The sequence below is a fragment of the Chiloscyllium punctatum genome, chromosome 31 (genome assembly GCF_047496795.1).
Source record: "Chiloscyllium punctatum isolate Juve2018m chromosome 31, sChiPun1.3, whole genome shotgun sequence".
Lineage (NCBI taxonomy): Eukaryota > Metazoa > Chordata > Chondrichthyes > Orectolobiformes > Hemiscylliidae > Chiloscyllium > Chiloscyllium punctatum.
Window position 1 is genome coordinate 4,934,084 of NC_092769.1, and position 72,089 is coordinate 5,006,172.

A 72,089-nucleotide genomic window follows, 5' to 3' on the forward strand; every position below is an offset into this window, starting at 1 on the left:
CACTTGGCCCAACAAGTCCACACCAACCCTCCACAGAGTAACCAATCCAAATGTATTCTGCTCCCCTTTTCCTCTACTCTATCCAAATCCCTCATGATTTTGAACACATGTAAAATGTCTTCTTCATCTTCTGTTCTCCATAAGGAGCAGCCCGAGCTTCTTCAAACTATCCACATAGTTGTCCAGTTGCTCAAATCTGGTACCGTTCTTGTGTACGTTTTGTGCACATTCTCAAATCCCTTCCTGAAGCGTGCTGCATTAATATTAGACATGTGGGAAAAGCAGGAATGTTTATAACTATTTGTCATTATTTCCTTATTTTGCATGCGACGGACCTATTTCTAATGTTCAGAATCCTAATGATTTCTTCAATCTGCACTGCCAACTTCATAATTTGTGTGCATACACACAATATGTATAAAATGCATTAAATATTAGACCGGGATCATTTCAGAAAGCATTGATCATTGTATCAAAAGATTTTAGCTTGTGTATAAAATGAACAAGGAACAATCCAGAATAATTTTGAGTTGGTGGAGGGCTGAGTTCAATGTGGCAAGAGGGCATTTGTGCAAGGACATTTGAGCACAAATCTGGGCAACGTTCAGCTTCAGCTGTACAGTACAGCTTAACATTTCCACAAGCGGGAAATGGTGGCAAAAACAGTACTCTAATTCCCTGCATGATATTGCAAAGGATATGGATTATTGTTAACCCCAGTGAGGACCATGATAAATATAGACTGTTCAGAGGGGAAATAAAGAGTAAGGGAGACTGGCAGCTAACTTAAAAAGGGAATCCAAAAGTCATGATTAGTCACAAACAGTGAAGGGTAGCAAAGGAATGAGTGGGGCCAATTATCATTCATCTCCTGTTTAAACGTCATAGGGGCAGGGGCCTGGCTGAGGTATTATGAAGAGGAAGTTGATGTCCAGTTCATGTTGAAACAAAATGTAGTTGAGACTTGGATGAGATGAAGTTTGACAGAATTTTAGAAAGGCTAAAATAAAACAAAATTGGAGATGCTGGAAATCTGAAACAAAAATGAAACATCTGGCAGCATCTGTGGCGGGAAAGCAGAGTTTTAGTTTTCGAGTCTTGTGACCCATTGAGTATATCCATCTCTTTCTTTTTCAATGAGAAAGGCTGATCATCATTGAGTGTTGTAACTGATAACAGCGAAATTGGAGACACCTGAGGATACAGAGAAAAGTAACATTGAAGCTGCAGTGGGAATATCCACAACAACTGAATCCTGTTCAAATAGAGGCATGGAATCAGAGACAGGAGAACCACAACATTTAAAATACTTTTGTTCAAAATTGTCTGGATAAATCCAGCAACCAGATTCATCTTAGTGGTGGGAAGGTTTCTCATGAACTGTAATCACAGGTCAAGCAACAATACTGGGAGATCATATGGACTAAATTTATATGCTGACTAAAAATCTAATATGTAACTGATGAAGGCTCATAATTCTGAATCTTCAGTTTTCTTGGATATTTAATCCAGTTTAGAAACGTCAAATATAGGGCAGGAGCAGGCCATGCAATCCTTCAAGCCTGCCCTGTCATTCGTCACGATCATGGCTGATTGGAGTATGACCTTGTTTCATTAAATTAGTTGATCAAGGCTTGAAATGCAGCATTGTGAGACTTCTGCTTTTTTAATGTCTGGCAATAAATTATAGACCCAGACATCATTTTAGTTTGCTTTTAATTTTGATCAATTGCAATTTAACAGACAGAGCATTCAAAAAAATGATAGACTCAATTCTACAGAAAAAAAAGTGACGAAAAAGTAAGTTTGATTTGTCATGTGGCTAAATTGTATTTTTAATGTGGAATCGAACACCATGAGAGAAATTGCTGGAGAGTCAGAATATCCTGCAAAATAATGTCGAGACTTTCTCATGAAGACATGCCCCGAAAACCAGTCTACATTATTTGTCCTTGACTTTTTCCAAAACACTTTCAAGGATTATGATCAATATGTATGGTTGTCTCAGATACATTACTGGCAAATGTTTTTAACGCCAATACCAAACTCAAGGTCTCTTTCTCAACTTTAAACATTCCTCGGAGAAATTGAGGACGGCAGAGTCTGGAGATCAGAGATGAAAAATGTGTTGCTGCAAAAGCACAGCAGGTCAGGCAGCATCCAAGGAGCAGGGGAATCGACGTTTCAGGCATAAGCAATAGTCAGTAATTTCTATCCGCGTCCACCGTTACAGCTACAAAAAATCCTCTAATATCTCTCCTCAATGGGCCATTCTTCCCCTTTGAATGTGGGCAGTGAGCACTCAGTTCTATCTTTTTTTTGGCAGCAAACGGCTACCTTACTTCCAGCCTACTCTCAACAAGAGGTTAACTTGCACTGTCAAAGTGTGGCAACACTGAGAACAATCCTCCCCATACATGACCCATGCTATGATCACAAGAGAGGGGCTTATGCCCGAAACGTCGACTCTCCTGCTCCTTGGATGTTGGCTGACCTGTCAAATATTCCTGTTGATGAATGTTTAGCTTCCTGAGAAACAACTGATAAGTCTTTGTATCTTCTTGATGTTTTCTGTAAGAGTATAGCACCAACAATTCTATCACTTGCATCGATAACTATATTGAATAGCTTTGGGTTATTAGTTGTCGCTAATATTGGGGCAGTAGTTAACACAACTTTCAGGCTGACAAATGCCTTCTGACAGTTTTCCATCCATTGAAACTTCCTGCATTTCTACGCAATTCAGTGAGTGAAGCAGCCACACTGCTAAGACTCCCTACAACTTTCATGATAAAACCCACTTGTAGTACTACCAAATGCAGAACAACCTCTGTTATATGAACGTCAATTATCCAAATTTCAGATTATCTGAACAAGACCTCAAGGTCCTTTGTTTGCAATCTGATCAGTTATCTGAGCAATGCGTTATCTGAACAATTAGTTATCCGAACAATTAGTTATCCCCACCCGTCTAATATGGATAATCAAGATTGTTTTGTAGTCGTACTGCTCTTTTTGTCGATGAGGACACCTGTCCATGTTCAATAACATGGTCCAGGAGAGTGATTTGTGTTTTCTTGAGTTCGCTGTCAGCCAGGTTTATCACCAAGCCTGCCTCTCAAAGTCGAGTGAATAATTTTGAGAAATTCTGCAAATTTTCCATCCATGTGTTACTAAAAACCAGGTCATCAATGTGTACCACGCAACTGGGGAACAAAGAAATTGCGTCATTGGTTAGTCTTTAAAATGTAGCTGGCACATTCTTCATACCACATGACAGGGCTGTAAACTGTACAGTACATTTTGGTGTCACGAAAGCCGAAATTGTCTTCACCTTTTTGAATAGAAGGAGCTGAAGGGATCCTTTGAGTAAGTCGTACAGAGAAATATAAATTGCTAGTCTCATCTTCTCAATATGGTCCTCCAAACTTGATTTAGGACATGTATCAGATTTAGTAACTGCATGGATTATGCATAGGTCCACACATAATCATTGGATATTATCTGGCTTTGGTCCCACTGATGTCGGTGAACTCTATTCACTACGACAGATTTTGATTATATTGTCTTTCAGCAAGTGTTCAGTCTCTTTCTGAACCTGTGCCAACCTTCAAAGGTTAAATCTGTAGGATGTTATTTGATTGGAACTGCATTTCCTCAATCAATATTATGTGTAGTGAGATTAGTAATTCCCAGGTGATTCCCACATATCTCCCCATGTGATTATACTATTTATTTTGGGTCATTTCGATTTTCATCTGGAAGGGAACTCAGCAGTTTATCCCAGTTTCCAAGAACTTCCTCATTGTTCAATTTAGTTTGAGGAGACCAATTCACAATCATCTGAAATTATTTCGTCACTCTGTGTTGTAACCAGTACCACATTCTCTTTTGTTTTCCTATCAAAATAGCTTTCGATCAAAACACATCTCTTCAAGCCAGAGTGGTCACAGAAATAAGTGGAGCAGTAAGCCATTCAGCCCCTTAAGCATGTACTGCTGTTCAAAATGACGATGGCTGATTATTCAACTCAGTTCCCTGTTCCATCATTCTTTCTGTAAGCTTTGATCCCTTTAGCCCGAAAAAAAACTATCACGTTTTGGACTCAATCAATTTCTATGACAGTGAATTCCAAAGAGTCACCACTGTCAGGGTGAAGAATGGTTTCCTCATCTCAGTCCAAAATGCCCGAGCCAGTATCCTTAGACAGTGAGCCCTGGTTCTGGACTCCCCAGCTGTGGAGATCATCCTTCCTGATTATCTAATCCGGGACATAAACACTGACTTGTGCTACATCTTGTGATCTTAGCCTGGGTCAATATGGGGACGGTTGTTCTCAGTATTGCCACACTTTGACAGTGCAAGTTAACCTCTTGCTGATAGCAAGCTGGAAGCAAGGTAGCCATTTGTTGCTAAGGAAGAGATAGGACTGAGTGCTCACTGCCCATATTCAAAAGGGAAGAATGACCTATTGAGGAGAGATATTAGAGGACTTTTTGTAGCTGTAACGGTGGACAGTGATAGAAATTACTGACTCCCATAGAACACACAGGGAATCTGCAAAGGTGACCCAAAGTGCTGATTCCTAATTACACATGTTGCACTTTCCAAATGACAACAGCCCATTGGTTGAAGAAGTTTTCCTTTATTTAAAATTAAAATGCCCATCGATGTATGATACACTTCTGGAGTAGGTGGGACAGGAAGATAAGCCTACTCAGTCTAACCTAGGAACTTAAGCTACTGATCTAGGGTAGGGAGACTACCATTCAACGATAAGAGGCCTGTTTGGCATCTCATACAGAATCGATGCAATTGCCCTTAATTGCTTCATTAATCCCTGGGGATGTAAGTAATAAGCCACTTGTCAGAGTGTTGTGTTTTGCTCAGGTGTCACTGAGTAGTGTGCTGATCTTTAAGTCGGAACGTTCAGGGTTCAAGATCTACACTCAGGGTTAAAATAGACTAATTGATACTGCCACAGCAGTGCTGTCCTGAGATAATCCTACACATCAGACGTATATGAGGCATTAAACCAAAGGCACTCTGCCCGCTAAAGGGACCCTTATTATTTTGAACTAACGTGAGGAGATTATACTTGGTGTCCCGGCCAATATTTATTGCTCAATCCCAACGAGCAGATGATCCAGTCATCATCTCCTTCCTGGTTTTCTCATGGCACACAAATTAAATATCACTTTTCTGACATGTGACTACATGATCAAAAGTACTTCGGTTGTTGTATAGAATATCTCTGATTGAAAATTGATTTGTCAGAACCTGGATGTATTGTTACTCAACTTTGCTGTTCATTTTTTATTCTCTTCACTCTATGCTGTAAGAAAAAACTCCTTTCCAACTTCCACCAAAGGAGAATGAGACAAAGCTCAGTGCTATAATATTTCACTTTGTACGAACATCTGGATGAAACTAAAATACCATTCAATGCAAATATAAAACGAATTGAACCAGTTTTAAACATTTAAAACTAATTATATATTTCACCAAAGGAGTGTATTGAAATATTTCAATAGTTCTCATTGTGTCAGTTACCAGCAAACAGTGGAGTCTGTTCCAATCTATTTTATCTTGTCTAAAGAATAGGCTGGGGAAAAGAGCAGTGCATTATGGGCTCCTTCAATTTGAGAATGAGGAAAGGAGTACAGTGTGGATCAGTGATTAACAGCAGGAACAGTATTCTCCAGGTTAGAATAGATGTGCAGTGGAATATACTAAAATGATAGAATGAGAGAAGCTGAAGTGGGATATTGTCAGCTGAATGTTTTATAAGCCTGTTCAAATCGGGTCAGTCAGGATCTTATTGAATGGTGGAACAGGCTCGAAGGGCCAAGTGACCTACCCTCGTTCATTGTTCATACCTCGAAACAATTTTGTTAGTTACTCAAGTGGAAGTATTAAACACACATTTTAAACTGTTACATGGATATATGCTGATATTTCCATCTATGACTCCCTGGGTTTGATAACATGTAGTTGACAGTGGCACCAGGGGTTCTGCACTTGTTTCAGAGATCTGGAAAGAGATGTATAGGATACTCTGAGGTTGCATTAAGATGTTATATAAATGCACAACTTTTCTACTTGTCTTCCTGCGAGGGTAGAGAGGGTTTTGCTCTTCATCAAACCTGTGCATCATTTGACTTCAATCTGCTTTTCTTTTTTGCATTATTGTGTGGAGTTTATTCTCTAAAGTCAAATGCCTGGGTTTTGCCCAAGGTTTAAGAGGTTTTTACTCACATTGGTGAGTTTCTGTATCCCATGAGGTAGATTCGTTGCAATCAGTAATGGAAAATAGAGCAGATCAAATATAATGTTGTTAACTGTTATTAGGTCATTTAACAGTGATAACTATGTGCTGTTCTATGCCCCTCAGGATTTAAAAGCCTTTTCAGTGAGGCCATTGCTGATTTACCCAAGGCGCTATACTGGTGAACTCACTGAGACTGAAACCTTTATAATCTGGGACAATGAAGAAATACAAACTGACTGGAACTGCAACTTATCAGAAAAACTAGGGAACAGGGAGAGATTGGGGCCGAAGCTCAGAACACAGAGGCACTGTAAACCCAAGCACGCATTGACACAGCTTCTCGAGATGAGTTATGATGTGGTTCTGCACTATTCGGGTCTGATCTCTGATCAGAACCAATGCTTCTCTGTCAAACCGATGTGGTTTGTGGAAACAAATAATGTCTGCTAGGAGGCAACTACAAAGCTCTCCTGCAAAAATATGACACAGAATCAAGTGAAATTTGGAGTATCCCCTTTTGGGGCTTCTTGCATCCTTTCAAGCTGAATTTGTTGATCAGGTATCAGTTACCATTGAATTGGATGAAATCTTGTTAGTGGTTCATTTATTTACATTTCCCTGTCTCTGAGGTTTGCCCCTTTTCATTATTAAAGAGCCAATGGGTGTGAGATCTCTTTAGTGCTGTCCATAGGAGAGCCGTGTTCCTGCCACTGTGCAACTTCATATTGATATCTGCCTTTAAAAACAATCTGAATCTATGGTCACATACTGTTGTCGGAACTGAGTAGGGCTCATAATAGAATGACCAACTCGACAACTGCTACAAACCAATGTGGGCTAGATTTTCCAACTGTCATTATAACAAGGGTGCTTTTGGTACCACATTCACTATTCAGAATAACAATTGGTTTTTTCTGCTCGTGCAGAATTTCTCTCTATTACTTTAAATAATAGTGGACAGTGTGTGGTTTGTTTCTATTTATTTCTGTTCCTCAATGACTTTGAAATTCTTACTGTAAAAGGATCAAAGGCAAAGTAATGCCATTCTTCTCTCTCCAGAAGTACATTGTTGCTGGTTTTCCTCTGAGGCCAGTGCAGAACTCTACCAGTTCATTGTAGGCCTGATACATTATAGTTAAGTTTCACCTCCGCCAGCTGGAACAACGTGGAAATTTGAGTACTGATGAAAATAAAGATTTTTTTAAAAAATTTAAGTCTTTAGTATTGTACTTATCAGGACACGCTCAAGAATACCAATGGGAAGGGAGAAGACATTTAATCTGTCTGGGTAATGAGTACTGATTGGTAAAGGCATGGAGAATGGACCAGCTGATGAGTGGCAGTTAGCTGCCAATGCTTGTTGTGATTCGACTAAATTGGTGATGGCCATTCTCTGATTCATTTGTCAGGGCAATACCTTGACCACTCAGGCAACCTGCCAATCGAAAACTGAACAAAGTTTAGCTGTTAACTGTCCGTCACCATCTGACCCGCCCATTTCCATTGGGGCTATCTCGATCAATCATTGTGCACTTTCCAAAGCAGCAGAACTCTTTTCCTGTTCAGTGTAAACTGTTATTTCCCTTTACATCAAAATCCTGCAGCTATGCTGATGCATGCAAGACCAAAAAAAGTATGTCCTATTTTACAGCAATACCCAATTTCTGTATTTGCATTCAACTGTTTGAAAATGGGAACTTTTTGCTAATGGAGGATCCAAATCCGGCTGATATGATTAAAATGGAGGAGAAAGTGAGGACTGCAGATGCTAGAAATCAGAGCTGAAAATGTGTTGCTGGAAATGCGCAGCAGGTCAGGCAGCATCCAAGGAGCAGGAGAATCGACGTTTCGGGCATAAGCCCTTCTTCAGAAGGGCTTATGCCCGAAACGTCTATTCCCATGTTTAAAATGGAATCTAGTTTTCAAATTTGAAATAATTTAACCCCCTGACAAGCCCACTTTGTACATGCAGATCCTGTTTGAATATTGTATCAGTCTGGCTGTTGAAAGGCAGCTTTGGAAAGTTGTTTATTTATGTTAACTTCAATTTAATGAATTGCTGAACCGGTGGAAAATACATTCGATTGCATTTACGAAACTAAGACATCTTGTGAAATCAGGAGATGTGCACAATGCAAATGAACATCCCATTTACTGCTGGCCTGGACAAGACTGGTAAATTTAAACTGGCGCTTATAGAGAAAAGACAGAGAACTTAACTGGCTCATTATCATCTAATGTATTGAGTTTAACCTTATGTCTGTCTGTAAATTCTTCAAGGCCTTGATCCATGCTGCCTCTTGTACCCCTAATATACACACTCTGTTCTTTTGGTTCTCTGATTGCTTTATATGTTTTTGTCCACGAGTATGGTCAAGTCCCCTTAATTAGCTGTACTTTACTGATAAACTTCCTCAGATGCCCTCTTTTCTCATTCTCTCTTTGAAAGCTTACTTAAAAGGCAGTTTCATGTTTCTGGTCATTGGTCCAAACTCTACTGATACATGCCAACAACCTTCTCCTGTTTGGCTTTCGGTGCATCCTTTTCCAGTTTGGAAGGTCGAACTCAAATGCTGAATATAGGGTTAAAGACAGGATTCTTGGCAGTGTGGATGAACAGAGGGATATAGGTGCGCAAGTACATAGATCCCTCAACGTTGGCACCCAAATGGATAGGGTTGTTAAGAAAGCATATGACATTTAGACTTTCATTTACAGGGAAATCGAGTTTGAGAGCCGCGAGGTTTTGCTACAGCTCTACATGTCCCTGGTGAGACCACGATTGGAATATTGTGTCCAGTTCTGGTCACCCTGCTATAAGAAGTATATACAGGCTTTGGAGAGGGTGCAAAGAAGGCTTACCAGGATGCTGCCTGGACTGGAGGGCTTGCCTTATGAAGAAAGGTTGAATAAGCTTAGACTTTTCTCTCGGGAGAGAAGGAGGAAGTGAGGAGACCTGATTGAGGTGTCCATAATAATGAGAGGAATAGATAAAATCAAAGCTAGAGAATTTTCCGCATGGTAGGATTGACAGGTACGAGGGGGTCATAGTTTTAAGATGTTAGGAGAAAGGTATAGAGGAGATGTTAGAGTAGGTTCTTTACACAGAGAGGTGTGAATGCATGGAATACATTGCCAGCGGTGGTGGCAGAAGCAGAGTCATTAGGGACATCAAAGTGACTGCTGGACATGCACATGGTTAGCAGGGAGTTGAGGGCTGTGTAGGTTGTTATTATATTTTACATTAGGATTAAAACTCGGCACACTGTCGTGGGTCAGAGGGCCTGTTCTGTGCTGTACTTTTCTATGTTCTACGTTAAAGCATCTCATAAATGTGAGTAATAATGTCCACTTTTGGCAGATTTAATTGGAATGTATCTGCCAAACCTTTAGCAAAACTGAATCAGCAAACAGCTTCAAACTGTGCGCACATCCATCACATCACATTGCTGCTCCTCATTAACTCTTCAAATACACTGCTCCATTCCAAATAGCGGACCATCCCGTTCCCATTCATAGAAATTTGTTTCTGATGGATGGAACCGGTTGTTTCTGTACTTCTGCCATTTTTATTGAACTCATCTCAAGCTACACTTTAGAATTTGACAGTCAGGCCAAGACTGTTTGTGTTAAGCTTTATCAATTTTGACCAGTTTTCCAGCTCTTCATGTTCTTGAATATTGGAATGGGACTGGGGTCTATCAGGCCTCAAGGGACAGGCAGCAAGGTCATTAGGTGGATAATACAGTGGAAGATGACAACGGAAGGAAGGAGTTTCAGTGCTCTCATATTTCCACCTCCGTAGTATTTTATTGATCCCAAATTAGGGAAAGGATGACCACTCAGGTGGTCAATGTAGAGTCTGTTCCCGCCAGTGCTGGAAGTTTATTAGCAGTGGGTGGGTCCTCTATTGCGTGGGAGACCTCCTCCTGCATCCTAGAGACACGCCTGCAGGATGTCCCTCCTAATGAAGTACCTCATGGCTCACAACAGGGTATCCCATCTGCATACTGGAACAGTCTCCTGTCCATGGTGGTGATTATTACGGGAACTGGAAATCAGAGTATGTGAGTGAAAGAAGCCGTGAGGGCTGGAGTGTTCACAACATTCCCAGGACCAGGTTGGCCATTAATAAGTCATTAGGATCCCCCAATTGGTGCATGAACAATGGGTTACTCCTACTCCTAGTAAGAGTATTGTGATTAATGCTTTTTAGTGCTATTAAGCAAATAGTGAAGTGTGGCCATGTGATAAAATCATTTACATTCACTGCTGAATACTCGGGACTTTTTTGTGAGAAACTTTATAATTTTTCTAGCTGTTCTGAATACACTTTTTGTTTCATACAATGGTGATTTTCTACATAGGATTACAGAGGAAAAATATACCATTTGGCACAATCAGTCCATGCCAGTGCTTATGTTCCACTCAAGGTGTTTCACATCTTTCCTCATCTAAATCGCCCATTGTAATTCTCTATTCCCATCCCTTCCAAGTGCTCGCCTAGTTTCCTTGAAATACATCTAAACTATTGATTTCAACTATTCCATCTGGTCACATATTCCCCGTTCTCATCATTCTTTCAGTGAAGAGGTTTCTTCTGAATTCCCTTTTGGATTTCTTGTGGTACCGCCTTATATTGACAGCCTCTAGTTATGTTCTACCCCAAAGTGAAATGTTTTCTCTGTACCTTCTCCTTCAAAACCTTTCATAATTTTAGAACTGTCAGCCTTCTTTTCAAAAGAGAAGTGAACAGCACAACAATTCTTCCTTGATATGCACAGCCAGAAACATGTGCAGCATTTTTATAAATCTTCTCTTCACTCTTTCTTATACATTCTATAATATGTCAACTGGAACTGCAGGCAATACTCTTAATTAGAGTCAACCAAATTTTTATAGGGACCCTACTTTCAAATCTATCCCTTTCGAGATAAAGCTTAGAGCTTTGTTTGCATTTTTATGGCCTTTGGAACCTCTGTTGAAATTGTTAGTGACTGATGTAATTGTCTGAAATCCCTTTGTTTGTCTCCCTCACTTAGATGTGCATCTTTGAATAAATGACCTGCACATTATTCCTACCAAGATGTAACACCTTACGTTTATCTGTGTGGATCTTCATTTGCTAATTATTTGTACATACCCTAAATTAATTAATGATCGCTTGCAACCTCTTGTAGTCCTCAGAATTGGCTACATTTCAACATTCCTTTCCAATTTGGTATCATTGAATTGCTATTTTTTTTTGTCGTAATTAGATACAATATTTAATTTGCAGTTTTACTTTATTTTGTTTTGAATTTTTAGAGAGGTGCAGTAATCCACACGGTAACTATAACAACTAAATGTAGAATGACAGATAGATGAAAATTATTACAAACACAGGACTAATTAATAGACTCTATTAACTGCAAGGTCAAAACAGGGAATTATTTTTTACACGAATGATATGGTGAGACTATCCGTAGTGCAATAACTTTTTCTCCATTTTTTTGTTGCAGTTTATTTCCCCAGGTCTTTCTGTGCTACTGGTATGAAAGTGAAAAGGCACCCATCCTCCATTTTAAACTAAATGATAATTTTAAAAAAACAGCATTTATATAAAATGTAACATGATTTATGAAGCCATCCCTCTAGGCTTATACATATTCACAGCCATGTAGAGTTATATCGGGAGAGGCTGAACAGGCTGGGGCTGATTTCTCTGGAGCGTTGGAGACTGAGGCGTGACTTTATAAATGTTTATAAAATCATCAGAGGCATGGATACAGTGAATAGACAAGGTCTTTTCCCTGATGCGGGTGGAGTCTCACCTAAACCTATACTCGTGAGTATAGGTTTAGAGTGAGCGGGGAAAAAGTTGAAAGTACCGAAAGACTAACATGTTCATGCAGAGGATGGTGTGTATAGAATGAACTGCCAGAGGAAGTGGTGGAGGCTGGTGCAATTTCAACATATAAAAGGCATCTGAATGTGTATACGAATAGGAAGGGTTTAGAGGGATATAGGCCAAGTACTGGCAAATGGGACTAGATTAGTTTAGAATATCTAGTCAGCATGGGCAAGTGAGACTGAAAGAACTGTTTCCAAGTTGTAAGTCTCTATGACTCTATGATCTACCCCTTTGCTCTTAATGTACTAGTCGAATCTCTTTGGATTATCTTTAACATTATCTCCCAAGGCTATCTCATTTTCCTTTCTTTCCCTCCTCATTTCCCTCTTTAGAATGTCCCTGCACCTCTTGGACTCTTCGAGATTCACTTGATCTCATTTATCTATATCTAATATATGATTCATTCTTAATCTGAACCAGACCCTCAATATCTTTATTCCTCCAGTGTTCCCTCCTCTTACCAGCCTTATCTTCACACTAACAGGAACATCACGCCTCTGAACTCACGTTATCTCACTTCTGAAAGCTTCACTCTTGCCAGCCATCCCTTGAGCTGCAAACCGTCTACTCCAATCAACCCTTGAAAGTTTTTTGTCTCATACTATCAAAATTTGCTCTAGTCCAATTAAGAACTTTAACTTATATATAATGCCAATCCTTTCCATAGATATTTTAACTAATCGAATTATGACCCCGGCCCTAAAAAGCTCCCCTACTAACCATTCAGTGACTTGCCCTGCCTTGTATCACAAGAGTAGGTCAGGTTTGCTCCTTCTGTGATAGTTACATCTGCATATTAATGAAGAAAATTGACTTTAGCACTTACCAAATTCCTCACCATCCAAGCTCTAAAGACCATGGCTGTCCCACTTTATGTTTGGAAGTTTAAAATTTGCGATTGTTACAATCCTAATATTCTTACATATAAATAAGCTCTTTCAACATATTTGTTACTCAATTTCACTCTGACGACTGGGGGGACTATTACAATTGCATCAAAGTAATCATGCCCTTCTTATTTATGAGTTCCATCCCCATAGCTTCACTGGACCATCCCTCAGAAATACCTTGTGTTAGAACAGCACTTATATTTCACCACAAGAAAAATTGACTCCAATCTCCTTCTTGCTCTTCCTATTTCTGCCGAACCTTTGATGGTGGGAGGGGCTTTGAACATAAATTATTCAGTTTACTGGTGATGGTTCGTAGCTGAAAATAAAGATACCATGGATGATTTGGGTGATGGGAAATAAAAGGTTACATTGTGTGGAAGGAAAATTCTGGATATAAACAAGAATTTTACAAACCGATCTCCATTCTGTCTGCCCAGGTCTTGCCTACACCGCTGTACCTCCAGAGGACTTTCCTTTTATTTTGATGAGTTCAAGTTAATCTCAGCCGCTGTTTTGTACTTGTCAACCATTTGTTAACGGGGGTTTGCCGTTTCACAATGTAGGTTGCCTTCTTGTGTACGTTCTCAGAGTTCAGTGTTTGGGGTCCTTGTTGGTTCACCCTGTGCTTTGGTATATAATGCAAAATTACAGAAAAAATATTAATAGCAATTTAAGGTAAAATGTTAGGATACTGGAAGAACAGCTAAGAGCATCAAGTTTGACAGAGGGTTGTGGGAAAGGACATGGAAAGCAGCAGGGTTTCCAGAACTTCTCATCTCTGCCTTCCCTGATCAAAATCAACCTGCTATTTATAATTTTTGAGGATTGTTATTCATTAATATCGGTGTGTCAGATAGATCTCAGTCTCAGGGAGGTGTGACGTGCTTCTTTGTTTTGTGATGAACTCAGAGGAACATACAATAGTAAGGGAGTAAACCCAAAGGGGTGAAGGAGCAGAGGATCCCCCGTGTGTATGTGCACAAATCAGGGAATGTACCATGACACGTGCACAGAAGAGCAAATAATCCCTACTTCATCAATAACGCTGTAGAGAACAAACACAAAGCAATTATATTAAACTCAAATAAAACAGTCTCTTGTCTCACCTGGAATGTTGCATCTTGTTTCCGGTGCCACGTTTTTGAAAACATGCGAAGTTATGAGATTGAGTGTGTGACTGATTCACAACATTATTCCCGGAATGATACACCTCACCGACTATGAGAAATTGGGACTGTTCTCCTCTGCTGATAGTTTCCAGACTCTGTGAACAGTTGCTCTGATTGGTTCTCAATTCCATCTTGCGTCACATAGATCCCAATGGCTGAATATTTTAAGGACTCATGAGCTCTGCCTTGCCTGATCAACATCGACCTCTGATTTATTATTTGTGAGGGTTGCTGTCCTGTAATATCCCTGTCTCAGATAGATCTCAGTCTCATTCCCTGGGATTTTTCAAGTGTGGTGTGTCAAATAGACCCCAGGAATTGTGCTCCATGAGATATAGGTGTGAGAAAAACTCCAGTCCTGAGAATCTGCCCTTGGATTGTGTACGTGTTGTGTCTGAATACCTAACTGAACGTTGACATTGTTGGCTGATGAATGTTTCGTTTGGCACTTTAGGTGGCGATTTCTGCATTACTAACCCAGGCTGTCCCGACATTGGGAGCACTTTTAGTTTAGACGGTGTAGAGTAACGTTTCAAACTCCTTTGCCTGCCTTTTATAGGCTTCTGGTGGAGCAAAGCTCCTCATTTGTATCATTAGGTGACCCAAGGTTGTGACCCTTTGTGCATAAGAGGAAATGTTCTCTAATCATTCTGCCTCTGGAGTGTTCCATCAGGCATATCGTGTGATAGATGTATTTACATTAGTGGGCTGCATGGTAGCACAGCATTAAACTAAATGACTGGATGAAACACAACCAAACAGAACAAGTGAAAGCATTTGGCTGGGAAAGGAGTAGGATGTGGGAAAATGTCTTATAACTGACTGGCCTTGAAGAAAGAATTAAGTAAACTCAAGGTTGGTGCATGTTCATTCGAGATTTATTAACAATTTCAGAAAGCATTTTTATCCAAAAAGTTGATGTAAAAGCTAACAGAAGTGAATATAATGGCTGGATGCCACATTGAGATGAGAACACATACTCTGTGAGCTGAGAGTTTTCTGTACATCAGTAACAGTCACAAGAAAGGGAGTACAAAGGCTCATCAGAAAGGGTTACATCAGTAACAGTCACAAGAAAGGGAATACAAAGGCTCATCAGAAAGGATTGCATCAGTAACAGTCACAAGAAAAGGAGTACAAAGGCTCTTCAGAAAGGGTTACATCAGTAACAGTCACAAGAAAGGGAGTACAAAGGCTCATCAGAAAGGGTTACATCAGTAACAGTCACAAGAAAGGGAATACAAAGGCTCATCAGAAAGGGTTACATCAGTAACAGTCAGAAGAAAGGGAGTACAAAGGCTCATCAGAAAGGGTTACATCAGTAACAGTCACAAGAAAGGGAATACAAAGGCTCATCAGAAAGGGTTACATCAGTAACAGTCACAAGAAAGGGAGTACAAAGGCTCATCAGAAAGGGTTACATCAGTAACAGTCACAAGAAAGGGAGTACAAAGGCTCATCAGAAAGGTTTACATGAGTAACAGTCACAAGAAAGGGAGTACAAAGGCTCATCAGAAAGGGTTACATCAGTAACAGTCACAAGAAAGGGAGTACAAAGGCTCATCAGAAAGGGTTACATCAGTAACAGTCACAAGAATGGGAGTACTAAGACCCATCAGAAAGGGTCGGTAACCATTCTGAGTAAGGAACTAATAAAAGCAAAACAAATGGGCTTCAAACAACTGGGAAGCTACAAATTCTTCCAACCACAACCATCTCAAAGATATCAAAGTAAAAAGGAAAATCCATCAATAATTGTCTCAGTTACACGCTGATAAACTGAAGTAATCTCACTGTTAGAGTCAGCAACAGGACAGATTGTAGATTGGGAATTCAGAGACCTTGATAAGCAGATCAGGAAAATCAAAGGGGTCCACAATTCATTCACTTAACCTGGAAAAGAGAGATAAAGCAATGACGCAGATATTTATGATCAGGGACTTTCAGACTTAATGTTTATTCAATGCACACTTAGAGATTTCACAAAACATATTGGGCTGCTTGGCGTGAGAAAGATGTGATTATTCTAACCTTCACCAGAGTGACGGCAGCGCTGTAGAAAATACTCAGGAAGAACAAGGTGATGAACGTGGAAGCAGTTGTCCAGATGTTGCTGTTATCATCCTCATAGTCTTCAATCCAAGTGCGATCTATTGAATCTATGAATATAAAGCCGAGAAAACGCATTTAGATTGTTTATTGATCCAGATCGATCTATCTGCATCCAAGTCATGTAAGTAGAGACCATTACATCTTCATAAAGCAGTCAGGTATTTCTCAAGGGCTCTTATCCGTATCTATTAGTGCATTATTGACTCTCAGCAAGAAATTACAAATACTAACTGCACACGTTCTTTCATCATTGTCCATGTCAGAACGTTTTAAATTATTTTTCTTTCAATCTATTATTTAAGGATATTATTATTTGAGGAATGCTTATTATGAATGATTATTTTAATTATATCATTATATTTTAAATATAGGCTGTGACAGCACTTTAGTTGAAAATTGTGGCCATCACTGAATAAAAGTTCAAATGTGATTCTCATCTTTATGTATTGGTGACCAATTGCTTGGCAAATCATTAATATAAGTGACATCACAGTCAGGACATTGCTTCATATTTTTGTTTGTAGGTTCTGTACATTTAGGAATAAGTGTTTGTACGTGTGTTCCTTAATTTATTTGATCTACTGCTTGGTGTGTTTGATTTTCCTTTAATGTTTGTGTATGTGGTTATGAGAGTCTCTTACTTCACTCTTGCCCACGTTGGAGTCTGTGTATGAATAAACATATTCCTGTTCCTTTCCTGCTGGTGTGCTCATGTGTTTGTGCACCTAGATTTTGGTCTTTTCACATTGTGTAAGCATCATCATGCTAATATTCCACTTCGTTGCTGCCTATGCTTATCTTGTAATGTCTTTGTGAGTGTTCACTTTTCATTAGTGCTATCTAAAATGTGTGCTTATGTGTCTGTTTCAGATCCTACCTACAACTAGGTTATTTTCATGTTTATGCTTAATAATTGTTAGCATGCAACGTTATATTTTGTTGGATGTTTATATTTATATGATGATGTCTGCTTGTGTGGCAATCTTTCCCAAACCATCTCCTGAGAAGCTTGTTTGTGTTATTGTTTGTGGATGCTTGCTGATGCTTGTACCCATTATCCTTATTTAATAAACGCCCCTCTATTTGTTGATCTATGCACTTCTGTGTCTGCATGTGAGACTCTGAATTTGTGTGTACGTGTGATATTGTATATATGCTGATCAATGTGGTTTAAAAATAACTAATTAAGCTGCCTCTGTCATTGTATGTTTGTGATTCTGAAAATGGGAAAATTATGATATTAATATTTATCTCTGTGCACTTACGTGCCTGTGTGAGTTGACAAGTGGGAGGACATTTTTCGGAATTTGTATCTGTGTTCATGTGTGTATGTCTGTACGCATTGTGCTGTATGAATGTAAATGTATTTGTGTGTTACCGTGTGTCTATGTTTCTCATGGTTATGTGTGAGTACCCCTGTTCATTTGTGCAAATGATTTTCATTCGGTGTATGTGAGTTTTTGTATGAGCTTAGAGAGTGTTCAAGTGCCACTTGCATGTGTGCCTCTGTGCGAGTATGCATGTGTGACATCTTATCTATATGCACATTTGAGTGTGCACATAAATATGTGTCTTTAGGTGAGAGCTCGTATATGTGTCATTACGAGTGTATTTGTGATCATCTCTCTGTATCTGTTCTTATACCAGACTGCATTTTTTATTATTCTAATTTATTGTTCTAATTTTAATGGATTGCCCATAATTAGATCTGACCTTGTTGTTGTAGGAAACATTTCCCATCGTCATGGAGAGATAAGTGTTTTATGAGCAACACTTCTGTTGCAGTGATAGAATTTCTGTCTCTGATAGAAAAGTCTTGAGTTCAAATCACCACTGCCCAAGAGATAACATTTCTGAATATGTTTATTAGAAAATGTCTACTTGTGTTCTGTATGTGAAACAAAATGATACTAGAATTGATCCCATGTGCTCCAGAAAACTGAGACAAACCTATGGAATACAAACCGGGACGATGCAAACACCAGTTTTGGATTATGGGAATCAATGTTAATCATTTGTTAACAGAGCCAAGCATGTCCAACATGCTTCAAAGGTATTATTTTGCAAGGAAATGTTAAATCTTTGGACAGTAAGCAAGAAGCTGACTGTTCCTGTTAGCAACTGGGTTACATTACAGAGGACATCTTCCATGAAAACTCTTCACAGGGAGCAAGAGGACAGACCATTTATCGTTCCCCTCCCCTCTGCTCCACGACAACTTATCTGTTGATTCTCTTTGGTGTGAAAGTGAAGATACATTCTGTCAACTCATGCGCTGGTGCAAGATCCATGGCAGTTCCCCAGAAACAAAGGTTACATTCAAACTGTTCTGCACTATTTACGATTGGTATGTTCCAATCAAAGTTAATTTTTACGTGTCTTAAATTTACATTTCCAATTGGTGCAATGTGGCAGTTTAAAACTGATATGAATTTTATAAGAGTGTCCAATCGGGGGAATCAAGAACACCAAGTTCAAAACTCGTGCTCTACCCTTGACATAAAATGGACATTGTCAGATTTTTGTCACAGAGGGATTTAGAATGGATAAGGTATTTGGCGGAATCCTGCAATGAGTGAGCTTTACTCTGTCTCTAACCCAGGGTGTATCTGAGCAGAGAACATTAACTGCACAAGACACTCGTCCTAGACCTGTTAATAATCCACTTTAACTACACAGATAGAATGGAAGTCATGGTGGGAAACAATTAATTTAGTATTTAACTCACAACTGGAGGGAAAAAACACTTCTATTACTTCTGTTGAATTATTAAATGCAGCTTTGAGATTTTTATTGACATGAATTAACAGTGTCCATCAGTGCAAGTGAAATGTTTACAAAACTCGGTTTACCGCTGGATTTATCGACTGTTCTGTTGATGATCTTCAGTGGAATCGCTTCATGTCCCACCACACAGGAGTAAGAAGCACCGCTGGCCCACTCCTCCGCTGTAATGGATAACAGGCTGTATATGAAGAAGGAGATGTTGTCACTCTCCGCCATCACCTCGGTGTTCTTGTAGTTACTGGGATTCACCGGCTTGTCATTGTTTGTCCACTTGACGAAGATCTCTCGGGGGGAGAAACCTCTCACTAAACAGGTGAGGGAGAGAAACCTCTGAGCGGAGATTTCTTCTGTTGGTGGCAGGAGGACCGACACTGATGGCTCCAGCGGATTAATCACTGCAGAATATTTGAGACAAATATAAATCAACCAAAAAATCCTGAACCAATATCACAATTTCACTAAATATTAAAATATGCCATGTTTAATTTGGGATTTATTCACTTCCGTTTACTAAAGGAGCAGAATGGTACACATTCTGTCCAGTAAAAAAAGTCGAGTTTAATGTGAAAGTTGCCTCCATGTTTCCAGCCCACAACAAGGACATTCTGTCCAACTGTCATTGCTGATGGTGACGTCACAACCCAGGCTTCTTCCCACTTTATCTGGCTGAATCAGAATACAATGTCCTTTGGTCCATCTTTTTCTTAATCAGCTACCTAACTATCCTGCCTTCAGATGCATCATTAATCCTCCCAATGGTGTTTGTTCATTACCAATCAAAGCCTAACATTGATGTAACTGGATCTGGATTACACATGGGATCCTTTGTGCTTTAATCTCACCGCTCACCTTTCTCCTTGTGGATGGAGTCTCTCCGCGGAGTCGGTAGATTCTGATGGTACACCACACATTCAAAAGTAACGCCACTCAGCCAGGCTTCAGTAGAAATGTCTAATTTGCTGATCACGCTGTCGGGATTCTGTCCAGGCTGGTCAGCAATCTCTGTTTTCAGAGGCTTCTTTTCTTGTTTCCAGGTCACGTTGACTCCAGAAGGAAAATTGGACACAACGCAGGTTAACATCACCGTCGCCTCCAGTAAGACTTGTTCTACTGGCGGTGGGAGGATTTTAACGGTGTTCGGGTGGCACTCGGTATCTTCTATGAAACAAAAATCAAAGTCAATGAAAAATGCCCCTTTATGATACAAACAGTCAATCTTCAGATTACTTCTTCACAGGATGAAGACACCACCTTCAAAATGGCAACTCCAATTGTTGCTGAAACGATGCTTACTGTTGTTGATGTATTTTGAATTGTGAAAGCATTTGTGATTACCTATAACATACCCTGTGTAATTACTCCTAAAGAACACTGGCTTTGTAACAAGTGAAACCTGAAAAAAAAAATAATCGAAGATACCATCATGTAACCCATGGAATTACCTTTCTTTCAGAGTCTGTCTCTCACTTAACACCATCCATTGATACTTGTGACAAGGGTAATCTCAATATAATGAGTTCATTTCCATGTTCATAACCCTTAGGTGCAAATGCTGCTGGTCATGCTGACTGCCAAATCACATCCTACATTTTCGACAGATGATAATAAATAATAATTATTCTCTTTGCAGAGTTCTAAAGTGTTACAGGAGCGGTGAACAGCCATGGAAATTCTGTTCATTATATTTAACGTGATCAAAAATACTTTGCGTTATTGGTGTGATGTCATTCTCTAATTTATGTCATTGTTCCTCGTGAGCTGTGTTTGGAGCAGATCAGGAAACAAGACATTGAGTACAGCATTGGATATCGAGAAGGACACCCATCTCCTTAAGTCTTTCCCTCCATTCAGTTTGTTCATAACTGGTCTGTACTTTCACTTTATTTACCAAGCTGTGTTTTTTAATTTCTTCATAGAGCAGGGGAGAAAAAAAACAAACAAAAGCGTCTTAAATTAATCTACAAACGCGATGGAAATGTGCACTAATTTTATAGACATCCACTACTCACTGTGTAAACGTCGCTACCCCAAACCAGGCTAAATCAGCCTGTCTCGAGTTCCTCATTCATTCATCCGTATTGGACCATTCTTACCAGAATTTATTCTCCTGCCTCATCCACGAATTACAGAGAGCATCTTAAAGAAGCTCAGTGAGATCACGTTTATCCCAGTTGATGTGATACCCACTTGGTCTGGGGTCTGATCCCATTAGTGAAGTTAAAGAGCTCAGTACCAGATAAAAATCGATGTCGTACAATGTCCAAGGCCAACAGGTCATTCCTGAGCAGGGAATGAAGCATTGAACGCATTTTGATTTATTTTCAAGTAAGGGGTCACTGCATATTTTAACCACGTCATTTTGAGACCACAACATCATAAGATCGAGGATCAGAATAAGGCTGTTCGGCCAATCCAGAGTTTAGATCAGAATGATGCTGGAAAAGCACAGCAGGTCAGGCAGCATCCGACGAGCAGGAACATCGACGTTTCGGGCTACAGCCATTGTACTGTCTTCTCTAAACAAGAGCCGATCTATCTCTGGCTTGAATACACACAATGGCCTGGCCTCCACAGCCCTCTGCAGTAACAAGTTCCACAGCCTCATCACCCTCTGGCTGAAGACATTTCTCCCCACATCTCAGTTCTAAACGGTGCCCCTTTGACCCTGAGACTGTGCCCTTGGGTCCTAGTCTGGCCTACCAGTCAAAACATCTATTCCACGTTCACTCGACCTCAGTCTCTCAGTATTTTCTATGTTTCAATCAGATATCTCTCCAATATCCCCCCTCCACCCCCAAACTTATCCTTGAAGCGGCCCTCTGAACGCCTCTCCCAGCATGGTCAGGCAATAAACTATTTAACAAAGCTCACTGTCTATATATCTATCTTCAACAGAGAGGAAACATGGTTTTCTGACTTGCCAAAATGTTGAGTCATGAGCAATGCTAATGTAACACTCAAACTGAAATGCGATACGTGGCATTTTGGGAAACGAGAAGCTGTACCGTACTGTTTACTGCGCATGATAAATGAGCGTGTTTGATTCACATCAGAGTTTAGAATGATTTGTAGCTCTCTCAGTGTGTGTCTCTTACCCTGGAGTGCGGTGATGTTTTTACTTTGAATGTTCTCTCCATGAGTGACCTGGCAGGTATAGACTGCGCTGTTGAACCATTCACCATAAGGGACCATCAGCCGACTCGTCACTGAGAAGTTCCCGTTTGCCTCACACACGGGAGACGTGAAGAAGCCAGAATCCAAGGGTCGGCCATTTTTCAACCAACTCACGGAGATTGACTTCGGATGGAAATCGATGATTGAACAGACGACGGTTGCAAACTTGCTGCTTGCGATTTCTTCACTGGAGCTCACAGTTAGGAGAAGAGTTGGTGGGAGAATACCTAGATCATTAGGAAACACATCGCATAAATTATCTGACGAATTTCAGAACAAATACAATCAGTTCTCATATATCAAGGTTTCTTGTGGTTAATGGATACAAGAATCATAATTGTGCAGAGTGGTGGAGAAGCTGGGATCCACACAGAAAGATCAGCAGGATAATGTGAAAGGCTAAAATTATAGGACACAGCAAGGGAGTCAAGGAGGCATAGAAACTATAGGCCGGTAACATCAAAAGGGAGATAGCAATGTTGGATGGTATTCGTTTTAATGACAGAGTCTGATGAACAAGGCAGACGAATTACTGGCATAAATGAGGAAATGATGCGGTTGCCATCACAGAGACATATTGAGAGCCAGGCAGGAGTGGCTATTCAACATTCCAGGATTTAGTGCCTTCAGGCGAGACAGGGAAAGATGGAAAAGGATGAGGGCTGGGGGTGTGCGGTACAGAATGTTGCTTCTGTCGCAGTTCTGACAAGAGTATTTTAGGCTGTAAAGAGAAATGAAATCATGGATACCTCCTCGAACAAAGGCAAATGGACAGTTCTTCAAAACCAAAATACAGCAAACATAACTACTGGGAGAGTACGATTGACCTGACTATAGGTCCAAAAGAGCAAGTGAACATACATGGGCAAATTTCAGAGACATGTAAATTAAATAGGGGAATGAGAAAAGAGGTTTTTAACTTCCTCAGCATAGGCTTGGATATTCACTTTGTCAAACATTTAGAGGGAGCAGAATTCTGAAAATGCCCCCAGGAGAATATTTTAACAAAGTATGTGTTTAATACTGAGAATTTTAATCCAGACCTTGCAAGAGAGGGGTGAATCTGGACTTAACTTTAGGGAATGAAGTCGACCCAGTGGGTAAAACCTCAATGGTGGAGCACTTTGCAGACAGTGATCGTAAATCAGTTGGATTTCAGATTGTACTGCAAAGGAATAGAAATTGGCCCAAAGTTCTGAAAAAGGGAAGGACAATTTTAGTAAGATCAGGTAATGGCTTGACCAGAGTGGACTGGAAGCTGACACTTATTGGTAAATCTGAGTCAGAGCAGTGTGACACATTTAAGAGAGAGATAAGAAAATCACAGGGAGGACATTTCCCAGGAAGCCACTGAGTGGGACCAAGAATGCAGTGGGCTCTGGACACCAAAGGGCATGGAGGGGGAGATAAAGAGAAACAAGGGAGGCTTCCGGTCTATACTGAAATCTCAAAACAATAGGAATTAGTATGGAGTACAGAACGTGCAAGGGGGAGTTTGAAAGACAGAGGAATTAGAAGAGCAAAAGGGACCATGAGAAAATAATAGCAGTCAAAATAAAGGAAAATATTTTTAAAAGTTACGTGCTCATTCATAATAAAAGAATTATTCAGGAAACAGTAATGCTCATTAAGTGTATTATTGGAGTGGAGCCGGAGGATTAGCTTGTGGTCAAAACGAACGTGTTGTGTCAGTGTTCACTAGTGAGAGGGACAATGTGGGGACAGAAAACATGGAGGGGTGTTGTGATGTAGTTTTCAGAAATTAGGACACATGACGTGATGTTCTGTGTTGTCTTGCTGAATGAAAAGTGGTTATATTTCCAGGGCAGATGAAAAGTATACCGAGCTGTTGAGCGATGCAAAGGATGAAATAGTTGGGTCGCTGACAATAATTTAGAATTCCTGTCTGGCCACAACAGTTGTGCCAAGTGAGTGTAGATCAGCCAACGTTGCACTGTCATGCAGGACGAAGGAAGGTATAAATAATGAAAACACAGATCTGTCAAGCTCATCTCAGTTGGAAGGAAACGATTGAGAAGTGAAATTAGTCTTCATTTGAAAGATAAATCAACAATTTTCAGCACGGTTTTATTGAGAGGAAGTCATGTGTAAGAAATTGATAGTAGTTTACAGGGAGATAACTCGATGTCCAGATGATAGAAATAATCAGAGCCAATGGGATCGGAGTTAATTTGACAGATTGGATCTAGAACTGGCTGAGTGGTGGGAGCAGGGGATAATAGTCATCGGGTGTCTGCGTGACTGGAAATCTATGTCTCCTGGTGCTCTGTAGGGATTGGTTTGATTTCCTTGTTATTTCTCTTACATACTAATGATTAAGACTCAAATTTAGGAGGATTAACCAGTGAATTCACAGATGAAATGAAAACTGTCATGTTGGTAAGTCATGAGCATAATGGCTTTAGATTGCAGGAGGATATATGTGAAGAGTTGTATGTGAAGAGAAGTTGCAAACGGAAATTATTCTGCATAAATGTGAGGTGATGTAATTCGGCAGAAGAATCTGTGAGGTATGACGTTTTGAATGGTGGAACCCTGGAAAGGCCTGAGGATCTTTGGTGCATGTACCCACCGATCCCCTATAGTACTGTGTCGTCTGGATAAAGAGGCTAAGAAGGTGAGAGGATATTTTCTTTTATGAGCCGAGACATTGACAATGAAGAGTAGGGAGATGATACTGCAACATAATAGAACACTGGTTAGGCCATACTGAAGCGTTGTATGCATGTTATCGAAGGAATGTGATTACACTGAAGGCAGTATTGATGAGATTTGAAAGGATCTTGCCTGGGTTGGAGGGTTTTAGTTATGAAACTAGTTTAGATAGACAGGGGTTTTCCTTGGAGCAGAGGAGAATTAGGGAGAAGATTATCATGATGTCTAGAATTATTTTAGGCATAGACAGGGTAAACTGGATGAAACCTTTCCCCTTGATGGATTGATCAATGCCTCAGGGGCACAGGGTGAAGGTAAGGCCAGGAGCTCCCAAGTGGATCTCAGGGGAAAACAAAATCAAACAGAGGGTGGTGTTAGCCTGGAGCTCAGCACCTATAAGTCACGTAGAGACTGAGCCCCTCATAATAGGTATGAAGTATTGCGATGCATCCTTGCAAGGGCAAGTCAGACAAGGCAATGGATCAGGTGCTGGCACATGAGACTGGAATAGTTAGGTGGCTGTTATTGATAGGCGTGAACTGGATGGATCAAAGGGCCTTTTTCCTGTGCTGTATCAGGTGATTCTGTGAAAACGGTTATAAATAATGCCTTCTTCATATTAATCCCAGATGCTCTGTTTATCTCAGTTCCCACAAGACATACCTGGACATGGCATTTCTTTGCTCTTGTGTGACCCGCTGTGTTGAACCTCACAGTAGATTTTGCAATCTGCCGCTGACCCGGGCAGGGTTAACTGGCTGCTCAGGGTGTAGGTTCCCTTCTTGTTTCTCACTGATGGGTAAGTCTTAAATCCAGTCGTGATTAACTCCCCACCTTTCTTCCAGGTTACCTTGGTGACGTCAGGGGAATAGTCCATCGCCAAACAACCAAAGGTCGCAGATCCGGTGTCGTGCTCCTGACAGGAGGAGAACAGGCCATAAAGCGTGGGGGGAGATGGTGTCTCTACAATAGAATGACCAATTGAGCAAGTTAGTTTCTGTTCATTTGACCTTATCAGTTACTCAAATGTATCCTCAGCTGTAAACGTTTGCCAGTATGCTCCCACTGAGTCTACAACATAACTGGAGTTTATTTTTGTTTCCTACCAGTTGCTGATCATGATCATTGGTTCCTTCTTTAGAAACATGCCCTCGACCTTGACCATTGCCATATAATTTAGGAAGAAGAACATCCTGATCCCACCCCAGTAACTTTGAAGATCTCACCAACTGACATTTTCACTGGATTGCTGTGAAGAGCAAAGAAGTTTCACAAAATACAAACCAAGGAAATGCAGATTCATCAAAATTCTACAGTGTGTGCAAACAGGCCATTTGGCCCAACAAGTCCACACCCACCCTCTGAAAAGTAACCCATCCAGACCTATTCCCCTACCCTATTATGCTCCAGTTAACCCTGACTAATGCACCTAACCTCCCAATCACTGAACACAACATTTGCAATTCCCCCAGCTTGCATATCTTTGGACTGTGGGATGAAACGCACACAGACATGGGGAGAAAGTGCCAACTCCACACAAACAGTCACCCGAGGCTGGAATGGAACCCGAGTCCCTAGCACTGTGAGGCAGCAGCGCTAACCACGGAACCAGCGTGCTGTCCCACTAGGTACTGTGCTGCTGGAACTACCCAACCGCTGGCAGTACCCCCGGAGAGAAATCAGAGTGAATCATAGACCTTAGAACATTACAGTGCAATACAGGCCCTTCGGCCCTCGATGTTGCGCCACCCTGTCATACTAATCTGAAGCCCATCCCACCTACGTCTGTATGCCGAGATAAAGACAATGACTACAGATGCTGGGAATCCGATTCTGGATTAGTGGTGCTGGAAGAGGACAGCAGTTCAGGCAGCATCCAAGCCTGTTCAATGATGACTTAATCTTGGCGAATCTACTACCGTTGCAGGCAAGCATTCCATTCCCTTACTACTCAATGAGTAAAGAAACTACCTCTGACATCTGTCTTATACATATCTCCCCTCACTTTAAAGTTGTGTCCCCTCGTGTTTGCTGTCCCCATACTTGGAAATCAGGTCCAGTGAGCCTTCCTCACTTATCAATGCAAGGCAGAATGTTCTCTCTGGGAGGAAGGTCACTGTAGCAGCAGCACAGGCAGGAGCTGAGCACTGGGACAGGGAGGAGGGCAGTCACGGCTGAACTCATGCCAATTGTCTGGAAGTTGAAACATCTAATTTACAATTATCTGAATTCTGGAGGCCTCTGAAAAATGGAGGACCATTAAGGTTCAGAGACTTTGGAGTGTTACAGCTGAGTATTTACGTAAATATGATTTGAGAAATGAACTGGTAATCTTTAACTTTAATAACTATCAAATTGACACGCAGTTCACCACCAAACCTCATCTTTCAGACTAACCACTGCACTTACTCTGTCTAGACCTAAATTTCCACTCACATTGACAAACCCTACCCATTCATGCCTAGAACACACAACCCCTATCACACAAAACACATCCAAGGCAATCCATATTGGTAGTATAGCTGAGAAGAGAGATCTCGGTGCCCATGTACATAGATCCCTAAAAGTTGCCAGCCAGTTTGATAAGAGTTATTTAGAAGGCATACTTTGTGTTGGCTTTCATCAATCGAGGGACTGAGTTTCAGAACCATGAGGTTAGGCTGCAGCTGTACAAAATTCTGGTGTGGCCGCACTTGGGAGTATTGTGTACTGTTCTGGTCACCACATTATAGAGAGAATGTGGAAGCTTTGGAAGAGATCAGAGGAGGTTTACCATGATGTTGTCTGGTATGGAGGGAAGGTTTAATGAGGAAAGGATGAGGGTCTTGAGGCTGTTTTTGTTTGAGAGAAGAAGGTTGAGAGGTGACTTAATTGAGACATAAAAGATAAACAGAGGGTGGACAGTGAAAGTCTTTTTCCTTGAATAGTGATGGCTAGCAGGAGAAGACATAGATGATAGATGTCAGAGGTTGTTTCTTTACTCAGAGAGGAGGAGGGGCATGGAGCGCACTGCCTGCAACAATAGTAGACTCGCCAACTTTAAGGGCATTTAAAAGGTCATTGGATAAATTTATGGATGAAAATGGAATAGTGTAGGACAGATAGGCTTCAGATTGGTTCCACAGGTCAGCACAACATCGAGGGCTGAAGGGCCTGTATTGCACTGTAATGTTCTATATTCTATATTCCAGATGGACATATGATCTCAATTCCTTTCACTCATTTACACTCCTGCCGCCCTGCACCTGCCCCATGGTGAATCTGGCCCTGACTGGACCTGGCACCATCATTTTCACAACCTCTGACAAAAGCCCACTACCCAAGACATGACCTCAGCCCTTGATCACTGACCTTACATCTTACCCAAGTCAACCTGTGCACATTGCATCCTACCTCCTTTCGCATCTGTGCTTTACAACCTACCATTTTGCCAGACTCCGAGCTTTGCATTTTGACAACACGTCCACCTGTCACTTCATTACAGTGACCTTCCACCCTGAAACATCCTGGCACTCTGCCTACCGCTACACTAACCAGCCTGGCATCCTGCCCACCTCTCCATAAACCTGTCTGGGAAAGACAGACCTCCTGCATTTCAGCTCAAACTACCCCTCACCTACCAAGCACAATTCGAACAAATTATCCTGTGACCATTACCATTCACCTTGATGCCACCTTGCCAGACAGAGTGCGTGCAAGCTTACCCAGCAGCCAGCCAACACCTCACAGCCTACCAGCCCAAACTCTCCCACATGCCCAATCTAACCCCTCACATGCTCACCACCTTCCAACTTTGAGCCTACTCCAACATAAAGTCAGTGAGTCATAAAGTCGTACAGCACAGAAACAGTTCCTTTGGTCCAGCTCATCCATGCTGACCAGAGTTCCCAAATTAAACTAATTCCACTTGCCTGCCTTTGGCCCATATCCAACCAGACCTATCCTGTTCCTGTAGCTGTTCAAATGTCTTCTAAATGTTGGACCTATCTCTGCATTTACCACTTCCACTGGCAGTTCATTCCAATGTTTTGGACAGTTAAAACATGAAGCCCTAACTCCTGCACTCAGTGCTCTGACCAATGAAGGTACATGTGCAAAACACCTTCAACACACTAGGTACTTGAGACAACGCTTTCAAGAATCTATGAGTCTGAACCCTCAGGTTCCTCAGGGTTCAACATCACTATCCAGTGCCCTACCATTAACTCTGTAAGACTCTATGAGTCTGGACCCTCAAGGCCCTGTGTTTAAACATCATTATCCAATGCCCTACCAGTAACTCTGTAAGTTGTGACCTGATTTATCTTCTCAAAAAGCAACACATCGTATTCATTTAAATTAAACTCAATCTTCCACTCCTCAGCCCATTGGCCCAGCTGATCAAGATCTCATTGTACGTTTAGTTAACTTTCACTGCCAATTATACCACCAATGTTGGCATTACATGCAAACTTACAAACCTACAAACCATGTCCCATTCAATGTTTTCATGGCTTTCAACCAATATTGTAGCCTGTTTCCCTTTCTCCCACACATCTGTAGCATTTTTTTAAGGATTGAAGGAATCTATCTCCCTATTGAAATCATTTAATGTTTTGTCCTCAATCAATTTCTGAGTTGGAGAATTCCAAAGGTTCACCATTCTTTTGCTGAATAGTAAACAATCAGGTTCAATGTTATCGAGTGTTGGGAAGATTGGTGAGCAGCAAGATTAATGATGATCCCATGAATGGAATAGCCTTCTAGAGGGGCCAAGGTGCCTTCTTCAGCTTCCATATTGCATGCTGTCATGTCCCTTCGGCAGCATGTTCCAAAACTGTGACCCTTGAGGATAAGGGCGCACATGTATGTAAATGCTTCTCCTGAAAGCTTTCCTCCAAATCAGACTTCAACTTGACTCTCAACTATTTCCCTGCCCGTTTCCTCTTCCTCAATCACAGCCATGGGACTCACTTCCTACCAGCGCTGTGAATGTGCTAATTCCACACCAACTTCAGCAATTCAAATAGACTGATGACAACTGGTTTCTCAAGGCAATATAAAAAGTCTGACACTTCCACACCGGTCTAGAGATTCAAACAACCACTGGAAGAATTGTAAATTATTTGAGGCACTTGTGTGTCTACACAAGATGACATGGTTTCCTTTTGTGTGATTTGACTGTGTTTTCACTGAAGGAACAGAGCTGTTTCTTAATCATATAATAGGAATCGAGCATCCCTCATTTTTAGCAAGGCAATCACACATTATATTTCTTTATTCCAGGGAAGTATAGTGTTAAATTAATGAAATATGATGATTGGGATGTTTCAATTGGAAATAGTCAGAGATTTAAAGTTTACTTTCATGAGCAATTAATTCCAGCCTCATTGTTTCACAGTACTCACAGGAATGTCTTTCAGAAATGGTGTCTCCCTTTGTTTACTGAATCAGTAAATCTCGGATAGTTTTTGCTTGTTAATCAAAGGTGTTAAAGAATTTTAGCCAAAGGGAGACCTGCGGATTTAGCTCACAGATGCTCCATGATCTAAGTAAGTGGTGGAACAGCTTGAGGGGCTGAGTGCCCTCCTCTTGCTCCTAACTTCCTATCATTGTGTCATTCATTAAGCTAGCACTGGCGGTGAACACTTTTTATTAAAATATTTCAACAAGTTAATTGTTTCACACATGCTTTAAAAAGAACTCTGTTGAGTATTTGGAACGAGATAATTGACATTCTCTATTTGAGTGATCAAAATAATTTCCACCCAATTACCCCAGCCACTGCACTCTGGAGTGGGTTGTTACTTCATAATAGTTTCTTGTGAAACTCCAGCTCGAGATCAGGGCGCTCAAATTCAATGATTCTCTGATATTTAATACCTCTGAACATTCGCAATTTGTTCAAATGCATCTTTTCTCTGAAGAACGTGTTTAATCAAACAGAACTTTTTTCAATGAAACAACAAACTTTAAATGCTAGAAAACCAAAATAAAAGACAGAAATTTCTGAAGAAACTCAGCAGGTCTAGCAGCTCCTGTGGAGAGAAGGCAAGGTTAACCTTTCACATCCAGAGACCCCCTCTTCACCAAATTGTTTTCATGTTTTTGACACAAGAGCTCACACATGTTGAGATAAACAGTGATTACGTTGGCTTGACTCCTGTTGGAAAAAGGATTCTTAGCAGAGGTCCTGGATGGTCGGAGATAGCAATTGAAGACCATCTGAAAAGCTATCTCCATCTGCTGCAAGTGTTGGGTTCAGCGGAACCCCACCGGACTGAACAATCAAATTCAGCTACAGCACTGGTTTAATTTTAAGGTGAGCACTTACTCCATTAACACCATCTAGCGATGCCCAAACGCTTGTGAACAAATATTGATCTGGAAAAAGCTGCTAACTGCCAAAATTCTGTTTAATATCTAAGAGACACAAGTCAGGGCAGCGATTGAATAGATTTCACTAGCCTCTGTGAGTGGAATTCCAACAAACACTCAAACATCTCAATCTGCTTTCTTGCACTGAAGTAACCTGATAAGAGATGGTGTTACATACCTCTCTAACAGGTTGTAAGTGAACACAGGCCACCTGGCACAGAATCAGGGACACTACCACAACATCACAACAGACCTGAACACAATGAGCTCAACACTATCACAGAGAACACAGCCCACCTGTTTTGACAGTACATAAACCATGTTTGTTATTAACACCTTCCAACAACCAGGAATTGTTCCAGAATGTTTGTACAATGAAAGTAACATTTCAACATTTATCCAAGAATACTTTGATAGCAGCTCCGAATTGTTCAAACTCTATGGGAACTACAGAGGAATAAAACTAGGAATTGTATTGCCATCAATTCACTGCCACTGGATTCCAACCTCGAACTCCCTTCCTCTTTCCCCTGTGAATGTTGCTGCACCAGACGGTCTACTTATTCTGAAAAAGATTCAAATGTTTTGAAGTGTAATATGACCGTTGCCAGTGACATTAAAAGCTGATAATAGGTTTTCAAATAATAAGATGCAAAAAAAGTCTGATTCTATATTGTGCCACGAAACATGTCCTGCATAACTGAGGCACAAAGAAAGTATACAGCATATTTCCATCTGCCTCGCTCAATCAAATATCTCTTGTTGCCAACAACCAATTTCAAAACTCTTGCTATCTGCCTTTTGTTCCTGAAACGTTCGTTCTGATTGGAACAACTTAGTCAGGGCTCTCAATTCTGAGGCACCTAATCGAATATTGTATTTCTGGCCGATAAAAATGGTTTTGAAGCGCGAGATGAAATTGAACTGTCTGAGATTTAGGGATCCAAATTGGACAATTTACAAATGGTCAGGACCGTTGACAAGTTAGTCAGAGATAGCACTGAAACAAACTGTACAACAGACTTAATCCTAGAGGATACATTACTCAAATCCTCACGTCAAATATATTCACTGTCGTTGAACATTCATCAGAGGAACTAACCAGTGGATTAATGTGAACGAGAATGTGTTCACAATGAACATAAATAACCACTGAGTTAATAAACTTAATAAGTCATTGTATTTAATAAAATGATTGAGGTGGGAAATATCGTCAATTAAAGCACAGATCCGGAGGCAATGGATTATTCTCTAAATTATTTTTACCTATTCTTAAAACGTTCCTTGAACTGGGGAGATTTTGCATGCACTGCATAAAGTCAATACTGCATTTCAGTGTGGACAGCATTTCTGTTGAAGGAATCAGGGCAAGGTCATTTTCTTGTTTACTGCTTTTAATGAATGAAAATGTTTAAAAAGGTATGAATTGAAAACATGCTTCTGTCTGGACTTTCCCGCTTTAACAGATGTCTAAGTAAATGTGGCCACTGCTGCCTCACAGATCCAGGTACCCAGGCTCGGTTCCAGCCTTGGGTGACTGCCTATGTGGAGTTTACACAATCTCCCCTGTGTCTGTGTGGGTTTCCTCCCACAATCCAAAGATGTGCATGTCAGGTGAACTGGTCATTCTATATTGTCCATAGTGTTAGGTGCATTAGTCAGGGGTAAATATAGGGTAGGGGAATGGGTCTGGGTGGGTTACTCTGCAGACCGTCGGTGTGGACTTGTTGGGCTAAATGGCCCGATACATACTGCAGGAAATCTAATCTAAACGATTGTCACACTTAACAAATGTGAGCAGATTCCTTCGGATCGCTACATTGCAATAATTCGGTCAAGTATATTAATTAAAATAAATATTACTCTATTTTCAGTGTCTGAATAAACAATGTGCTCCGTTATCCTCTAGTTCATGTCTTCTGCAAATTTGTGAACTCTGCATATGTCTGAACACATCGATGTAAAATGAATTCTCTGCGTTTGCAGCAAGTCCTCCCATGGTTTTAAGAATAGAGTTCCTACAGTATGGAAACAGGCCATTTGGCCCAACAATTCCACACTGACCCTCTGAACAGTAAGTAGCCCAACCAGACCCATTCCCCATAATTTATATTTACCCCTGACTAATGCACTCTAACCTAGACATCCCTGAACACTATGGCTGTGCTATATTGCACAAATCACCTGACCTGCGCATCTTTTGGACTGCGGTAGGAAACCAGAGCCCCCGAAGGAAACCCACGCAGACACAGGGAGAATGTGCAAACTCTACACAGGCAGTCACCAGAGGGTGGAATCGAATTTGGGATCCTGGCGCTGTGAGGCAGCAGTGCCAACCACTGAGCCACCATGCTGCCCTGCGAGTTCATGGGTGGATTATTTTAATTAATTCATAATTTGTCCTTGGTCACATAATTCACTATAGCAGTTGTTTCCGAAAGAATGACTCTTCAGTTGATATTTTTTTGTAAAATGTAACTATTTAATTAAAATGCACAGATTGGGAACACAGAAAGCACTGTGCAGATTAAATAATTCAGTTTATGTTTTATTTTTATCCTGCAAATCCAGTTTAATCAGGGACATAACAATGAATTAACTCAAGTTACGTATGAAACTGATCAAAGCAGTGAAACTGATCTGTTCTTCATAGAATTGTGCAGAATTTCCAAATGGTCTTTGCCAATGATCTTTTCCAGTCAGAAAAAAATATGTATGTAGTGTACAGCGGAATTGAAAGGTGTTTCTTGATCAATTATAACACAGTCATGGCATTTTTGCTCAAGAGCAAGAACTATTAGAAAATTAGACTTTTGAAATGCTATTTATATTTCTCTATGACTTGTAAACTGTTTAAAGACAGACCTTGTGATTGAACTAGATAGTGGAGTTCTGAATTTGGATTGGAAAGCATGGATTAGATTAATCCTTAATTATCACTTTTAAGTTAAAATGGCGCCCGAAGGTATCTGTTTTGCCTTCATTTCTAAAACCTTTGCGATTTGCCTTTCACTTAATAATAGGCTTTATGATATTTCAACTCGCATGCTGATTGCATTGAATGAGGAACCTGGAGCGGTTCACTGTCACCAACCGTGTTAACATTGCAAAAACAATGTCGAAACCAGAAATGGTTTCCCAAATATAACACATTTAATGTTACCCAAGCACAGTCCTTCCTCAACAGATGAACGATCACCAGATCACAACATGGTGTGTTTGCAGCAGAACTGGCTCTGCAAACATTTTCAACAGAACCAAGAACATAATGTAACCTCACACAAAAAAAAAACAAATTGAAGTCTAACAAAGCTGCTCAGAATCAAGCAAACTAATGATTAAATTGAATAGAAATAACAAGTCATAACAGCAACCTTGTTTGTGAGGGGACTTAACACTTAAAGCTGTGACGTTTCTGGCAACAGTTCAATTTATTTCCAACCTGCACACCCTTCTTGATCATGACAATCCTGTGCAGCACACAGTAGAGCGGTTGAAGGCATATATTGATTAATCACTTCATGGCCAAAACAAAATTACTGAATGGACAAATATTATCGCATTATAATTTTAAATTAGTTTCAATTACATAATCTGTTCAATTCTGCAGTTTCAGATTTTAGTCCCAAATTTTATTTTGAATGAGGCTACTCAAAACAAAATTCAGTTAGTTTACAATTAGAACTGAGTTCTTTTTTTAAAAAATTCAATGCATTAAAAACTTATTTTTTTCATTTCTCACACTTCTGGGTTTCTGCCTTAAGTTGGTTTTCAGACCGTTACAAATGGATGTAATGTTTTCAATCAAGCAGAGAAAAATGTGTCATATAAGTTGAACAAATGCAGAAATGATTCATGAAAAACAATAGAACTTCACAAATATTGGTCGTGAACAGTAATCCAGAGAGACAATCTCCTCACCAGAAAGAAAACACCAATTACAGAAAGCATGAAAACGCTGATCAATTCCAAAAATTGAACAAGAATTCAATCAACTCAATTCAACAGAATCAAGGAAAATAAAATCAGAATCCAATCAACTCAAAACAACAGATTTGAATGAAACATAATCAGAATCCAACCAATTCACTTCAACAGAATCAAATAAAACAATTTCAAATACCAATCAACACACTTCAACAAAACCAAGTAAAAAGAAAGCCAAAATCCAATCAACTCAATTCAACAGAATCAAGTAAAACAACTCAGAATCTAATCAACAAATTGCAATATAGCACCGCAAGAAAATTTTATGACAGTTTCTAACCTGCTTGTCATCAACAAAATAAATGAGAAAATATAATCATGGTAAGAACATATATTCAAGAAATGAATAATGATATTTTAGCATATTTTAATCATTTTTGGTAATATCTCAAACATCTTTGAATTCTTAGCGTTTGATGTTGACAATAAAACTCACAGTCCGTGTGTCACTGACATTAAACATTATTTATAGCTGACTGTTTAAGAGACATTAGTGTTTCAAGTAACCCAGCCACACAGAATGCCCATCTGATCAAAAAAAAGAGATACACGGAGCAACTGATGCCATCATCACCATTTTAGCTATTTGCTGAGCCTTAACTGATGTCTATAATCAGTCTGAACAAAAATCAATCCGAACCAAACCAAACTCAGCACAGAATCTGAGTTTCATTTAATTCAGAAATTAGTCACATGAATAGAAAGTTTTTAAAAAGTTACGACGAAAGTTCATCGTTCTTACCTGAAGTCACTGTCACCATGGTCCCTTGGCCCCAGTAATCAAGATAGTCACAGTGTTACATTCTCTGGACTGGGTCACACAATAACTAGCTCTGCATAAAACAAATCAAAAATTTACCATCATTTTAAATTTTCAGAACCACAGGCAAAATAAAGTCACAATAAATCTTCATCACATAATTGCGCTAGTGAATTCTGATCATTCTTGATAAATTTTAATACTGTTTTATACTTCACAGAGTAACACGTGAGCTGATTCTCAAAATCCCCAAATGGTGTATCGATAATTACCCAACACTTTTACAAATTAAATAGTGATACTGGCATTAAACCCCACAGAATTAATGCTGCACTTCAAGTTAAGACGGTTTGTAGAAGTAATCACTGACTAGTTTCAAACAATCGAGGTTTTTGTATCGATCATAATTGCAGTGTCACCCCAGTTATATCACTGTGAGACACGTTGTGTCAAATACTATGACAGACTGTAAACTGTAAAGTGCAGATAATTTCTTCACTTCCTGGAAAGCAGTGATTCAGACTCCTCTAAGAATGATTTGGTGCATTATTTCAGCTTTTACTCTTCATTGTATTTTGAAAGCTTGGAATACTTTTCCAGGATTGGTCTGCATTTAACTTGACAATCAACACGAAGAAGGTAGAAAAAAATTATACATTTGTACAAACTAGCACGACTGGATTGTGTTTAAATTGCATCTCACATTATTTCTCGCTCCTGCCATGGTAGAAATCACCAATTTGAGATAAACACTTGTCAGTGGTTATTGTATGAGGATGTCGCTGTGCACAACACTGTGACCCACTGTAGTATCACAATGATGTAGACCAGTACACTCATTCTCTGTTCTTTACTCTAGGTCTCAATTTTCATTTGAAAGAGCCATTTAGTACTGATCATGTTTAGAATTAATTTCATAGTTGACATAACAATTAGTAGTAATTTCCTGAGATGTCAGATATATTAAAACTAACATTTTGTCCGAGCATTTAATTGATGGAAGTGTTCGCAGTACATATGACATGCCCAAAATATTGTCCCATTGTGTCACCAGTTTGCTCGTTTAAATGGTACATTTCCTCTTTGATAGTTTTGTAAGAGGCAGCCTGAGGTCTGCTTCAGATCGCAGTTGGTATAATTACATTTAAAACTCGGACTGACCGTCAGTTTATGATGGAATTGACAAAATGTTCACTCGAGCTGTTTTTGAATGGGTGCAGCCCTGGTTCCACTCGCTGTGGTATCTTGCACAGTAATAGATGGCGGTGTCTTCGATCTTCAGGTTCCCCATGTCCAACGCGAAAATGTTGTTTGAATTGTCTTTGGACGCAGTAAATCGATTCTTAATCGCTGGTGCATAGTAACTGCTGGATGAACTATAGTACCAAAGCAGCCACTCCAGACCCTGTCCGGGAACCTGTCGGACCCAGTTCATGTAGCTGCTACTAAGATCGAGGCCGCTGGTTTTACAGGTCAGTTTCAGGCTGCCTCCGGGACGGCCAGTCTCTGCCTCTGGCTGGGTCAAAACAATCTCCGACTGGACACCTTTAAAAAAGAAAACAAATAAACCATGAGCATTAATACAGATTAAATGATGGCTGAGTCTTTTACATTCCTGCGGTAGACTAACAGTGAGACAGTGACAAAGACAGACTTGAACAAAAAACACTCACATGATAAGAAAGTAAGGAATAAACTGAGAAAAATTGTCGACACAATCATTCTGATAACTTGTGGGAAGCGGTTCTGTCAAGATCTTTCTAAACAGAGCCGAGCCAGGAGTGTTGAATTACGGTCTAGTGCCCAGGATTTATATGGCCATCGGAAAGGGCAGGCTTACAGCTTCCGCCTGTTGGTTTCCTGCTGGAGGCTGAGACTGGATCCTGGTCTCAGCTTGGACAGCCCGAACACATGGGATCATGTATTTACGAGGTTACGCTGAAACATGGACATATACACATCTTGGGATATTTATTTTGCTGAATAGCTTCTTTGGGAGTGTTTTTATTTAAATGGTGGAAGTAAAATTGAGTAGCTTCAGGTCTGTTTCACATGATAGTTGCAAGTATTTTGTTTAAAAAAAGACAAATTCATTCGGATGTTAGCTCCCTTTATTTCTACATTCATTCACAAGCAGATAAAACTAAAATCAAAGTTCAAACATATTACCAGCTAGTAAAACAATTGAGCTTGTTTTCCCAGGACACTGCCAGTCTCTGTCCCAATACAAAATAACATGTAATTCATACTAAACATTTCAAAATTCAATTTAGACAACTGAACACAGAGCGTGTCCAAAGTGATTATATTTAGAATATTCAATTAGAAGTTAACTCCCTTTAATTCTACATTCCACCACAAGCAGATAAAGCTAAAAAGAACTTCAATAATATTATTAACCAACAAAATTAGTGACTTTATTTTTGCTGTCACTCAAAGTCTCTCTCACTTTACAAAATAACATACCATTTCTAATCTGTGTTTTTAAATTCAGTTTAGGCAACCTAATATGGAGCATGTCTAAAGTGATTATGTTCAGAATGTGAGTGTGTGTCACTAAACAGTTTGGACTCGGAGATTAGAAGCACCTCCTTACATTGCAGAATGTCTCTCCCTGCATCTTTTTTTTCAAATTGCTCCGACCCTAAAATGCATAGTAAAGGAAAGCTGTGTGCCTGAGAAACAAAAAGTGAGTTGGCAGTGATACATAACATCTAGGAAAACCTTTGAAAGAGGATCTAATGAACTAGAACAGGACAGTCCATACATCCATATCTAACAGTCTGGGTACATCAGGAATGTTTGGTTAAATTAGAGAGTATTACAATAATCATTACCACGGATGTAGGTTATAAACAGTACATGTCTCTGCTCACTGATAGCTCTGACAGGGGCAGATAACTCATAAAAATCAGTAAAAATTCGCTGTTACACTCAGTTTTAATGAGATGCATGAATCCGAGAATGGTGTAACAAGTGATATGAGTTTGAACCAATTCAATTTTGCGAATTTATTTTGAGATGATAACAAATGTTACTGCAAAGTGGGATTTTGGATCCATTAACTTCATATTCAGGAGCTTTAAAGATACTCAATAAACAGGCTGAACTAACCAGAACGTTACTGCATTCAATGTCCTGTTTTCTGACAGTCACACAGTGAATGCTGTATTTAGTGAGTTTCCTTTTTAAAGAAGAAATGCCAAGTGAAATGTATACATTGTGAGTAAATGGGTAAATATCGTTTGTTTGGTAGGATTTTACTTTAGTTGATTCATTTTCCCTTTAATAGGCCAGATACAATAGTTGGCAGCAATTAAACTGACTGCAGCAAAGGTCCTTGAGTTCCCAGTTTCATTTACTGGAAGCAGGTGGAGTTTCTGCAGTGGATCAAAGATATTTTGTCTCACTGTTGACCAGTTGGTGGAAAGCAAACTGCAAACCATAACCACCGCCTCCTCAGAAACAAATCGACTCAGCAACAATGCTGGAGGAAAGTTTATTTTTCAGTTATGTAACTTGGAGAACTAGTCACTCCTCTCATTGAAAGAAATATTCGCAGAGTCTCAGAGACAACCTTAACATCAACAGTTTATTCGAGGATCACTACAGCACTGTTTAATATTGAGAAAAATTGATAAATAGTCAGAGAGTCATGTAATGATACAGCATGTTTACAGACTCTTCGGTCCAACCAGTCCATGCCAGTCATAATCCCAAACTAAACTAATCCCACCTGTGTGTAGTTGACCCATATCCTTCCAAATATTTGATATTCATTTACTTATCCAAATGTCTTCTAAAGGATGTAAGACCATCCGGCACAAAAACTATTCTCTGTGTAAAACGTTGTCTCTGATATGTTTTTTTTTTATTTTTCTCCTCTCATTGTAAAAACATGTTCCCTATTGTTGAAATCCCCCACCATAGGGAAAATTCGCCAATGTCTTAGTCAAAAATTGAAAACAATCCCAGCTCCAAACATTTATAAAATATCACTATGGATCGTCCTCGAGTCCAAAAAAAGATTGTCCCCTTTGATCAATGATTTGTAAAATTTACTCGTGTATCTACTGTGATAGAAGTTTTCAAATAACTTCTTAAATGCAAATGGTTCACATCAATCGGATTAAAGTAACATTTCGTGCACTACCCCACACACAAAAAAAAAGAACTCGTTTATTAACATGTTTGCTCTGAGGAAGTCTACGATGGATTCTTTTATCAAACAAAGTCATTTCCACTGTTGTGAGCGCTTGTCTATCTTCTGTGCAATGGTCTGAATTTTAAGTTGTGTCTGACTGCAGATGTAACTGGCTGCTCTGGGTAAAAGTACAGTTTGTGCCTTTCACATTGTTGATGTATATTGCTGACTTTAGTGACATAAAGAGGTGTTGTCCCAGGCATCGTGTGGCACCATTAATTAGACCATTAATTTCCACATCACTAGCCAGATTATCAGGTGGAGTTTATTGATATGTGATATTTTTGAAACAAAACCTTCGTACATTTCCAGTATGCATCATGTCAATTAGAGCCATTCACCTTTCCACTCATGGCTTGATAAACCTATATGAGGTCGCCCCCTCGAACTCTCACCCTCCAGTGATAAAGGTTCCAGTCTATCTGGATTTCCAACGGTGGTTCTGTTCCCTCACATTCTGCTGTTTAAGATCCTCCTGCCACCCCAGGTCCACAGACAGTGTCCCTTGATACCAGTTCAAAGAAATGAAAGGAACTTGTTCCACCATATTTTTCAATTTTCTTTGGCTTCAAACACCATCAAAAATATATGTTTGTGACATTGGTGATTTATGTGAGAATGCCGTGTACACAATATCTGCTGAAATACCTGCCATACCATCCTGAATCTGGTTCGCAGGTTCATCTGTTGCTCACAAACGCAACCAGACATCAGGGAACAATGAACATCGCCCACACCCAACCCTCCACCATTCCCCTCTGTACTTTGCACTTTGTGAAATCCGTGTTGTCGATAATCAGTTAAAAGAAAGGATTTTTTTAAACTTTCTTAATTCATGTTGCTGATCTTGGCTGAGTAAAGGTATGTTGCTGTCAGCATTTCTGGGGAACATGTCTGCATTTTTTTCATGTCAGTTTACAATGATACTAAGTCAAGAATTGTCAAAATGTCCTGAGAAACAACGTTTAGAAATGGGCCTATTAGCTCCTCAGGGCTGTACCAACTGTTTGAATATTGATACAATTCTGCCCCTACTTTTTCCCCATAAGTCAGGATTTACAGCATTGGAGATCATATCTATGTTGATAATGGATTAGACGCTACACAATGTTCCCAATGTTTACAGTGCTATCACCTGCAGGGTTATGGACAACATGCTATAAATTGGGTGTTGGCTGGAAGGCTCTGTCTTCACGTGATACAGGTGCGATGGGCGAAGTGATCTCTCTCTGTCATGAAAACTTCCTACTACTCTAAATTCATCTTTCCTACTTTGTCTCGTTCAGAGGCTCTTCATACCAGAAATATTCCAAGCATTCGTTTCAATGAGATCAATACACTCCACCTGATAGTCTGGCTCGTGATGTGGAAATTAATGGTCTAATTAATGGTGCCAGATAACATCACTTTATTCAACTAAAGTCAGCAATATACATTCACAATGTGAAAGGCACAAACTGTACTTATACCCAGATCAGCCAGTGTCATCTGCAGTCAGACACAAAATTCAGACCATTGCACAGAAGATAGACGAGCCCTCACAACATTGGGAATGATTTTGTTTGATAAAACAGTCCATCATAGACTTGCTTAGAGCAACTCGTGAATATTGCTTGTTTTTTTTTATGTGGGGTAACACATGAAATGTTACTGTATTCCAACTGATGTGAACCATTTGTACTTCAAGTTATTTGAAAACGTCCTTCAAAACAGATACGTGAGTAAATTTTAGAAATCATTGATCAAAGGGTCAATTTTTTTGGATTCAAGGAAGATCCATAGTGAGATTTTGTAAATGTTTGGAGCTGTGATTGCTTATATTTTTAACTAAGACATTGACATACAGTGGACAACTTCACAATTTGCTGTAACATGAAATTCGCAACCACTGTGAACCTGGAAGGTGATGGTTCAGAATTTAACAAGGACCTAACAAGGTTCGTGAATGGATTGATTCTTGAGTGATTCATGAAATTTAACAAAGGCATTTCTGAAATGATTAATTTAGCGAGGATGAATGTAGAGACACAGATTCACATCTCTGTTTGCATTTCAATATGCTATAAATCACTTTTCTATTATATCCTAAAATACTTGCGCCTTCGTTCATATTTAATACACTCTATCTTGTACCAGTGTGAAGATAGTTTCTTTATTTATTACACTCAAGACTGTATGCTGTATTCTTGCCTCAGTATTGACCAAACTCGGTTTGGTGCAGATTATATCACTTGAGCTGCTTTTTCAGGAAGTGAATCTCTCCACCTGTTATGTCAAAATAATCTGTTCATGCTTAGTTCGAAATGAATCCTGTTAATATCATCCCAAATTCAGGCTCGGTTATTTTGTATTTATTCATTGGAAATGAACAGAATATGACTGATCTGTTCTTGGTGGAGTGGGAGAGGGAGTTAAAGTGTTCAGCCACGGGACCGTGGGGTTGGTTGGCACGGGTGTCCCAGAGATGTTCTCTGAAATGATCAGCAAGTTAGTGTCCTGTCTCCCTGATGTAGAGGAGGCCATGTCAGGTGGAACAGACACAGTGGATTACATTTGTGGAAGTATAGATAAATTTCTCTGGATCATTTGGGGCCATGTCGGAGGTGAGGGGGAGGTGTGGGCGCAGATTTTGCACTTCCTGTGGTGGCAAGGGAAGGTGATAGGGGTGGGGAGTGGGCTGGTGGAGGGGCATGGACCTGACGAGGGAGTCGCGGAGGGAATGGTGCCACCAGAATGCAGATAGGGGTAGGGAGCGAAATATACCCGAGTGATGGGGTCTGTTTACAGGCGGTGGAAGCAGCGGAGGATGATATGATGTATGCAAGGTCGGTGCATTGGAAGTTGAGGACCAGGAGGGCTCCCTGTTGAAATTGGAGGAATGGGGTTCAAGGGCATCGTTGACCACGTGGGAGGGGAAATTGCAATTTTTGAAAAAGGAGGTTATCTGGGATGTTTTATGGTGGAACTGGTCCTCCTGGGAGTACGTGCGGTGGAGGCAGAGGAATTGACAATAAAGGGATGTCATTTTTACAGGAGGCCGTGTGGGAGGAGTGTAGTCCAGGTAGCTGTGGGAGTCAGAAGGCTTGTAGTAAATGTTTAGTTGGTCACTGGAGATAGAGGTGGAGAGGTCTAGGAAAGGGAGGGAGGTGTCCGAGATGGTCCCTCTGAAGTTTAGGTCAGGGTGGAAGGTCTTAATAAAGTTGATGAACTGTTCAACCTCCTCGTGGTAGCATGAGGTGGCATTGATACAGTCCTCAATGTAGCGGTGGTAAAGGTGGGCAATGGTACCAGTGTAGCTGTGGAAGATTGACTGTTCCACAAATCTGAGGAAGAGGCAGGCATAGCTGGGGTCCATGGCTACCCCTGTGGTTGGGAGGAAGTGGGAGGATTGAAAGGAAATGTAGTTGTTATTGAGCATGTACTGTTTGGGTTGGCGTGACAGGAAGAAACGGAGATCTTCGAGGCCTAATTCATGGCGTTTGGATGTGTACAGGGCCTGGACATTCTGTTCATTCTGGGGCTTATCAATTGTTTGCAGTTATTATGGAACTGCAAGTGCAATGGCTGGGAACTCGGAGAAACCAATGATTAGGTCTTCTGCTTGAAGCAAATTTTGACTAGAACATTTTAACACCACAAAGCTCACTGTAGGAAATGCCAGTGCTGCAACTTTTAATAATATTTGAAACTTTGTTAAAAATAGGGATTTTTAGTCATAGTTTCTGAAATAATCAAGAAAATAATTAACCGTTACAACCAGCTCTTTCAAAGAGAGAGGATTTGCAAAGTTTGAAACCATACAGTGCTGTGGTTTATTTGAATTCAATGTCGGTCAGAGTTAGATACAGCCAAGGTGATCTCTCCATATATTAATTCTTTTAATCTGACACACCGACATACCTGTCTGTACAAAACTGTATTATTTGTTTAGTTGATCAAAATTTAGGAAACAGATCAAACAGAATGTATTCGGCTGGGAAGGTGATGGATACAGAAGGCAGAATCAAAAACTGGGAACATTAAATCTGAAGAGAGAGTAACAAGGAGTACAAGATCAAAGACATGACAAGGTGCATGTCGATGTGTTCCAGACGTTAGTGAATCGAATGAGCTTGTTCGATGGTCGAGAGACTCGTCCAATGTCGTCCTGGAATCAGACCATGAAACAGAGATCGAAATGTCGATTTGCAAATGTCACTTCGATGTGATCGCTTCACACTCTGTGTCCTGATATAGGCCACATTGGCAGATGTTTCCGCCAGATTGCATCCCCTGGGTTTATTTTCTGATCGGAAGTGAGATGTGTGGCTTGCTGCTGGCACATCGAAACAGGAAGTTGCGCTCCAGCTGAGAATGATCCATCAGGCGCAACTTTCCGTATTATCAGCACAAACAGTCTTCCTACCCCTGAGGGTGAACACACACTGACAGGGTCAAGAACAAACGGACAGATTGCTGTAGGTAAAAACAATGACTGCAGATGCTGAAAATCAAATACTGGATTAGTGGTGCTGGAAGAGCACAGCAGTTCATGCAGCATCCAACGAGCAGCGAAATCAACGTTTCGGGCAAAAGCCCTTCATCAGGAATAAAGGCAGTGAGCCTGAAGCATGGAGAGATAAGCTAGAGGAGGGTGGGGGTGGGACCCTCCTCTAGCTTATCTCTCCATGCTTCAGGCTCACTGCCTTTATTCCTGATGAAGGGCTTTTGCCCGAAACGTTGATTTCGCTGCTCGTTGGATGCTGCATGAACTGCTGTGCTCTTCCAGCACCACTAATCCAGATTGCTGTAGGTCTCAACATTGTATTTAATTCCATTCCCATTTTCCACAATGAAACAGAAGAGACACAAGATTATTTCAGCTCGAGTAAATTATCTGTCAGAGAGATAAGAAGAGTTACCATCGGGTGAAAGGAGCTAAATGACAATATTTAGTTTCGCTCATAAACCTGTGTTTAAAAGTAGAAAGCTTGAGGGAAGTTAATAAGTAAATCTAAGAGACAGCATTCATTAAAAGTTGGAAAAGTAAAGTTTAAGCAATAAAATTCAGCATGGTAACTCTTCTTATCTCTCTGACAGATAATTTACTCGAGCTGAAATAATCTTGTGCCTCTTCTGTTTCATTCTGGAAAATGGGAATGGAATTAAATACAATGTTGAGACCTACAGCAATCTGTCCGTTTGTTCTTGACACTGTGGAAGTGATATCATATCGGAAGTGGTTGTTTCTGTTTTCCGGAGAGGCAATGAGATGTGACATCGGGTGTAAAAAGTGGATGTAATGCTTCTTGACTTCAATCAGGTTTTTGACCAGATCTTGCATCTTCAATAAGGTAAAGGTTCATGGGATCTGGTGCAGTTTGGCAAATGCATCAAAGGTTTATTTGTTGGCAGAAGGTAATGGTTGAAGGTAGTCATTGTGAAGACACCTTGTGTCCAGTGACTTACTATATGACTTGGTGCTGGATCCTTTGCTGTTTGCAGAGTATATGAAAGGTCTAGTCAAGAATGGAGCAATTTTGATCAGTAAGTTAAAAGATGAGGTGAAAAACGTTTGGTTTTGCAATTAGTGAGGAGGAAAGCCAGTGTGACATCAATGACCTTGCCTGTCGGAGAGAAGAATTGAAAACAGAACATTATATCCTAAAGTCTGTGAAGTAAAGCATTTTCGAGACTAACAATTTAAGCGAATATATGATGTATTGTTGGAATCTACAAAATACAAAGGATAAGCGATCTTCAGGAATCCTGAAGAAGGGCTCATGCCCGAAACGTCAATTCTCCTGCTCCTTGGATGCTGCCTGACCTGCTGCGCTTTTCCAGCAACACATTTTCAGCTCTGATCTGCAGCATCTGCAGTCCTCACTTTCTCCTCGATATTGTGGCTAGACCATTAATTCAGGAAGCTGGGGTCTGAGCCCACAGTGCTGCCAAATCAAGTCGTGAATTAAGGTTGATAATTAAACAACTCATTGAAGGAATAAGCTCCACAGATATTCCCTTGCTCTGCTTTGGAAAGAACAACACATCAGTGCAAAAGTTAAGGCTGAAGCATTCACAGCAACCTTCAGCCAGATGTGCCAATTGTCTGATCCATCTCAGCATCTTCCATTGATCACCAATATTAGAGATACCTGTCAGCAGGGAATTCGCTTCGCTCCACGTGAAATCAAAACACTGTTGGGCGAGTTGCACTGGTTACTGCAAATGCTATGGAGCCTGACAAAATTCTGGCAATAATACTGATGACTTGTGCTAGCCAAGCACTCCCAGTACAGCTACAACACTGGCATGGACAATGTGGAAAATAGGCCAGGTATGTCCTGGGCACAGAAAACAGGTCAAACCACCCTGGTGAATTACTGCCCCATCAGTCCATGCTCAATCATGAGTTAGGTGTCGGAAAGTGCTTTCCACAGTGCTATCAAGCAGCACTAGTTCAGCAATAACCTGCTCGTGACATAAAATGTGGGTCGTGCAAGGCCTACTCCGCTCATGTCTGAATTACAGACTTGATTAAAACATGGACAAAGAACTGAATTCCAGAAATGAGGGGAGAGTGACAGCCCTTCACATTAAAGTAACATTCGACAGAGTGTGATATTATGGAGTCCTAGCAAAACTGGATTCAATTGGTATCAGTTGACAAACTCCCTGCTGCCTGCAGTCAGACCTCCCACATTGGAAGATGTCTCTGCTTGTTAGAGGTCAGTCGCCTCAGCCAAAGCAAATCTCTGTTGGAGTTCATAAAGAAAGTGTTCTTGGCCCAATCATGTTCCGCTGCTTCAGCAATGACCTTCCCTCCATCAGAAGGTCAGAAGTGAAATCTGCATTGATCTAGCACTTTTTCTGTGACTCCTCAGTCCATATTCAAACGCAACAAAATCTGGACAATATCCAGACTTGAGCTGACAAGTGACAAATAGCATTCACACCACAAAACTGCGAGACAAAGACCATTGACAATAGGAGTGAATCTAACCAAAACCCCTTGACATTCAATAGTGTTACCATCATTGAATCCCTCACCATCGACATCCTGGGTTTTATTGTTCATTAGAAATTGAGCTGGACACTCCATATAAATACAATGGTTGTAACAACAGGACAGAGGCGAGGAATACTGCAGCGAGTAACTCAACCTTCTGACTTGCAAAGCCAATTGACTATTTAAGAGACAGAAGCCAGGAGAGTAATAGCACAGCTCACCCCTTGACTGGATAGGAGCACCTTCAACTGTACTCAAGAAGTTAGGCATTGTCCAGGACAAAGCATCCCACTTGATCAGCAGCACATCCACAAGCGTCCATTGCCTCCATATCTGATGCTTAGTACCAGCCGTATGCTGAAAAATGAGTTGCTGGAAAAGCGCAGCAGGTTAGGCAGCATCCAAGGAGCAGGAGAATCAACGTTTCGGGCCTAAGCCTTTCTTCAGGCATACCTGCCATATGCACTATCTAAAATACTGCACTGCAGAAACTTAGCCACTTCCTTAGACAGTACCTTCCCACTACCACTTGCATCTCGATGGACAAGAATAGCAGATACTTGGGAACAGCACCACTGTAAGCTCCTCTCTAAACCACTTCTGACATGGAAATATATCATCGATCCTTGACTGTAACTGGGTCAAAATCTGGAACTCCCTTCCTCAGGCCATTTTGGAACATGTTATTTCAGAAAGGCAGCTTACTGCCATCGTCTGAAGGACACCTACAGACAACTGAAAGCAACCACCGTGTTCCATGAGTCAATAAAAAAAATCATTGAAGCTAACATGACAGTTTGAGAAAGTGGTTGAGGAGGCATTATGGGTATGTAATAAGCAATCGAAAGGTTTGGAGCAAAGTTCCAGAATCAATCTCTACCATGGTAGCTTCAATTAATGAAAGAGTATGAAATGAAAATGCTGGGGTAATGAATGATAATCACAGACCGACCAAAGTTTTGAAACATGTTACATGGTTCAGTATTGTCCTTCAGAGGAGGATGTGTGACTTTCCTACCTGGCCTGCCTACCTGTTCAACAAAAAGGCGATGGTTCCTTTCCTGTGCCGAACCTGACTAAGAAAGTGAGGACTGCAGGTGCTGGAGATCAGAGTTGAGAGTGTAGTGCTGGAAAAGCACAGCAGGTCAGGCAGCATCCAAAGAGCAGGAGAATCAACGTTCCAGGCAAAACAACTTCATCAGGTATCTTAATGAAGGCCTCATGCCCGAAACGCCGATTCTCCTGTTCCGGATGCTGCCTGACCTGCTGTACTTTTCCAGCACTACAGTCTCGACTGAGAAGCCATTTGGTTGTAATTAAGCTTAAGAAAGATCAACCATAATTAGCCGAGCAAGATGGCAGACCTTCAAAAAGTAGCTGATGACCACCTTGTTGGGATATGTGACTAACTTTTTCATAAGTCAGTGCAGAATTCAAAAATGCAAATTATGGTGAGTCAGGCTGTTCAGACAGAGTCCGGTACACATTGAAGATTGATGATTGGATGCAAAGTCTCCTGTGGTGTTGCTGTGAACAGCAAGAGAGTTCTTGCCAGTATTGCACTCCAATATTTGTTCATGAAGTAAAGTGTCAGATTTATTGCATTTCTGTGCTTTCTGTGCATTTCCCACATTAGGATCACAGTGGTGATATCATGAGACCAGGATTCTCGAACTCCAGTTTGATGTTGAATGGCCAGGGTTTGGAATACCATCGTTTGCCCAGGGTGAAATTTGAATTTAAAGAAATCTTGGAATCGGAAAGAAAGCCAAATGGTGACCATGTAGCCCGAGTCAATGGAAAAATACAAAAACAGCTGCTGCACGAATGCCAAGGCATCTGTCACCTTTCCATGGTCTGGCCGACATGAGATTCCAGACCCACTGGGAAGTAATTGACTGTGTTCTGAAGTGGCTTTAGCAAGTTATTCAATGGGCAATTGGGGATAGGGACTCATCGCTGACCCGAACCAGAAAGTAATACGTGTAACAAAACGTCACAACAACTATATCAATTAAATGTCATTGTTGCGGCAGTTCCTGATGTCATTTCATGTATTTCATGTGAATGTTCTAACACACACTTTGAGTGATGTTGCACTGTCTAAACGGACTACAATATAAATCATTGGACATTCAGAGTAGATCCAGTTCAACATTTAAGTTTAATTGCAGAATTTTCAGCACTGAATTTTTAACCAAAATAAAAGTTTTCAATAAATAAAATCTGTTGCAATTCGTCTTCATAAATTTGTATTCACTTCTACAAATGGTCAATATTCTTAAAACATACTTGTTTCGATTTGAATCTTACCAACAAATCACTTTGTTCATCTGGCTTTGCTGTCATCATCACTTCCTTGAAGCCAATTGAGCATTTATGTAAATAAACACAGAAATAGAATTCTCAGAATAGATTACAGAACCACAAAACCCTAATTTATACTTCCCCACAAGCACCGCACACGAATTGTGGAAAAAATGCAAATAACTCAATGGATTCCAATACTAATTGATGTTAGGACTTTTTAATACATAAGTTGTATGATTGTTGAATGACAGAGGTATGAGTTGTCATGTTTAGTCAAAAATCTATAATTCAGAGATACATTGGCACAGCTAATATTTGTGTCTCTATTTTTCTCTCTTCCCCTCCTGCCTTCTCCACTTTTTTCTTTATATCTGATGCCGTGTTTTGCCTCTCCATAATCGGACGATGTTTTCCTTAATAACCTGAAGCCAACACCTCACCAACATATCCTCTCAGCCAAATTCATCCATTTCATTAGAGAGATTTGAGTCAAGATTTTCTCAAAAATCTGTCTGAGTATTGAGTGATCTGGAAATACTTGATAGGAATGAGGCTGCAAGACTGTGATAGCATTTTCATTGTATCTCAGCAGTATTATTCTTGGCTGAGGAATGTTTAATGGTTCAGGGCAATGCTTATTTAGACTATAATTAACCTTTACTGCACATCTCATGGAATGTTTAATATTGTAGAGGTCGATTTATTCTGTATCGACTCTGTGTTGTACCTACTCTGGGAGGGTTTTTTTTAGGGAATCCTGGATGCAGCTCTACTCTGTGTCGAAACCAAAATATATTTGACATGATTGCATTGGACAGCACAATATGGAGGGAGATTTACCCAGCCCATTACATGAGCTGCACAATCACGGAAAACATTTGATGTAGCCGTGTAAAGGGGCTTGGACTCCTACCCACTGTCTTTGTGATTTTGAAATGCTTGATACCAGAATAAAAAGGGAACAACACTATGCACAGAATCTTTGTTGTACAAGCAGATTATCATCTGCAGGCACATACGTAAATCATCTGTGAACAACCCTTGCAGTGTTTAATGGATGAGTGCTGAGAGAGCTTTAATATGCAATACGTGTCTATTCCATGCAAGACATGCCGACAGTGTGCTTGATATGGTAGTTTAAATGTAGTTTTGATTTGTCTTTAACCTTTTCTGTGACAGTCGTGGTTGTGTTTGACAAATATTCAACAGAACTGGAGGACTCTATGACTATAAATGCGGTCACTGCATTCGAGGCAGAATGCAATGCCATCAAACAGGGAGAAAGATGATCCCTGACTTTTTTCATGACGAGGAGAGATTGAAGCAGCTGGGCTTCAAACATGAAATTTAAGTGAGGCCGATATAATTCTGAAAAGAGTAACTCAGAGCAAAGGTCAATGATAGGGAACCAGAAGCAGCTTGTTCAGCCAATGGAGTTTGGTCTTCCAAACAATGACATCAGGGCTGAACTGATAATCCTCACCTCCACTTCCCAGCGTTTTAAATGTAAGCATTGATTCAATTACCAAATCAAAACATGTCCATTTCAGCCTTCGAAGGACTGAATGACCCAACCTCGACAGTCTTCGGTGGAAATGAATTCCACAGATTCACTACATTCTGGGAGACAAATTGTCTTCTGCCTGAAATTTGTGACCTCTAATTCAGAGATTCTACTTCCTGGTCCGAAACTCTCCCACAAGGGGAAACAACATTTCTGCATTTACACCATCAAGTTTCCTGAAAATAATAGATGTTTCAGAATGTCAGTACTGAATCTTCTATGTTCCATTGAGTATAGGCCCAAATGAATCAATCTCTACTCTCAAGACAGTCCCTGCATCCTCGGATTCAGTCGACTAAACCTCGTGTGGATTGTCTCACATTCCAGTGTACCTTTTCTTTGGTATGAGTCCAAAGAACAATTCACAGTATTCCAGCTGTGGTAAGTATAGGGTTTTTTTTTCAGTTTTAACAAACATTATAGTCATACAGATATCCAACACAGAAACAGACCCTTCGGTCCAACTGTACTGACCAGACATCCCAATCTGACTGAGTACCATTTGCCAAACATTTGGCCTATCTTCCTCTAAATGTTACCTGTTCATACACCCAGCCAGGTGCCTTTTAAATGCAGTAATTGAACCCGCCGCCACCACTACCACTGGCAGCTTTAACCATACATACACGTGAAAAGGTTACCCCTCAGGTTCTTTTCAAACGTTTCTCCTCTCACCTTAATCCGCTGTCCTCTAGTTTTGGACTCTCCCACTCGAGGAAAAAGGCCTTGGCTATTCACCATATCAATGCCCCCCATGATTTTATAGGTCTTGTTCAGGCCACTCCTCAGCCTCCTTTCCTCTCACTGCAGGGAAAAGAAAAGCCCCAGCCTATTCAGCCTCACCTTATACCTTAAACACTCCAGTTCCAGCATCATTCTTGGAAATCTTGTCTACATCCTCTCAAGTTTCACAAAATCCTTCATAGAAATGGTCAACCAGATTTGTCTGTAATAATTCTAAATGTGGCCTCACAAACGTTCTGTAGAGCTGAGACATGACATCTCGACTCCTACACTTAATGTTATGACCAATGAAGGAAAGCATGCCAAACACCATCTTCCCCACTCTGTCTCCCTGCAACTCCACTTTCAAGGAATGATGCATCTGCACCCTTTGGTTTCTTTGCTCAGCAAAACTCCCCAAGGCCCAGCCATTAATTGTATAAGTCCTGCCCTGGTTTGCCTTACAAAAATGCAACATCTACATTTATTTAATGAAGCATGGGTTCATGAAAGGCAAGTCAGCTTTAACTGATCTATTGGAATTCTTTGAGGTTATAACGAGCGTGGTAGACAATGGGGAACTGCTGAATGTGGTGTATCTGGATTTCCAAAAGGCATTCAGCAAGGTGCTGCACAAAAGGCTGCTGCATAAGATAAAGATGCACAGTGTTACGGGCAATGCATTAGCAAGGACAGAAGAATGGTTAACTAACAGAATGCAAAAATTGGGGATAAATTGGTGTTTTTCTGGTTGACAATCAGTGGCTGGTGATGTGTCTCAGGGATCAGTGTTGAGACAGCAATTATTTACAATTGTTGGGACTGCAATTGTTTATAATTCAGATGGATTGCTTCGAGTTAGAGACCCAAGTGTAGAGTGTTGTAATTCACAGAAGCCACTTAAATGAGTGATAGGGCAAAATGTGCAGAAGGATATAGATAGACTAAGTGAGTGGGCAAGGGTCTGGCAGATGGAGTACAATGTTAGTAAACGTGAGGTCATCCATTTTGGTAGGAACAATAACAAAGTGGTCTACTTTAAAATGGTGAAAAATTACAGAATGCTGCTGTGCAGGGGGACCTGGGTGTTCTTGTGCATGAAACACAAAAGTATGGTTTGCGAGTACAGCAGCTCATTAGGAAGACAAATGGAATAATGTCCTTCATTGCCAGTGGATAGAGTTTACAATTAGGAGCTGCAGATGTATAGGGCGCTGGTGTGGCCAAATCTGGAGTACTCTGTACACTCTTCATCGCCTTACATGAGATGGCTCTGGGGTGGGGTTTGCTGAGGAGGTTGACTGTGTTGATTCTGGAAATGAGGGGGTGGGCTTACGAGGAGAGATTGAGCAGACTGGGATTATACTCATTGGAATTCAGAAGAATGGGGGACAGGGTTTGTAAAATTATAAATGGGATAGATAAGACAGAAGCAGGGAGGCTCAAAGTTTGGGAGAAGATTTGTAGCTCGGGTGCTCGTTGTTGTGGTTCTGTTTGCCGAGCTGGGAATTTGTGTTGCAAACGTTTCATCCCCTGTCTAGGTGACATCCTCAGTGCTTGGGAGCCTCCTGTGAAGCGCTTCTGTGACGTTTCCTCCGGTATTTATATTGATTGGTATCTGCCGCTTCCGATTGTCAGTTCCAGCTGTTCGTTGCAGTGGTCGGTACATTGGGTCCAGGTCGATGTGTTTGTTGATAGAATCTGTGGATGAGTGCCATGCCTCTAGGAATTCCCTGGCTGTTCTCTGTTTGGCTTGTCCTATAATAGTAGTGTTGTTCCAATCGAACTCATGTTGCTTGTCATCTGTGTGTGTGTGGCTACTAAGGATAGCTGGTTAAGCCAAAGTCTTCACCCAAAGGGTTGTGAATCTCTGGAATCCCCTGCCTCGTGAAGCAGCTGAGTCTAACCTGTTGAATGTTTTTAAGGTGAAGATAGATTTGTGAACAGTAAAGGAATGAAGGGTTATCGTGAGGGGTGGGTAAGTGGAGTCTCAGTCCATTGAAAGATGATCCACGATATTATTGAAAGGCAGAGCTGACTCATGGAGTCAGATGGCCTCCTCCTGATTGTATTTCTTATGTTCGGATGTTGTTATGTTCTAACAGGCCTCCAATTCAAAAAGTAATGCTCTCTAACTACTAAATAAAAACTGAAAGAACTGTGGATGCTGTGTATCAGAAACAAAAGCAGAAACTGCTGGAAATGCTCAGAAGGTCTGGCAGCATCTCTAGGGTGAAAGGCTCACCAGTGTATGGTTCCCTGGCTTTTCCATCCAACTTTCTTCAATAATGCTGCCCCATTAGTCAGTCTTCTGGCATCTCATCTATGATTATCAACGATACAAATATCTCAGCAAAGTGTCCAGGAATCTCTTCCCTAGCTTCCCACAAAGTTCTGGGAAATACCTAATCAGGTCTCCAGGATTTACTTCCATTTTTCTACTTTAGACATCCAACATCTCCTTTTCTGCAAAATGAACTCATTTTAAGATCACATTATTTATTTCCCTAGCTTCCATGTTCCTGTGTACTGTAAATATTGATGCCAAATACTTGCTTAGTGTTTCTGCCATCTCCTGTGGTTCCATGCATGGAAAGCCATGTTGATCTTTAAGGGCTGTATTCTCTCCTTAGATATTCTTTTAACCTTCAAATAATTTTAGAATCTTTTCGGATTCTCCTTCATTCTATTTGCCAGAGCAATTTTATGTCCCCTTTTTTCCCTCATGATTTCCTGTTTAAGTATACTCCGACTGCCCTTCTACCCTTCTCAGGATTCACTCAATCCCAGCTGTCTATATCGGATGAATGCCCCCTTCTTTTTCTGGACAGGAGTTACAATTTCCCTCATCATTGAGCTTTCCCCATGCCTTGCCTTTCACACAAACAGAAACATACCATCACTGAACTCTCATTGTCTCATTCTGAAAGGCCTCCCACTTGTCAGCCGTCCATTTACCTGTGAATAACCTCCCCCAACCAACTTCTCAAAGTCTAATACCATCGAAACTGGCCAGACTCTAATTTGAAACTTTTCATTTTTAAATCAATTCTATCCTTTCTCATCATTATTATTAAACCAATAGAATTATGATCACTTTCCCTGAAGCGGGCCCCTGTGGACACCTCAGTCACTTGCCCTGCCTTGGTTCCCAACAGAAGGTCAAGTATTGCGAACTGTCTAGTAGGTGCATCCACACATTGAATAACACCGTTTTCTTGTGCACACTTAACCAATTTCTCCACATTCCAAGATCTTAACACGACCCCAAACTCTGTTTGGAAAGTTAAAATTCACTACAATTATCCGTTTTTTCTTACAGATAGCATAATCGCTTGTAAATTTCCCAAAAACTATTAGGAGGACCATTTTACAATCCCAGCAAGGTCATCACCTCTTTCTTATTTTTATGTTTGATCCATATAACTTCACTGGGCAGTGTCCAAGACATATCCTCTCCACATCCAGCTGTAATGTTCTTTCTAACCAAAAACACCACTCCATCTCCGCTCTTGCTCCTCTGTCTATACATTCTATAGCATCTATATCCTGGAACATTAAGCTGCCAGTCCTGTTCATCCCTCAGCCACATTTCTGTAATGGTAATGATATCCTTGTCCCACATTCCCATCGATGCCCTATGTTCATCTGTCTCACATGTTAGGCCTCTTGCATAAAAGTAAATGCAGTTTAGCAGCCTTACCTCGCTCTTGCCAAACTGTTATCTGCCTTGACCCCTAGAATTGCTCACCGCATCTCACCTCAAACATTTCTCTTTTCTCACGATCTTGTTGGTTCCCACCATCCCCCTTACTGGTTTAAAACCTTCAGCATAATGCTAGCAAATTTCCCCACAAGAATATCTGTCCCGTTCCAATTCAGGTCCCTCTTATACAGGTCATTTCTATCCCTGAAGAGATCCCAATGATTGAAAAGTGGGAATCCTAACACCTGCACCAGCTCCTCAGCTACACATTAGCTGCTCTATCTGACTGTTCCTCATCTCAATATTCCATTAGTTTTTAAACAAACCCTAACATGACATTTGCCATCTTTATTGACAGTTGAAATTAAAAGCTAACTTTTTGTGGTTCGGAGATGCAGACTCCCTGTAGATTTCAGAATTCGATCTCTATCTTGCCTGTTAAAATGCATAACTTCACTGTTTATGTCTGTTCTCATTTATTTCATCCACATTACATTATTATGCAAAGCTCCTTGTTCACTCTCTTGTCCTATCTGTATCCCTCCGCAAACTTCTTTTTGTGTCATATTCACCACTTGTCTCCGCTCCAACCTTTGAGTCATTCGCAAACTTGCCTACAATATATTCACTTTCCTCATCTAAGTCATCAAAATAATTTGTAATTTTTTTTTGTCCCCAGAACAGATTTATGTGGTAATCTACAGATTGACATCCTGTAAAATAAAACACTTAATCAAACTTTTCTGATTGGGATTTCAAAACTCCTCTCTCCATGTTAATACAGTCCCTCCAAAGCCAAGGCTCCTTTCTTATTCAGTAATCTTATCCATGGGTGCTATCAAACACCTTCAGAAAATCAAAACATATTACAATCATGGTTTCCTCCATTTTCTCCAAGAAATCCGATACTTCTCTCAGGCAAGATTTCCATTTTGTAAAGCCATTCTCAGTTTTCTGCGATAACATCCCTTTTTAAAGACTCCACCATTTTTTTCAATAAATGATGTTAAACTAACTAGCCTCAGTCAATATTTGTGTGCCTTAACTTTTTATGAGTGAAGGTGTTGGGTGAAGGATCTACTATCAGTCCTCACTTCCAACTGCTGGAGAAGCACTGTCATTGCATCTACTGTGAAAATCTCAACAAAATGTATCTGATGTTCATTTACGAAGAAAACAATTCCACAAATGTTCTAGCTCATCACCTTCTGCTGGCGGTCCCAGATTTTACGAAACAACTCATTGAAAGTCGAAAAGGCTAATTAGCAGCAAACCATGATCAATATTTGAGCAAAAATATCTCAATTCCTGTCACGTTTTTTTTTTCATCTCTTTTTAGGATATTAGCTTCGACAATGTGGAATCTGTGTAAGAGAGAGAGAAAAACACTGTGCCTGAGCGTGTGTGTGTAAGAGAGTGATCAGAGAGAGAGAGAGAGACCATGCCTCTGTGTGTGTGCGTGAGAGAGAGAGTGATAGCAAAAGACTCTGTGTGTGTGTGTGTGTGTGTGTCTGTCGGGGGCAGGGGGAGTGAGGGGTATGGTGATGTGAGGATACTGTTATCTTAAAAAGGTTATTTTTGTCCTGTGTATTTTTGAAGAGAGATTGTAAGGGAAGAGGTGCTGAAGAGTCCAGAGTGTTTGTAGCTTTTTCTTTAAAAAAGTTTAACAATGGAAAAGGAGTGGCCAGTTCAGGTTCTTCTAGTTTTGGTCGAGCTGCAGCATTCCCAAGATGTTTTGAGTATCAGAAGGTTGCAAGCTTCAGTAAATGATTCCTAACTGAGCACTCGGGCATTTCCCTGAATGTTGTTCCCTCCTGCCTGTAAGAATATGAGTTTGAATTTACCTTTTTGCCAAGGGGTGTGTTTATGAGATGTTACAACATTGGATCAGGAAATTAGTAAGTTACTGTATCAAGTACTCGGTTATGTTTTCCAATCGTTTAATGCCACTTTCTTTGGTTTGTGTTTCAACCGGAGTGTTTAAGTGAATTCTGTTTGGCTTAATGCAGAGTGGTTTAACTAGTTGTATCACATCTGGAACATCAATGTCACATTTGCCTTTAAACAAAGAAAACCTTATTTATCCCATCCATGCCTCAATGATTTTACAAACCTCTTTAAGGTCACCCCTCAGCCACCGACACTCCAGGGAAAACAGCTGCAGCTTCTTCAGCCTTTCCTTGTCACTCAAACCCTCCAACCCTGGCAACATCCTTGTATATCTTTTCTGAACCTTTTCAAGTTTCACAGCACCCTTCCTTTATGAGGGAAATTGCACGCAATATTCTGACAGTGGCCTAACCATTGCCCTGTATAGCCGCAACATGACCTCCCAACTCGTATACTCACTGCTCTGACCAACAAAGGGAAGCATACTCAATGCCTTCTTCACTATGCTGTCTTCCTGGGAATCCACTTCCACAGAACTAGGAACTCCAAGGTTTGTTTGATCAACAACACTCCCCAGGACATTACCATGAAGTGTGTAAGCTCAGCCCTGATTTGCCTTTCCAAAATGCAGCACCTTGCATTTATTGAAATTAAACTCCATCTACAAACCTTTGCTCCATTGGCCCATCTGATCAAGATCCCGTTATACTTTGAGGTATAACGCTGTTCATTACACCTACAATGTTGGTGTCATCTGCAAACTTACTACATATACCTTCTATGTTCACATCCAAATCTTAAATGTAAGTGATGAAAAGCCGTGGATCCAGCTTTGATCCCTGTGGCACGTCACAGGTCACAGACCTCCAGTCTGAAAATCAAACATCTACCACCATCCTCTGTCTTCTCCCTTCAAGCCAGTTCTGTATCCAAGTGGCTAGTTCTCCCTGTATTCCATGAGAATTAAACTTGCTAGCCAGTCTCCCAAGGGGAACCTTGTCGAACGCCTTACTGAGTTGCATATAAATCACGCCTACTGCTCTGCCCTCATCAAATCTCTTTGCTCCTTATTCAAAAAACTCAATCAAGTTTGAGAGACATGCTTTCCCATGCACAAAGCCATGTTGACTATCCCTAATCAGTCTTTTCCTTTCCAAATACATTCTGTCCCTCAGGATTCCTTCAACTGCAACGCACCCCGCCCCCAATGATATCAGGCTCACTGGGCTATAACTCCCTGGCTTTCCATACCACCTTTCCTCAATAATGGCACCATATTAGCCAACCTGCTGCCTCCCAGCACCTCATCGTGACTATCGATGATAGCAATATCTCAGCAATGGGTCCAGCAATCACTTCTAGCTTCCCACAGAGTTCAAGCGTACACCTGATCAGGTCCTGGGGATTTACCCACATTTATGTGTTTTAAGACATCCAGCACCTTCTCCTATGTAATGTGGACATTTTTCAAGATGTCACTGTTTATTTCCCCACATTCTATTTCTTCCATGCCCTTCTCCACAGTAAGCACTGACGCAAATACTCCTTTAATATCCCCCTCCCATCTCTTGCAGTTTGATACATAGGCTGCTTTGCTGATCTTTGAAGTGCCCTATCCTCTCCCTAGTTACTCTTTTGTCCTTAATGCTTTTTTTGTAGAATCACTTTGGATTCTCCTTAACCCCGTTTGCCAAATGTATCTCATGCCCCCTTTTTGCCCTCCTGATTTCCCTCTTAAGAATACTCCTACTGCCCTTATACTTGAAGAATTCACTCAATCTCTACTGTCTATACCTGACGTATGCTTCCTTCTCTTTCTTGAGCAAACCTTCAATTTCTCGAGTCATCCAGCATTCCCCACACCTCCCACCCTTGCCTTTCACCCCAATAGGAACATACTGTCTCGTTATCTCATTTTTGAAGGCTACTCATTTTCCAACCATCCCTTTACCTGCAAAAATCCGCATATAATCACATTTTCAAAGTTCTTCCCTCATACTGTCAAAATTGTCCTTTATCCAATTTAGAACTTTAACACTTAGATCCTGTCTATCCTTTGCCGTACTATTTTAAAACTAATCGAATTATGGTCACTGTCACCAAAGTACTCCCCCACTGACACCTGCCCTGCCTTATTTCCCAAGGGTAGGTCAAGCTTTGCACCTTCTCTAGTAGGAACATCCACATACTGAATCAGAAAATCTTCTTGTACACACTTAACAAGTTCCGCTCCTTGGGTGCTCCGGTTTCCTCCCACAGTCCAAAGATGTGCACGTTAGGTGAATTGGCAACGCTAAGTTGCCTGTAGTGTTAGGTGAAGGGGTAAATGTAAGGGAATGGGTCTGGGTGGGTTGCTCTTCGGAGGATCGGTGTGGACTCGTTGGGCCGAATGTCCTGTATTCCACAGTGTAAGTAATCTAAACTAATCAAACCTTATCTAATCCAATCTAAACCCTTAGCACTATGCCAGTTCCAGTCTGCATTGAGAATGTTAAAATTCCCTACCATAACACAGTATTATTCTTATAGATAACTGAGATCTCTTTACAAATTTGTTACTCAATTCCCTGCTGATTTTGTGGAGCTCTATAGTACAATCCCAAAAAGGTAATAGTCCCTTTCTTATTTCTCACTTCCACCCAAATTCCCAGGAATATCCTCCGTAATTACAGTCATAATGTTATCCCTGATCAAAACTGACACTCCTCCTCCTCTCCTCCCTCCATTTCTATCCTTCCTGTCGCATTTGCATCTTGTAACATGAAGCTGCCAGTCCTGCCCATCCTTGAGCGACGTTTCTGCAATTGCTCTGATATCCCAGACCCATGTTCCGAACCATGCCCTGAGTTCATCTGCCTTCCCTGCTAGGTTTCTTGCATTGATGAATATGCAGCTTGATTTATCAGTCCTACGTTGTTCTCTGCTTTGTTCCTGCCTGCCCTGACTGTTTGACTTGCTCCATTTCCCAACTGTACCAGTGTCAGATTGATCTCTTTCCTCACTATCACCCTGGGTCCCATCCCCTTGCCCACCTTATTAATTTAATTCCTCCCAAGCAGTTGCAGCAATCTCCCTGCCAGTATATTAGTCCCTTTCGAATTCAGGTGCAATTCATCCCTCTTATATGGGTCACTTCAGCCCCAGAAGATCTTCCAATGATCTAAAATGTGAATCTTTCTCCCACACACAAGCTCCTTGGCTACACATTAATCTCAGACACCACCTTCCCTCTCCTTCCTCGACCGCTCCATCTCCATCAACAGTGTCCGACTCAACACAGACATCTTCTCCAAACCCACCGGCTCCCACAGCTAAACAAGGACAGAATCCCCCTGATCTTCACGTTCCACCCCACCAACCTCCGGATACATTTCATCATCCTCCGACACCTACAAATGGACCCCAGCACCACAGAGATATTTCCCTCCACACACTTATTTGCGTTTTGTAAAGACCATTCCCTCCAGTCCCTTGTCAAGTCCACACCCCACAGCCCACGAACTCACCCTCCCCTCCTGGCACCTTCCTCTGTAACCACAGGAATTGCAGAACCTGTGCCCCGAACTCCCTCTCACTTCCCAAATGCCCCAAAGCAGCCTTCCACATCCAACAGAGCTTTCGCTGCACTTCCACACACGTCATTTACTTTACCATTGCTCCCGATGCAGTCTCCTCTATGTCAGGGATGCAGGTCGCCTACTTGCTGAGCGCTTCCGAGAACATCCCCGGGACACCCGCACCAACCAACCCCACCACTGTGGCTGAAAACCTCTCAACCCACTTCCCCCCCACCAACTCCACTGAGAACATGCTGTTCCGGGGCCTCCTCTATCACTAAACCCTAACCACTTGACACCTGGAGAAAGAATGCCTCACATTCTTCCTTGGGACATTGCAACCACACACTATCAATGTGGATTTCACCAGTTTCCTCATTTCTCCTCCCCCCCACCATCCCTCCAGTCTCAGCCCCAACCTTCCAAATCAGCACCACCAACATGACCTGTCCTATCTGTCAATCCTCCTTCCCACCTATCCACTCCACCCTCCCCTCCGACCTTTCACCTTTACCCCCAACTCCATCCATCTAATGCACTCTCATCTACCTTTCCCCAGGCACACCCTCCTCCCAGTTATCTCTCCATCCCCTTGGCTCACAGCCTCATTCCTGATGAAGGGCCTTTTCCTAAAATGTTGATTCTCCTGCTGCTCAAATGCTGACTGACCTGTTGTGCTTTTCCAGCACCACGTTCTTGACTCTGATCTGCAACATCTGCGGTCTTCACTTTTTCCTAGACGTTCGTCTGCTTGATCCTCCTATTCCTAGCCTCACTAGCTCACAGCATCGGGATTAATCCAGATATTACTACCCTCGAGGACCTCCTTTTAAAACTCCTGCCTAACTTTCTATCTCCTCTCTTCAGCATCTCATCCATTTTCCTTCCTGTGTCATTCGTTCCAGTGTGCACAGTGACCTGCTGCTGGTACCACTGCCCTTTGAGAATATTCTGCCTTGATCCTGGAAACAGGGAGACAACACACCATTCTGATTTCTCACTGTCGACCGCAGAAACATCTGTCTGTGCCTCTGACTAGAGAGTCCCCTCTCACGATCGATCGCTTGGTACCTGACATACCCCTTGTTACATTACAGCCTGTCTCGGTCCCAGAAACTTGGCTGTTCATGCTGCGTTCTCCTGAAAGGCAATCACCCCCTACATTTTCCAAAATAGCATACTTGTTTGAGATGGGGTTAACCACAGGAGACTCCTGCACTACCTGCCTCCCTCTCCTACTTTTCCTGGTTTTTCTCCCTTTCTTAAAACTACCATCCGTCAGATGCCCCTCGTTCCTGTAAATTCCTCCTTGTCTCAAACTGCCGCTCCAAATGATCCATGCGATCTGATAGGATTCAGAACCAAACACACTGCTGACATAATCATCAGTATTAAGGAAACTGTCCCTAATCTCCAACAGCTGACAGGAAGAGCACATCACTCTACTCAAGGCCATCTTTGTACCTTAACAACCTACAGAAAATAGCATAGTCTTATGCACTAAAAAAACACAGTAATCCAGTCTAACTTAGTATGTATGTTTCATATTTTTAAGTTTTAATCAAAGGACAGATCTCAAAAAAAAATCACTATTAAAAATGACAGCAATATTACACTTAAAAACCATGCACTTATCTGCTCCTGTGCTGTGTGCTCTCCAACATAGGTTCCTCGAATGTCAGCTGTGAATTTCGCTGTTTGTCAATTTTTCTTCAACACACTCCAATATCCGGAAACACTTGAACTCAAACAACAAAGGCAGTAACTGTGCAGATTCACTGCTGTGTCAGTTAGCAGTGTAAGTTTCTTTCTCTCTGTCTCTGTCTCTGTCTCTGTCTCTCTCTCTCTCTCTGTTTCTCTCCCTGACCATGTGGTCACTACCTTTGTTCACTTCCTCCTTTTTAAAGAGCCATTGTTTTGATCTTTTCTCCCAAACTTCCAAAACAATGAAACAGCTTAAAAACAGTAATTACTGCTTGTGGAATTCGAGGAACTCACTTCCAACACGTAAAATACTCCAAAAGCGAGCAGTTCTTACAGCCAAAACTTTTCCCATCCTCATTCTTGGATTACCCAAACCCTGATAGCTTTTGCTCCATCACCATGTCAATCCTTATCACTCATTAATTGGTTCTCCCTGTTTCAGTTTGCTTACTTGTCTTCAAATCCTGACCAGTGTAGGGCAGAAATGTTCAATTTTGTTTTTCTTTTAGCAACATTTTGGTTTTGTTCAGTTCTATAACAATAATTCACTATCTTCTTTTTAAAGTCCTTTCCACTTCTCTAATGGCTATATTTATTGCCTTCAGTTGTGAAGAATATTTGTCCCTATTCTCGTAGAAACTGAGCTCATCTTGTACCATACAGGTTGAATGTCAGACAGATCAGGGAGTTAGGCATCATTCACCCCAGACTTACACTGACAAGGAAAGCCCAGACTTCAGTCAGGTTTTCTCTTGTTTCTCACCAGCTATTCCTTAAGATACTGAAACTTGACTGTCCTCCAGTCCATTTCTGGAGTTCTTAATCCATGAACCTTCAACCTTCAATAGGGCCAATGGTGAAATACCACAGTGGGGGTGATCCCTTCAAAAATGAACTAACTTGCGTCAGAGATGCTAAAATTGCTCAATATATTTAATGCAAAACTAATTTATTTGACTTTTATCCAAAATATTAAACCTGTCTCACACAGGTTAATTAACCTGAGCATAAACAGACTCAGTGAACATGGTTTGGGCCTGGATGTGGTTAACAGCACAATCTCATTGCTGCAGTTCCTTATGAACACGTCGGTGTCTCAGCAGGTTGAACGAGCGAGCAAACCCTTCTTACACACAGAGCAGGTGAATGGCCTCTCCCTGGTGTGAACTCACTGATGTTTGATGTCAGATGATTGACTGAACCTGGTCCTGCAGTGAGAGCCCCAGAAAGGTTTCTCATCATTGTGAACATGTTGATGGAACATCAGTTTCCTGAAACCTTTAAAGCACTTCCCACAGTCTGGACATTTAAAAGGCCTAGTCTCAGTGTGAACTCACTGGCCTCCCAGTAGGGCAGAAGAGTGAGTAAATCCCTCTCTAACCACAGCGCAATGAAATGGTCTCACGCTTGTGTGAACTCACCGGTGGTTTTGCACATAGGATATGGTACAGGATGTCTTCTCTCATTCGGCTCAGGGGAACAGTCTGAGTTTGCCGATATATCTGAAGCTGGATGACTGAATGAACGCCTTGCCGCAGACAGAGCAGGTTCTCAGCCTCTACCCAGTGTGATCTCGCTGGTGTTTAGTGAATTGAAATAATAGTCTGAACTTAATGCCGCAGTGAGAACTCCTGAATGGTCTCTCCTCTGTTCGAATATATCAATGGCACATCAGTTGCCCAGAATTCCTATGGCATTTTCCAAAGTCTTGTGATTTAAAAAGTTCTTTTATCTGGATGAACTCTATGGTCTGCCTGCAGTTCAGAAGACTGAGTGAATCCCTTCCCACACTTGGAGCAGATGAATGGCCTTTCCTCAGCGTGAGTGCATTGCTGAATTTCCAGTTGAGGTGGGGATTTGAATCCTCCTTCACTGTCCTCATATTTCCATACTTTCTCCCCAGCTTGACTGTGATTATATTTTGACAGTTCAGATGATTTCATCCACACACAGGACAGGTGCACAGTTTCTCCTCACTTGGTGTTTTTTCCTTCCAAGTTCAGAATTGAACAATATTCCAATCATAAAATAAAAATCAATCTTTCCAATTCTAATATGATACCTGGTTCTGTTTCCTGACCACAGAGTGTCCCCTTCACATCATCTATGAAGCTAATTAAAGAGAAGGAAAGTGAGTGAGAAGACCACAATCTGACTGAATGGTCATCCCTGAGACCTGGCTGCAGGATGAAGTTCTAGAACATTCCTGAAGAGGGCGCGCGACCTGGGCCGTGGCCACCATTTTGTTTGGTGCGAGGCGCATGCGCCGTTATACTGGTGACGCAAAGGGGGTGGGCGGGGCCTACGGTCCCATTGACGGAGACAATGGAGACAATGGAGACGGGGAGGGGCCTGTGGGACTGACCCAGGGAGGAGGGAGAGCCTGGGGGTGGGGGGGAAAGGCATTCACAGATCTGGGGGAGGGGGTGGGGGACAGGCATTCACAGATCTGGAGGAGGGGGTGGGGGACAGGCATTCACAGATCTGGGAGTGAGGAGGGACAGCGTTCACAGCTCTGGGGGAGGAGGGGACAGGCATTCACAGATCTGGGTTGGGGGGGTGACAGGCATTCACAGATCTGGTGGAGGGGGTGGGGGACAGGCATTCACAGATCTGGGGGAGGGGGACAGGCATTCACAGATCTGGGGGAGGGGGTGAGGGACAGGCATTCACAGCTCTGGGGGAGGGGTGGAGACAGGCATTCACAGATCTGGGGGAGGGGGTGGGGGACAGGCATTCACAGATCGGGGGAGGGGGGACAGGCATTCACAGCTCTGGGGGGGACAGGCATTCACAAATCTCGGGGGGGAACAGGCATTCACAGCTCTGGGGGGGAGGGGGTCAGGCATTCACAGCTCTGGGGGGGTGACAGGCATTCACAGCTCTGGGGTTGGGGGGGACAGGCATTCACAGCTCGTGGGGTGGGGGGGACAGGCATTCACGGCTCTGGGGGAGGGGGGTGATACGCATTCACAGCTCTGGGGGTGGGGGAACAGGACAGGGACAAATAATTCACCAATACTGGAATGGTCTGAACTTCTCTCCTGTATTGACAGTGATCACTTTTATAAACTTCTTTTACAGGGCTTCAGGAGAGAGCTAGAGAAAGGAAACTCAAACCAAACCAAAAACAGTCAAAATCTGATACAACACAATTAATCAGGAACTGAATGCTATCGGTCTTTGAACTTGAAAGCAGAAGTGTTACAACCAGATGCTCAGCCTAGAAAAAGCTTTGCACCATTCGCAGCAGACAGGACCTGGACAGAATAGAGTTACAGAGATCTACAGAACAGAATAAGATCCTTGAGCCCTTCTGCAATTTAAACCAAACACACAGAAAGACTCACCTTGCCTCGTAATATGTTAAAGTATGAGTGACAGAGGACTCCCAAATTCCACTATTTAAAGAAAATTATCAATTTTGTTCTTTAGCCCTAAAAGTGAATATGAAACATTAAACACAAATGAACATTTAAATGAACGTTTTAATTGGGGAAAATGAAATTATGATGCGATCAGACAGGAGTTGGGAAGTACAAACTGAGAGCAATTGTTCCACAGATAGGGCACAGCAGACATATGGAGACTATTTCAGGAGAAGTTGTTGCAAGTGATGCACGAAGTTGTTCCTGTGAGACAGGTACGAAGGGGTAAGATTAAGGAACCTTGGATGACGAGAACAGAGGAACGTCTCGGCAAAAGGTACAGGGCAGCTTACGTTAGGTGGAGGAAGCAAGGATATAGCACAGCTTTAGAGGATTGCAGGCGAGTTAGAAAGGAGCTCAGTAAATAGACTGAGGAGAGCCAGGAGGGGGCACGAAAAAGGCTTGGCAAGAAGGATTAGGGAGAATCCAAAGGCATTTTACTCCTACATGAGGAATAGAGAATGATCAGGGAGAAGGTAGGGCCAATCAGGGATAGCGTAGGGAACTTGTGCTTGGAATCTGAGCAGATAGGGGAAGCCCTAAATGAGTTTTTTTGCTTTGGTTTTCACTAAGGAAAGGAACCTTGTTGTGAATGAGAACTTTGAGGAGCTGGGATACAGGCTGGAACCGATCAAGATTGATGAGGTTGATGTGCTGGAAATTTTGGCAAACATTAAGATTGATAAGTCCCCAGGACCAGACCAGATTTATCCTCGGCTACTCCGGGAAGCAAGAAAGGAGGTTGCTAAGCCGCTGGTGAAGATTTTTGCATCCTCACTCTTCACGGGATTCATACAGAAGGATTGCTAGGAGACCAATGTTGTTCCCCTTTTCAAGAAGGGTAATAGGGAAATCACTGGCAATTACAGACCAGTCTTATGTTTGTGGTCAGCAAGGTTTTGGAAAGAATTCTGAGGGATAGGATTTATGACTATTTGATAAAGCATAGCGTGATTAAAGGCAGTCAGCATGGCTTTGTGAGGGGAAGGTCATGCCTCATAAATCTTATTGAGTTATTTGAGGAGGTGACAGGACAGATCGATGAAGAGGATGTGGTGTATGAGGACTTCAGCAAGGCAGTTGATAAGGTGGTCTCATCCATAAAGTCAGGAGGTATGGGTGACAGGGAGATTTGGCTATTTGGATTCAGAATTGGTTAGCTGACAGAAGGCGAGATGGAAAGTTCTGCCTGGAGATCAGTCTTAAGTGGTGTCCCACAGGGCTCTGTTCTTGGGTCTCTGCTCTTTGTAGTTTTTATAAATGACTTGGATGAGGGGTGGGTTAGTAAATTTGCAGATGACACAAAGGTTGGAGGTACCGTTGATCGTATCGAGAGCTATTGCAGGCTGCAGTGCAACATAGGCAGGGTGCAGAGCTGGGCTGTGAAATGGCAGATGGAATTCAACCTGGATAAATGCGAAATGATGCAATTTGAAAGGTCGAACTCGAATGCTGAATATAGGATTAAAGACAGGATTGTTGGCAATGTGGAGGAACAGAGGGATCTTGGTGTTCAAGTACATAGTTCCCGCAGATTTTCCACCCAAGTGGATAGGGTTATTAAGAAAGCATATGGTGTTTTGGCTTTCATTAACGGGGGATCAAGTTTAAGAGCCGCGAGGTTTTGATACAACTCTACAAGTCCCTGGTGAGACCACACTTGGAATATTGTGTCCAGCCCTACTGTAGGAAAGATACAGAGGCTTTGGGGAGGGTGGAAAGAAGGTTTGCTGGGATGCTGCCTGTACTGAAGGGCTTGCCTTATGAAGAGAGATTGACGAAGCTCAGACTTTTCTCTCTAAAGAGAAGGAGGAAGAGAGGAGACCTGATTGTAGATCTCCCTGGGTCGTCTTTGGACTTCTGCTGCAAGGGTAAAAAAAGTGACCTGTTCAACCAGTGCAAGTGGATTTAGTCAGCTCACACACCAGCAAGTCTACATGTGACTGCAGAGGTTGGAATATTCCATTACTCCTGTTGCTCGTGATAACCAGCACTGAATCAGGTATGTCCTGACAGTTAGGGTTTGTTTCTGCTGAAGTTACTTCCTTATCACGAGAGTAGAGTTGAAGATTCTTGTCATTGTAGATGACAGCGTTCTTCAGGGAATAGTGACCCTTTAAAGCCAGATCTCTGTGATTATTCTGTCAAATTCAGAAAAAAATCACAAGCAATTAGTGTGCAACTAATATTGAATTTCTGCTTCAAATGGAACTTAATCCTGTGATAAGAACTGAAATTTGATATCTGAAAGGTTCCCCGGCATTAAAATCTCCAGTAAGAAAGTGTTGATGGATCCTTCCTGACAATTCTTATTGAATCCTTCATGACAAATCTTACTGAATCCTTGCTGACAATTCTTACTGAATCCTTGCTGACGATTCTTACTGAATCCTTCCTGACGATTCTTACTGACTTGAACATTCCACACATGGCCCTACTTTCCTACCAGGAAGAATGGGAATCAAAGTTTATGTCAGACCTGAGGCGATTGGTGTCAGGGACTGAGGGGCTGGATGAAATCAGACAGGCAGAGATTGGTGATCGCAATATCCCCTTGTTTGATATAAACCAACCCCAGAGTCAGTGACACCAATCTCTTCCTGTCTGATATAATCCAGCCCCACACACACTGACACCAATCTCCCACTGTCTGATAAAAACCAACGAGGTAAAAACAAGGACAGCAGATGCTGGAAACCAGAGTCGAGATTATAGTGCTGCTGGAAAAGCACAGGTAGCGTTGATATAAACAACCTCCACAGTCCCTGACACCAATCTCCCCCTGTCTGAAACAAACCAGCCCCACAAACACTGACACCAATCTCCCCGTCTGATATAAACCACCTCCACAATCACTGACACCAATTCTCCCCTGTCTGATATAAACCAGCCCCACAGTCACTGATGCCAATCTCCCCCTGTCTGATACAAACCAGACCCACAGTCACTGACACCAATCTCCCCGTCTGATATAAACCACCTCCACAATCACTGACACCAATTCTCCCCTGTCTGATATAAACCAGCCCCACAGTCACTGATGCCAATCTCCCCCTGTATGATATGAACCAGTCCCACAGTCCCTGACACCAATCTGCCCCTGTCTGATATAAACTAGGCCCACAGTCCCTGACACCAATCTCCCCCTGTCTGATCTAAACAAGCCCCACAGTCACTGACACCAATCTCCCCCTGTCTGATATAAACCAGCCCCACAGTCACTGACACCAATCTCACCCTGTCTGATATCAACAAGGCCCCCAGTCCCTGACACCAGTCTCCCCGTGTCTGATATAAACCAGACCCACAGTCACTGACCCAAATCTCCCCTTTTCTGATATAAACCAACCCCAGAGTCAGTGACACCAATCTCCTCCTGTCTGATATAATCCAGCCCCACACACAATGACACCAATCTCTGCCGGTCTGATATAAACCAACGAGGTAAAAACAAGGACTGCAGATGCTGGAAACCAGAGTCTAGATTATAGTGCTACTGGAAAAGCACAGGTAGCGTTGATATAAACTAACTCCACAGTCACTGATGCCAATCTCCCCCTGTCTGATATAAACCAGCCCCACTGTCACTGACACCAATCTCCCCCCTGTCTGATGTAAACCAGTCCCACAGTCACTAACACCAATCTCACCCTGTCTGATATAAAGCAGACCCACAAACCCTGACATCAATCTCCCCCTGTCTGATATAAACCAGACCCACAGTCACTGACAACAATCTCCTCCTGACTGATAAAAACCAGACCCACAGTCACTGACACCAATGTGCCCTGTTTGATATAAACCAGACCCACAGTCACTGACACCAATCTACCCCTGTCTGATATAAACCACCTCCACAATCACTGACACCAATTATCCCCTTCCGATATAATCCAGACCCTAGTGACTGACCGCAATCTCCCCTTGTCTGATATAAACCAACCCCAGAGTCAGAGACACCAATCTCTTCCTGTCTGATATAATCCAGCTCCACACACACTGACACCAATCTCTGCCTGTCTGATATAAACCAACTGGGTAAAAACAAGGACTGCAGATGCTGGAAACCAAAGTTTAGATTATAGTGCTGCTGGGAAAGCACAGGTCGCGTTGATAGAAACTAACTTCACAGTCACTGATGCCAGTCTCCCCCTGTCTGATATAAACCAGACCCACAGTCACTGACACCAATCTCCCTCTGTCTGATATAAACCACCTCCACTGTCACTGATTCCAATCTCGCCATGTCTAATATTAACCAGACCCACAGTCACTGACACCAATCTCCCCCTGTCTGATATAAACCACCTCCACTATCACTGATACCAATCTCGCCCTGTCTGATATAAACCACCTCCACTATCACTGATACCAATCTCGCACGGTCTAATATAAACAAGCCCCACAGACAATGACACCAATCTCCCCCTGTCTGATATGAACCAGTCCCACAGTCCCTGACACCAATCTCCCCCTGTCTGACATAAACCAGGACCACAGTCACGGACACCAATCTCCCCCTGTCTGATATAAACCACCTCCACAATCACTGACACCAATCTCCCCCTGTCTAATATAAACCAGACCCACAGTCACTGACACCAATTTCGCCCTGTCTGATATAAACCACCTCCACTGTCACAGATACCAATCTCCCCCTGTCTAATATAAACTAGCCCCACAGACACTGACACCAATCTCCCCCTGTCTGATATGAACCAGTCCCACAGTCCCTGAGACCAATCTCTTCCTGTCTGATATCAACCAGCCCCACAGTCACTGACACCAATCTCTGCCTGTCTGATATAAACCAACTAGGTAAAAGCAAGGACTGCACATGCTGGAAACCAGAGTCTAGATTAGAGTGCGCTGGAAAAGCACAGGTAGCGTTGATATAAACTAACTCCACAGTCACTGATGCCAGTCTCCTCCTGTCTGATGTAAGTCAGTGACTGTGGGTCTCGTTTATATTAGACAGGGGGAGATTGGTATCAGTGACTGTGCAGCTGGTTTATATCGGTCAGGGGGAGATTGGTGTCAGGGACTGTGGGCCTGGTTTATATCAGATAGGGGGAGATTGGTATCAGTGACTGTGCGGCTGGTTTATGTCAGACAGGAGGAGATTGGCGTCAGTGACTGTGGGGCTGGTTCATATCAGACAGGGGGATATTGGTGTCAGGGACTGTGGGCCTGGTTTATGTCAGACAGGGGGAGATTGGCGTCAGTGACTGTGGGTCTGGTTTATATCAGACAGGGGGAGATTGGTGTCAGTGACTGTGGGGCTGGTTTTTATCAGACATGGGGAGATTGGTGTCAGTGACTGTAGCTCTGGTTTATATCAGACAGGAGGGGATTGGTGTCAGTGACTGTGGGCCTGATTCATATCAGACAGGGGGAGATTGGTGTCATTGACTGTGGGTCTGGTTTATATCGGACAGGGGGAGATTGGTATCAGTGACTGTGGAGCTAGTTTATATCAGACAGGGAGAGTTTGGTGTCAGGGTCTGTGGACTTGGTATATGTCAGACGTGGGGAGATTGGTGTCAGTGACTGTGGGGCTGGTTTTTATCAGACAGGTGGAGATTGGCATCAGTGACTGTGGGGCTGGTTCATATCAGACAGGAGGAGATTGGTGTCAGTGTCTGTTGGTCTGGTTTATATCAGACAGGCGGCGTTTGGTATCAGTGACTGTGGAGGGTTTATATCAGACAGGGAGAGTTTGGTGTCAGGGACTGTGGGCCTGGTTTATGTCAGACAAGTGGAAGATTAGCATCAGTGACTGTGCGGCTGGTTTATGTCAGACTGGGGGAGATTAGTGTCAGGGTCTGTGGGGCTGGTTTATGTCAGTCAGGGGGAGATTGGTGTCAGGGACTGTGTGGCTGGTTTATGACAGACTGGGGGAGATTGGTGTCAGTGACTGTGGGTCTAGTTTATAT

At 41.6% G+C, this 72,089-nt stretch overlaps 2 gene segments (V, D, J or C); both read right to left on the reverse strand.

The window, feature by feature from the left end:
* Positions 1–15,864: 15,864 nt before the first annotated feature.
* On the reverse strand, positions 15,865–37,259 carry LOC140456902 (Ig heavy chain C region, membrane-bound form-like). The segment is given in 8 exon segments: positions 15,865–16,119; positions 16,258–16,385; positions 19,191–19,520; positions 19,975–20,283; positions 22,221–22,526; positions 25,639–25,938; positions 36,062–36,152; positions 37,241–37,259. Coding segments are annotated over 7 exon segments (1,401 nt in total).
* On the reverse strand, positions 37,247–37,879 carry LOC140456903 (Ig heavy chain V region-like). The segment is given in 2 exon segments: positions 37,247–37,624; positions 37,753–37,879. Coding segments are annotated over 2 exon segments (426 nt in total).
* Between the last annotated feature and the right edge of the window lie 34,210 nt (positions 37,880–72,089).